At 39.1% G+C, this 71,521-nt stretch overlaps 5 protein-coding genes across 8 annotated transcripts; 3 read left to right on the forward strand and 2 right to left on the reverse strand.

Moving 5' to 3' along the window:
* The first annotated feature begins 28,440 nt into the window (after positions 1-28,440).
* LOC113362127 (peroxidase 60-like) lies at positions 28,441-30,149 on the forward strand. Its single transcript, XM_026605104.1, has 4 exons — positions 28,441-28,729; positions 28,859-29,038; positions 29,157-29,316; positions 29,412-30,149. The coding sequence occupies exons 1-4, from the start codon at positions 28,496-28,498 to the stop codon at positions 29,930-29,932; spliced, it is 1,095 nt and encodes a 364-aa protein (XP_026460889.1). The 5' UTR covers positions 28,441-28,495; the 3' UTR covers positions 29,933-30,149.
* Positions 30,150-41,415: 11,266 nt separating this feature from the next.
* Positions 41,416-43,058, forward strand: LOC113362128 (peroxidase 60-like). Its single transcript, XM_026605105.1, has 4 exons — positions 41,416-41,696; positions 41,806-41,985; positions 42,114-42,276; positions 42,375-43,058. Exons 1-4 carry the CDS (start codon positions 41,463-41,465, stop codon positions 42,881-42,883), a joined length of 1,086 nt encoding a protein of 361 aa, XP_026460890.1. The 5' UTR covers positions 41,416-41,462; the 3' UTR covers positions 42,884-43,058.
* A 154-nt stretch (positions 43,059-43,212) lies between these two features.
* Positions 43,213-48,963, forward strand: LOC113358683 (DNA-binding protein BIN4). 3 transcript variants are annotated; one of them, XM_026602314.1, is made up of 13 exons: positions 43,213-43,336; positions 44,271-44,376; positions 44,476-44,499; positions 44,591-44,710; positions 44,812-44,873; positions 45,017-45,067; positions 45,560-45,677; positions 46,233-46,279; positions 46,535-46,561; positions 46,977-47,052; positions 47,214-47,341; positions 47,455-47,565; positions 48,623-48,963. In XM_026602314.1, the coding sequence occupies exons 1-12, from the start codon at positions 43,301-43,303 to the stop codon at positions 47,551-47,553; spliced, it is 894 nt and encodes a 297-aa protein (XP_026458099.1). In that variant the 5' UTR covers positions 43,213-43,300; the 3' UTR covers positions 47,554-47,565; positions 48,623-48,963. The 3 variants fall into 3 exon arrangements, with proteins under 3 accessions (XP_026458099.1, XP_026458097.1, XP_026458098.1); XM_026602312.1 differs by having other exon boundaries at positions 44,271-44,499; XM_026602313.1 differs by lacking the exon at positions 48,623-48,963 and adding an exon at positions 48,008-48,254 and having other exon boundaries at positions 44,271-44,499.
* LOC113358684 (thaumatin-like protein 1) lies at positions 48,347-50,455 on the reverse strand. Of its 2 annotated transcripts, XM_026602316.1 has the most exons (5): positions 50,318-50,455; positions 49,988-50,121; positions 49,410-49,757; positions 48,994-49,258; positions 48,347-48,806 (listed from the first exon to the last, which is right to left on the reverse strand). In XM_026602316.1, exons 2-5 carry the CDS (start codon positions 50,022-50,024, stop codon positions 48,662-48,664), a joined length of 795 nt encoding a protein of 264 aa, XP_026458101.1. In that variant the 5' UTR covers positions 50,025-50,121; positions 50,318-50,455; the 3' UTR covers positions 48,347-48,661. The 2 variants fall into 2 exon arrangements, with proteins under 2 accessions (XP_026458101.1, XP_026458100.1); XM_026602315.1 differs by lacking the exons at positions 49,988-50,121; positions 50,318-50,455 and having other exon boundaries at positions 49,410-49,981.
* On the reverse strand, positions 50,227-52,186 carry LOC113358685 (30S ribosomal protein S16-2, chloroplastic/mitochondrial-like). Its single transcript, XM_026602317.1, has 3 exons — positions 51,919-52,186; positions 51,705-51,750; positions 50,227-50,821 (listed from the first exon to the last, which is right to left on the reverse strand). The coding sequence occupies exons 1-3, from the start codon at positions 52,049-52,051 to the stop codon at positions 50,596-50,598; spliced, it is 405 nt and encodes a 134-aa protein (XP_026458102.1). The 5' UTR covers positions 52,052-52,186; the 3' UTR covers positions 50,227-50,595.
* Between the last annotated feature and the right edge of the window lie 19,335 nt (positions 52,187-71,521).

A 71,521-nucleotide genomic window follows, 5' to 3' on the forward strand; every position in this document is an offset into this window, starting at 1 on the left:
TTAATTGCTAACAACGGTGCTGATATACGGTTTTCCATTTTTCATCATGGCCCATGATAAAAGCCTGTTCTCTCTTGGTATGGGTGGGAGCCAAATTCTGGCTTGGCAGGTGGGGGATGGCATGTCTCTCTTCCGAAGAGGTGATGTGAGATCGGGTTTCTCCGTGAGCGGTGCAATACCACTGGTTCCTTCAGTGGTTCTCCACTTTGGTAGTAGGGTGTGGTAAGTCTTGTTGGCTGTGGCCTGCGGACCCTTCCTTGGCTCAAAAATCTCCATGCCGCAGATCGACGCATATGGAGATAACGACGCAGCTACTCGGACGACTTCTCCGTTCAGCATGGTTTTTAAGCATTGGTGATACGTCGAAGGAATAATTCTGTTGTCGTGGAGCCATGGTCTTCCCAGTATCATGTGGTAATCTGGTTCCTTTTCGATTACCTCGAACCTCACTTTTGACTGGACGTGTGCTACTGATAGATTCAGGTTGATGTACCCATACGTGCTGGTTTGGTTGCCTTCGGAATCGGTCATTGTAGTGGCTTAGACGCGGCATGCCATTGGCACATGTGGCATGGTCGGCATGCCTTGGCATGTTTTAGGCGCGACCAAACTAGGGTTTTGGTGTTGGGCCAAAGGTTACCATGCGTTGGTTGGTGACCTTGGACGGCTGAGATTTGCATCTAAGATGCAAGGGTGGCCGTTGATTGTCGCACGCCTTCGTTTTGGCAGCCGTAAAGGGAAAGCCGGCATGACATGGCTTAGGCGCGGCAAGGTGGCTGGCGCGGCATGCTGTTGGCACATGTGACATGGTCGGCATGCCTTGGCATGTTTTAGGCGCTACCAAATTAGGGTTTTGGCGCTTGGACAAAGGTTACCATGCGTTGGTTGGTGACCATGGACGGATGAGATTTGCATCCAAGATGGAAGGGTGGCCGTTGGTTGTCGCACGCCTTTGTTTTGGCAGCCGTGAAGGGAAGGCCGGCATGGCATGGCTTAGGCGCGGCATGCCATTGGCACATGTGGCATGGTCGGCATGCCTTGTCATGTTTTAGGCGCGGCCAAACTAGGGTTTTGGCGTTGGGCCAAAGGTTACCATGTGTTGGTTGGTGACCTTGGACGGCTGAGATTTGCATCTAAGATGGAAGGGTGGTCGTTGATTGTCGCATGCCTTCGTTTTGGCAGCCGTGAAGGGAAGGTCGGAATGGCATGGCTTAGGCGCGGCAAGGTGGCTGGCGCGACATGCCATTGGCACATGTGGTGCGGCTGGCATGGTTGGCATGCCTTGGAGCGGAGACGTGGCTGGCATGGCTTGCTATTGGCACGGTGGTGCGGCTGGCATGGTTGGCATTCCTTTTCGCGGAGACGTGGCTGGCAAGGTTTTCCATTGGCACGGTGGTGCGGCTGGCATGGTTGGCATGCCTTGGCGCGAAGACGTGGCTGGCAAGGTTTGCCATTGGCACGGTGGTGCGGCTGGAAAGGTTTGCCATTGGCACGGTGATGCGGCTGGCATGGTTGGCATGCCTTGGCGCGGAGACGTGGCTGGCGTGGTTTGCCATTGGCACGGTAGCATGAGAATTACGATTTGGCATAGATGATGTCGGTCAATGTTAAGGATTCTGCCGTGGAACATGACACATAATAAAAAGAGTTACCTTGGTAATTCTTACGTAGGCATGCTGATTGGTCTAATAAATGCGCTAATGGTCATAGTGACGTCATGTCAGATGTGCGGTTTTACGATTTTAACCCTAAACTAAAAACCACCATCAACAACTGTGTAACAATGATGGAGAATTCTTATTTTCTCATTGTTATGGATACGGATTTTCAACAATGATGATACTAAACTTACAACCTTTGGGATCATTGGATCACTTGGAAGTCACGAAGATTTCGAGTAATATTGAAGAACCAAGAAGATCAGGCATGTGGAAGTGAGGCTACAAAAGTTTATTTATCTATTTTTGTATTCCATATGTTTTGATAGTCTTGTCAGTAAAATTGAAAAAGGGGGAGATTCTTAGAGCACTGATCGGTCGAACTCGTATGCGTTGCTATCTCAAGCATGTTTGTCAATGTTAGTGATCAAAACTATAAGTCTTGATTTCTAGTCTACTTATAGCTAAGTCTCGGACTAGGATAAAAAGTGTAGTTGAGATCAAGACTCCATGGTGATCATCATACAAAGACGAAGAACTACTCAAGGAACTGGTGGAACTTCATCGACTAAAAGGTATGTGGAGACTTGAACTTATCTATCACTCAAAAGTCTATCTACTCTATCTCCTATCTTGAGACAAAAGTCGTTTTGCTATATAGACTTTGATTATACACATTTGCTATTTCGATCCTCGCTTATCCCGCTTATCAATTTCTCGAAATATGTGTTGGTAAGCTTTCGCTCTGGCTAAATTCATCTTTACTAGTGACGAAAGTCATATTAAGTTTCAATTACTTGAAAATTGCTTTGACGAAAAATAGTGTATGAACAACAACTATATAACGTCCTCTAAGAATGTTTCAATGATTGAAATCAGAGTTTAGATTATATAACCATGGTTGGATATAAATATTTGCTTCTCAGGAAAACCGGAACTAGAGTCCGCGTACCAAGTTCGCGTATTGTCGGAAGTTCACATCCCGTGAATTTCTGCTGGAGTTTGTGATCTGAAAACAAACTCATTCCGGGTACTTAAGTCTGCGTACCAGTATGCGTACTTAAGTTGGTTATTTTCTAAAAACGATTATCCGTGAACTTAAACCTATATAAATTAAGGAATGTAAGTTTGCAAACCGTGGCTATAAAGTTCATGAATCGATTCGAGTGAATCAAATCGTTTTTGCTTAGATTGTGTCTTGTATACTTCTATAAGATCTAAGCAATTGAACAACTCTCTAACTAGTTCATTTGAATCATTTGAACTAGTTATGGTAAAGAAGAATATAGTTGATATGAAAGTGCTCATATGGCTAACCATTTGGTTAACTACTGTTGAACCAACTAGATGTACATGTTTGGGTACGGTTACACAAACATAAATAAACGTGCATTTCATTTGTGTATAACAAGCTAAGTTTCGATCTAACGGTTGAAATATATTAGCTTGAATATAATCAGGTTTTCATCTAATGGTGAATATTGAATGCTTTGTTACTAATCTAACATTGATTGCAAAGCCTGATTTGAAAGACTATATGAAGGAAAACTCTAGCAACTGGGAAACCTAATCCCCACACCTCCTCTGTGATACTAGTGGTATTAGCTAGAGTCGATTCTCCTTTAACCTTAGGATTCTATCGAGACCCTGTAGGTTAACGACTTGAAGACTTCATTGGGATTGTGAAGCCAAACTGATACTACTTTTCTTGTAGTTGTGTGATCTGATCTTGCTGTTTCTATCGTACTAAGTACAATCGTAAGATTGGATTGAGATTGATTTCTCTGATAGGCAAGATATAAAAGAAGTCACAAACATCTTCGTCTCATCGTTTGTGATTCCGCAATATCTTCTTTGCTAGTCGATTAAGATTATTGTGAGGTGATTGATAATTCTAAGCTGTTCTTCAGGAATATAAGTCCGGGTTATCAATTGGTTCCTGTTCACCTTGATTTATCAAAAGACGGAACAAAACTCGTAGGTATTTCTGTGGGAGACAGATTTATCTATTATCGTAGACTTTTCTGTGTGATACAGATTCGTTTATTAAAGTCTTCGACTTTGGGTCGTAGCAACTCTTAGTTGTGGGTAAGATCAGCTAAGGGAATCAAGTGCGTAGTATCCTGCTGGGATCAGAGACGTAAGGAGCGCAACTGTACCTTGGATCAGTGTGAGATTGATCGGGGTTCAACTACAGTCCAGACCGAAGTTAGTTTGTAGTAGGATAGTGTCTGTAGAGGCTTAATATAGTGTGTGTTCAATCTGGACTAGGTCCAGGATTTTTCTGCATTTTCGGTTTCCTCGTTAACAAAACTTCTGGTGTTTGTGTTATTTCTTTTCCGCATTATATTTTGTTATATAATTGAAATATCACAGGTTGTGCGTTGAATCGATCAATTGGGAAATCCAACCTTTGGTTGTTGATTGAAATAGATTGATCCTTGAACATTGGTCTTTGGTAGCGTTCAAGTGATTTCTCTTGTATTCAATTAGACTCGCAGATTTCTATTAGCTTGAGTAAGTATTGAATCGAGAAAGTGAAATATAACTCTTTGATATACTTTTATTAAGACTGAGTCTGACTGTCTAGTTGATCCTCTTAAAATTATATTGGAGTTAGTCCATACAGATTGCTAATCGAAATATTGGGTGTGGTTGTTAGACCCCCGCTTTTTCAGAAGTTAATATCAGCTTCGGCACCTCGGAATTTAATTGCAGCTCGATCATACGCTCTACAATTATCAATAAATAAATAAATCCATATTAAATCAAAATCCTCCCCAAAACCCTCCAAATTCCATACTAAATTAATCCAATAAGACAAAAAATCTCACCTAGCAGTAACATGAGCAGTATGAAATCCACCTAAAAAACCCTAAAACTGACCAAATTCAATGATTAAAAACCCTAAAACATCAAATCAAATATTGAAATTACAAAAAAAAAAATCAAATTCGTACCCGAATACACTTGTTTCCCACAATCCATGTTGATCAAATTCCAATCAGGAATTTTATTATGCTAAAAACTTGAAAAATTCCCAACTCAAGTTTCCCGTTAAGAAATAAATTAAAACCATAGTCTATTTGCAGATCAATATTTCAAGATAAGAATTAAACAAGAACAAGTCTCGTTATTGATCACAACTATTAAGGATTTAAACTACCTATATTGAATACATACTAGTTGTGTTATTCCTATTATAAAGATAAAACAATATAACACGGGGGAAAAAACAAGACAAAAGAAGTTTTGTTAACGAGAAAAACTGCACTTACAGAAAAAACCCCGGGACCTCGTCCAACTTTGAACAAGAAACTGTAGTAAGTTGTTACATACACTATCCTACTATCAAAATTCAGACTAGAATGTAGTTGAAACCGAATTAACCCTCCAAGCAGTTCAACTACAGTCGTTCTCCTTACGTCTCTTGAACCTCGCAAGGCTCTAAGAAATTGATTCCCTTAGTTGACGTCTTTTACATCCTAAGAGTTGCTTCCACCTAAGTGAAGAATTTTGATACCAATCTGCCTCTAACATATCTTTCGATCTAGGTTTGGAAATATGTTTGAATAGACAAAGTCTAGAAAACCTCGCGAATCCGGAACACTTACATTCAATTAGCTGAGAAGCATGTATTACTAACGATCGGTTGACAAAAAACTCAACGATCGATAAGAACGATACCAGGATACGCAAACTATCAAGTAAAACATGGTGGGTCATAGATTCACGAATACTTAAGTGAAGCTTTAGTTGGGAAACCTAATTAATTTTCTCAGAGTAAACCTAGGTTAATAGAGGACGACTCTAGCAAGAAACTAGGATACAAAAGTGTCAGGGATTGAGAATCATATTGGATAAGTCTGTCTATTTATAGATTTTCAAGGCTCTAGATAGCTTTCATTTCAAGTTAAGATAATGCAAACACTTTCTCAGTTTAGATAAAATTCTTCTTAGGAATTCATGCAAGCGTATGAAAACTCACCTTGAAATCACAAAGAATAATATACATTATGGTCCAGGGTACTGGAACCGTGGTAATTGTTGGAAAATATGCCTTATAAACTTACAAGCATAAATCATGGCATTAGCACTCAAGACTTAAACCATGATTCACTAACACACAGTGATTTGGTGAACAAAGTTGTCTTATGATAAGTGCATAATTTACATGTTTTGAATGTCACTTCCATACTTGTTATAATTATATTTCTTGCATATTACCCTTGCATTACTCTTGTTTTCTTTTTTATTGTTTATTTATGTGAATCATATAAATTCAATCAAATCATGGTTAAAAGAGTTAAGAATAGAAAATGATTCATTCCATCACAAGAAAGGGGAGTTAGAGCATAAGAAGACACTTGTGGAGTGAAGGTCCAGAAGTACTTACAGTTAGGAAATGCTACAAACCTAACAGTAGAACTGGAAAGATATCATCAATTATATCAGAGTTAGGATTGAGAAATCATCTCAAACTAATCATAGAAGAAGCCAGGCCCGAGAGAAATGTCAGAGTCAGAGTTATGATTAGAAATTATTCTCAAACAAGCCGTAAATAATTTCAGGTTCACTTACGGTTTGGGAACCACTCCTAACCTGGCTGTAAATTCAAGTGAGAAGATATGAATAATTTGAAGACACCATCTTGTATAGGACAACGATACGAAGGCAACGCAAAATAATGAGATCATTCGGATGTCGAATGAAGAAATTATGGCCAAAATGGTGAAGGAATATTCAGAAGAATTTAACTCAACCATAGACAAACTCAGAAGCACATACGATTTGGAAACCCAACCGTAGATAGTCATAAAAGATTGGAATCTGAACTTTTAAAATGTGTAAAACTTGATCCTGGAAGGATTGTAAACCCTAGATATCATGAGTACTATATGATAGGTGTAGAATACACCGTATTTACTATCTAGAGTTTATGCTTTCTTTGCTATTTTTTCTTGTAAATTATGTATTTTACGCGTGTTTTTGAGTTATTAGGTACTCTGGAGTCGCACGGAGGAAAAGTAGAAGAAATCACCCAATTTAAGCAAAAAGGGCAAAAAGGTCATTTCTCAGCGTTCGATAGTGGCAGTCAAGCCAAGGATAAGAGGCGACTCTCTTTTGAAGAAGTATTATAAGACAACCAGTAAAGGTTAGGGGGATGCTAGCTGGGTATCCCTTATCACTGTGACCGGGCATCGAATGTGACCGGGCATCGGATATAACCTACTTCCTCCCTAGATCGAGAATTTATTTCTCAATCATTACCATTTCCATTTTCCTGAAATTAAGAAAAGAAGAGAAGCAGCAGCTGCTGCTGTGATGAGACATTGAGACTAGATCGAGAGTTAAACAGAGAAATCGTGAGAAACTGGAAAGGAATGTTCATAGCTCGTAGAGAGGAAGAATCAGCGAGACCAGTTGCTGAAATCGGTTTGGATCGAGAAACAATGGAGAAATTAAGGGGGATCTGTGGGTTTTCTTAAAATCAACAGATGAGAAGAAATAAGGGTCTGGCGGTGATATGAAGATCTGAAGTTGTTTGGTGTCAATGGGTTTTCGGTGGAAGATGAAGTGAAGAACGAGATGGGTTCTGCTGTTGGATTGAAGGTTCAAATCGAGAATTTGTAAAGAAATTGGATGTGTTGGGAGGCGATGGATTTGGATTTGATATATGAATAAATGGGTTCGAGTGAAGAAGGGAAACTGCGGTCTGAATTGTAGTTGCAGGAGATGGAATTGGTGGTGATTTCTGGTGAAGGTGTACACTCGGATTGGAGTTTGGCCGTAGTGATGATGCGTAGAAGAATTGATAAAATGGGAATGCTTGTTTTTCAGAAAGAAGTGGAGTTGGTGTTTGAAAGGTTAGCGGTGTCAAGGTTGCAGGGAAGTGAAGTTGCAGAATGGAGGGTATGGCGTACATGGAAGATGATGAACCTGTTGCTGCTCAACAGTAATGGGTATGCTTAAATAATTATATGTATGCTAGGATTTGTTATAGGGAGAAGAAAAGAAGGGCCTGAAATTGGCCGAGAATTGACAAGAATTCAAACAGAACCATGCCGGATTTCTATGTTGCTGAGTTAACTCATAGAATCGTAAACCTCACTGATCCAGGTTGAGTAAGACCCAGTAAGCTGACTCAGACAGCTAACTCGGCTGACTCTCTCCTCTTCATTGACCCTCCTGACTAATGGAAGACTGTTTTGACAGTCAGATATAACAGAACCTTGACGGAATATTCCGTCAGTGGCAAAGAACACTCAGATGACTGGCATAGCTTTTCTGTCCAGATTCTGGCGACGGAAGATGGAATCCGGCGATCAAAATCACATATTTTTGTGTGTGTTTCTTCTCATGGGTGTGAAGACTTAGAATTGGAATTGGATGGAGAATTGGACTTGATTTTGGAAAGAGAACAAGGAGGAATTTTACAAAGACAAGGATTTGGAATGTTGAGCTACAAAGGGAAAGAGATTCTATTCCTAAGAGGAGTTGAAGCAATTTGAAGCCTATAAATAGAGAAGCTCTCTACTACACTATAAAAACTTATACCTTTTACACACACAACACTTGTGTTTTTGCTTGGTTTCATAATTCTTCTTTTAATTATTTGTGTGAACTTTAAAAATTCTCCCTTTAATTATTTGTGTGAATTTCAAAAACATGAGTAACTAATTTTCTTATTGATTGAGGACAAATTCCTAGTTCTTAACATGTTTTGAGTTTTGTTTTTTTAAATCTACTTTGAAGTTTTTCACATGATTATCGTTTTTTTTTACTAATAGGAATGTTTATACATTTATGGTTGACTGATAAATATTTTAGGTGGCCAACTAAATTGATTTGTTAATTGATCTAAAGCTAGTGAAATTTAGGGGATAAGTAATCGTTTCTTGACTCTTTACACAAGTAGCAAACATGAGACCTTGCGGAGGGATTCTGTGGATCAATTGTGTGTGAAAACAACGTTAGCAAGTAGACCTTGAGATAAGAGTCTAACTACTAATATAAACCTAATAAATTCATAAATCTTAATGCGTTTAAATAAATTACATCTTGAGTGAGCTACTATTAGGTGGTTTGGTGAATAGAATCCGGTAGTGGAGAACTTCTGTATCCGGTGATACTAGGGATTTAGGGGTTTAGCACTGAGCTAGCTGCTTTACCTACGGTTGGTAATAATCTGTGACTAATAAAAAGTGGAAAAAAACATAACTTGAATCATTGTTTTGCAACGAAGAAGGATTCATTAATCTAATCTCTCTTATTGGTTTCAACATACACTTTTAATTGCTTTTTTTATTTTCTTTTGCTTTTCAAAACCAAAACCCCCTCCTTTTCGTGACAACTTTACAACTAAAAATCTTTTGCTCTTCGTGGGAACGAACTTGACTACACTATATTACTTGTTAATTAGGTGGAAAAACATTAATTAATTTGTTGTGGTTACGACACACATCACTATATAAGGGTGTTGATGGTGGATTTTTGACAAAGGATAAAATCAACAAATTGCCTTTACATTTTATATGTTTCTGGCTCGCATCAGAAGTACGAAATTCATATTTCACATTCCGCTAGAGAATTGAAATTAAGTTTTTACTACTGGCATCTCTAACTAACCGTGTAACCTCATCAAAGCATGAATATATACCAGCAATATTAGAGCTTCGTCAATAACACCTATTTTGGAGAGATTTTGACCACGCTTATTTTCATATAAAAATCTTTAAAAGTCCTTGAAAATTATAAATCCATGATTTTAAAATCCATATCCAATAACATGAGCATTTAAGGGAGTTTTCAGAAGTATCTAACCAATGACTTTTGAAAAATTCAGAAACTTAAATAACATCATTAATCACTAAAGTTGATATCTGAAAAATGAATACCCATCGATATGGGGAGACTACCCTTGGAAAAGGTCTATTCCCATGGGAATGGCATAGGGACTAGGGGACTAGGCCCAAGTCCCCATGGACATGTATATGGATGTGGAAGGATAAAGGGGAAGTTTAAGGTTAGTTAAAGAGGGCTGTCAGTAATTGTAAATAAAGGGATTCCAAATACATGTGTCATGATGTCATAAAAGGAGAGAGTTTATCGAAATTCTATAAAAGAGAAAGAAATAGTATCGTGGAAAGGATCTTCCCTGACTAACTTACTTCTCTAAGAAAGGGTGTATCACTTGTTGTGATTGGGACAAGTTATCCTAATATCAAATTACCCCTTTTTATCTCTTATCCAACGTGACGCACCAGGCGAACACTAGCGTAAATGCAACAGAGAACTAACCGGAGATGCTAGTGAAGAATAGGATAAAAATAGGCGTAGTCAGGAACCCGACTACTCAAGGGCAGCAAGGAAAAATAATAGAAACTGCACACGATAAAGGAAAGTAGAAAGCCATCTATGGTACACCTCCAACTCAACCAACCCTACAAGACATGCAAAAGGAACTGGAAGGTCACATCCGACGACGACATGAATTAAGAAAGCTAATGAAGCAATAAGGGGAGGCGGAGAAAAGTACAGTCAAGGAAGTATCAAGAAGAACAAAGAATGATGGGAACGCGGCTCTAGGAATGTCACAAGAGGCGATTGCAAAGTATTTGGAAGAAATTACCGCGTAGTAAAGCATGACGGTTACGATTTTATGAACAACCAATATTCAAGCGAGGTTTATGAATATCAACACCAGGAGGATTATACATCGCCAAAATTTAAGACTCACAATGGGCGGAAAAATGCGCGAGAACACCTTAGTCGATTCCTATCAACTATGAAATACCGTTCCACTACCGGGAACTTATGCCTGAGAGAGTTCCCAAAGTCACTGACGAACACTGCTTTTACTTGGTACGACAATCTAAAACCTGTAAGGATAGAATCCTGGTCATGAATGTCATCCGTCTTTCGAATAAAATTATACTCAGACAAGAAGAAGGTTACGGAAATAGACTTGAGCAGGTGCAACCAGCGGATATGAGAAGAAATTTGTAAGTTTATCACTAGATTCTGGCATTTTGTGCTTGACTGTCACAAAGACAACAATGAGGAAACCATAGTAGAAATCTTCATGCCCGGAATGATGCCCACATATATTAGGAATTCGGTCAACTTCAAGTTTCAAATATTTATAGAGTTGAAAGAGGGAGCAACGAGGATAACCGATTGTGTCGACGACTTGAGGAACATGGATCATACCTAGCAACATTCGGTTAATACAACATTAGCACCACCTCTCAATAACTGCGTAAATAATACCTAAGATGGCAGAAGAGTATCCGTATACCACCCTTATAACAGAATTCGGGGTGTGGGTAGAGGGACAAGACCCGATTTCAATAAGCTGTCACCCATACCCTATAGTCAAAAGCAGATCACCGGGCAACTTAAACAATGGTCTGCAAACAACGAGGTCGATCTGCTTATGCTAATAGTGGATATAAGCAAAGTAGATAAAAATAATGCTAGATACTTCCACTACCATCGAGTGGTGGATCATCCTACACTTTCATGTTTCTCTATCGGATGCATCTTCAATCGGAAGCACATGACGGGTGTCTTAGAGCAATGCTCGTGTCGACCAAAAATTTTTGGTATCTCAATCTTGTTTTCAATGTTAGTTGGCCAAAACTTTATCTTGATTTTCAATCTGCTAAGTCAAGTCTCAGACTAGGTTAGAATTTTCTAGTTGAGTATCATACATCACCCTTGAAGATTACAAATCGACGGAGATAATTTGAGAACTTATTTATCAGGTATATGAAGACCGAACCATTCTATTTTCCTTACTATCTTACCATTCTATCCGTTGATACTATGCCGTATGACTTACAGTAGATTTCAAATAATAAATTTTGAGTCAAGCTTGTATTGTTAGAAATATTGTAATATGATTCTATCAAAGATGTTCAATGGTCCTTTACAATATTAGTTCGAAACAATTTATTTTCTGAGAATTAATTTGTGGATCAATTGAAAATTACTCGTGCAAGTCATTTTATCACTTGGAAATCTTTCAAGCATTATAAGAGAGAAATTAAGAACTTCTGTTATTTCTTCTCAGGGTCGGTTGGCGAACTACTTCGCAAACCATAGATATCTAAGTTTCATAAATACAAGGAAAGATGGCGAACTAGTTCGCAAATCATGAACCCGGTTCACGAACCAAGGGGAACTGAATTTTTATGTTGGTATCAAAAGGATAGCAGTTGGAGAACCTGGTTCACGAACCGTAGCCATTTGAGTTCGGGAGTATGGTAGGTTGGCGAATCCAGTTCACAAACCATAGCACCCTGAATCGTGAACAAGCCTTGCGGTTCACGAACCGTTTCACCATGGCCCCAGTAGTATTTAACAATGCTAAAAGACTTATTTTTTTAAAAATATGTTTAGCATTGCTATGACTCTCTTAATAAACAGTTTCAAGACTCCGTTGATCACTTAAAAACTTATATATGTGCATCATGATTTAATTATTAGGTATTTAAATGTTGATCACTTAAAAACTTATGTATGTGCATCATGATTAAATTCTTAGGTGTTTAAATGAACTTCAATTTGCTTATTGTTCATATGGAATATTTGCCAAACCAAACAGTCATTATACAAAGTTTTGTAACCGGACCATAATGTATATTCTTTTATTGTATTTTCAAGACTGTTTCTCACATGTTCAATTGAAATCCTAACTAGTTTTTCATCCAAGAAAAAGTATTTGCTTGCTTCTCAAGTTATCTTAGCTTGAATTCTAAGCAACCCTCATTCTTGAAAAACTATAAATAGATATGCTCCTTCAACTGGGAAATTCAATCCCTGACACTTTATGTCCTAGTTGATTGCTAGAGTCATCTTCTATTAACCTAGGTTTTCTCCGAGAAACATAATTAGGTCTACGACTAAAAGACTTCGCTTTGGGGATTCGTGAATCCAGGTCTGACTATCTTTACCTTGATAGTTCGTGAATCTTGATCTTGCTTTTCTATTAATAAGGTTCTCGTAATCTCTATCAGATAAGATAAATAGAAATTGAAAAGTTCTATTCATCTCGGACTTCGTGATTCGTCAAGATGGATACATAAAGGATGCCATCTAAGGGAATCAATTGTGTAGAGCCTTGCGAGGTTCAAGAGATGTAAGGAGTGCGATTGTACCTGAATCGCTTGGAGGGTGGATTCAATCACAACTACACTCAAGTCCGACGCTGTTAAAATATGGACGATGTCCGGGTTTTTTTTTTCCGCAGTTACGGTTTCCTGGTTAACAAAACGTCTAGTGTGTTGTGCTTTTCCTTTTCCGCATTATGTTGTTTATCTTTAAAATTGGATTTACGTAAGTAGTACATATTCAATCTTAGTACATATCGTCCATCTGAATGTATTCGATTACGAGACTCGTTTCTTGTAAAATTCGTATCATGATAGATAGATAACAAGTTTTATTACTTGGAAGAATTCCGATTGGATAATTTAGATACAATTATATTGATCTTGGATATTGATTTTTAAGATCGTCCAAGTAATCTTCTTAACAATCAGGTTCACGGAATCATTGTCCATATACATACTAATTGAGAATATATAGAGATATAAACTCTATATACATATTATCAAGGATCATTAAGTTGGTCTACTTGCAATTGTACTGGGTTTTGTCCATATAGGTTACCGAATGAAAAATTTGATGGTGTGTCTCTCATTTTTAATTGGTATCAGAGGGGGTAAACACTCTTAGACCTAATTAGTCTGTATTTGTAGACGATCTAGACTTATATACATGAGTCAAAGCATGGTCATTGTACGTACTACCCTTAATTAATAACACTACTGGTAAAGAGATTACTCTCTATGGTAACTTAGGTTTCCATCATAGAATATCCCCAACCACTCTTCAATGAAAATTGAACAATCGGTTTTTAAATTCTTTTGATAAACCAGTTGGAATGAATGTAAGAGCGGTTACCGTCCCTAGTTCTGGTGATAACTCATCTATCCAGTATGTATTACTTAACATAATTAGTCTTTTTGATAAAATGCTTCAGTCGAAAGAATGAGGTAATGTTCTAATCAACAAAAGGCTAGATGAAAGTAATGAAATTTAGAATCTCTTGAGAATGAAACTTAACGACTCAAGAGAAGAGTTCACTCAAGGATTGAAGAAGTGGAAAAAGAGACATCTCTACTTAAATCACGATGTGATCTTGTAAAAGAGACTAACTCACACTCGTACACAAACTTGGTAGAAAATGTAATCTCCCTGGATTCTAAATTCCTTGAGAAAAGGACTAATTCGATATCCTCTAAAGATGTCATTGTACCACTCAATAAGGTTAAAACTGACCCCATAAGAACTCAGAGAACCTGCTGTGGTCGTGGTAAAAAGGGACACATTTTGAAACAATGCAATGACATCCAAGGAAAACTGTTCACATAACTCTCAGTACTACAAGCAATGGTAGGATTGATCACTATAGATCAAACAAACATCGTTCAAAGGGTTATTCTTTGCATCGTGGGAGTACATAAGATTTTTTGATTCACAGTAACCGTTGCAAAATATTATCAATTGTGTTTTTAATCTCAAGTCTAGTGAGATTAAAAATGTGTTAGAGCAATGCTCGTTTGAAACCACAAGTTTTGCTATCTAAAGCTTGTTGTTAATGTCAGATGATCAAAACCATATCTTGATTTCTAGTCTACTAAGTCAAGTCTCGGACTAGGTTAGAATTTGATAGTTGAGTATCAGACATCACCCTCGAAGACTGAAGATCGAAGAAGACATTTGGAAAATTTGTGTATCAGGTATGTGAAGACTGACCATTCTATTTTACTCACCATCTCACCATTCTATCTTTTTGAGACGATGTCGTATGAATTTTAGTAGATTTACAGAGAAGAAGTTTCGAGTCAACTCTTGTCTTGTTAAAAATCTCGAAATATGATTCTAAGCAAAGACGTTTAACGATCCTTAACAATATTAGCTCTACACAATTTATTGTGTGAATTAATTTTTGGATCAATTGAAAATTGCCTAGGCAAATACTTTTATTACACGGGAATGTTTCAAACATCATAAGAGATAAATATTGAACTATCTGATATTTCTGCTCAGGGTAGGTTGGCGAACCAGTTCGCAAACCATAGATATTTGAGTTTCAGAAATACAGGAGGGTTGGAGAACAAATTCAGATCGGGACACTTCACGAACCGTTGTGAACTGAATTTTAAAAGTTGGTATTATAGGCTAGCAGTTGGCGAACCCGGTTTACGAACCGTGGTCAACTGAGTTCGGTAGTCTTGAAAAGGTTGGCAAACCCGGTTCATGAACCGTTGTACCTTGACTCTTGAACAAGCCTAACAATTCACGAACCGTTGCACCAACCGTCCCAGTTTAAGATTTTAACAGATGCTCAAAGTCTTATTTTTTTTAAATATGTTTAGCATTGCTAGAGTTCTCTCAAACACTTATAAGCCTTCATTGATCGCTTAAACACTTATGTGTGTACGTCATGATTAAATCCTTAGGAGTTTAAATTAACATCAAATTTCTTTAGTTCTTTGGCATACTTTCAAAACCAAACAATCATTATACACGGTTCCAGAACCGTTTCCTAGTGTATATTATTCTATTATATTTTCAAGACCTAAAAGTGTTTGCTTGACTCTCAAGTTATCTTAGCTTGAATTCTAAGCAACCCTCGGTCTTTGAAATCTATAAATAAAGATACTCTCTTAATAGGGAAATTTAATCCCTGTTCTAGTTGATTCTAGAGTCTTCTATAGACATAGGTTTCCTCTAAGAAACATAATTAGGTCTACGACGGATTCGTGAAGCTAGGTCCGACTATCTTTACTTGGATAATTCTTGTATCCTGATCTTTCTTTTCTGTTACCGAGGTTTCATAATCTCTTTTAGCCAATACAGATAGTAATCGCAAAGTTCTCTTCGTCTCAGACTTTGTGATTCCTCAAGATAGATATCTGAAAACTGATCTTTTGAAGATTGTTCTTGAAAGGTGCTTAAGAATCTAGGCTGCTCTTCGGGAGTCGTAAGTTCCGTATTTTTGAGGTTTGCTAGCTTTGTCTATTACAAATAGATTTCCTCACTTTGATCTTCGATCTAAAAGGAAATCAAATAGTTTTATCTGCTAGAGGCAGATTGGTATCAAAAGTCTTCACTTCGGCTGAAGCAACTCTTAGGTTGTAAAGGACGTCAGCTAAGGGAATCAATTGCGTAGAGCCTTGCGAGGTTCAAGAGACGTAAGAAGTGCGATTGTAACTAAATCGTTTGGAGTCGGGATTCGGTCTTAATTATATTCCAGTCCGAAGTCTGATAGTAGGCTAATGTCTGTAGTGGATTAATACAATTTGGTGATTATCAATATCTTAATTCTAAATTATATGGACGAGTTCCCGAGGATTTTCTGCTATTGTTATGACTTGTGTTTTTCCTTTTCCACATAATATTTTTTATCTTTATAATTGGATTTACACAAGTTGTACATATTCAATCTTAGTAGATATGTCTATCTAATTGTGATCGATTGTGAGACTCGTATCTTGAAAGATAAAAAACAAGTTGCAGAATTCTGATTGGATTATTTGGATACAACTAGCTATATTGATCTTGGGTATTGATTTTTGAGATCGTCCAAGTACTCTTCTTAACAATCAGGTCCACGGATTCTTGTCCATATACGTATTGATTGAGAAGAGTTTAGAGATATAAACTCTATATACATATTGTCAAGGTTCATTCGGTTGGTCTACTTGCAATTGTATTAGGTTTTTCCAATACAAGTGTTTGAGGGTGAAAACAATTTCTGCTGATTTTGGTAATTTCGGGTGTGTGGGTGAGAAATGAGTTTAAACCTTAAACAATGTACTGCAAGAGAGTACTTTAGATTCGAGAGATCAATCTGTACAAATCCTGCCTAAACCAGGAAATGGCCGTTCCAGACTTGCTTCGGTCACAAAGTGAAGGAGAAGGGTTGGTTTTGGGGAGGGAAGCGAAGAGAGTTTTGAGACCAGAATAGTTGTTTTACGACTTGTATCAGAAGTGGGAAGCTAACAAATGGAAAGCTAGCAAATATTTTCTGAATGTTGTATGCTCCTGACCTGAACTTGTTGTTCAGTGGAAATAGGTAAGACCTATTTATACAAATCGAAGTGAAATGTACTCTGGTATCATAAGAAATGGAAAACGGATAAGTAAATGGGAGGAGGTCGTAACCGGTAACGCCAGGAATTGATGTTCCATAAAAGAAAGAGTTTCACCATTACTCCCTGTATTTACTAACCGCCTCATCCTTATGACACTGTCTTATAACGGGCGTAGTGTATGCCCCACGCTGTAAACCGCCAAACCAATACCCAATGAGCATCCCCCAGTTTGTGACATGTGTTGATGTCTCGAGTGTTTTCTTGGAAAACATGTAGCATGTTGTTGTTCGGCAAGTTGATCTTGGGAGACTTGTCGGCTCGGTGGTGACCTTCGACGGTCGAGATTTAGCATCTTGAGAGGAAGGGTAGCTGTTGATTATTTCAACCCATCGTTTGGTATCCAGTTGCATGAAAGCATGGACGGTACGAATTTAATATGGCCTAGTTTAGGCGCGGCCAAAAGTAAGGGTTTTGGCTTTGTTTGGGCGAGACCAAACTAGGGCTTGGCGTCGGTCCAAAGGTTGCCATGCGTTAGCTGGTAACCTTGGACGGCTAAGATCTGCATCTTAGATGGAAAAGTGGCCGTTGATCTTCGCAAGCCTTTTTTTTGGTAGCCGCATAGGGAAGGTCGGCATGGTATGTCTCGGCAAGGTGGTTGACATGCCATCGGAACATGTGGCATAGCTGGCATGCCTTGGCGCGGTTTGGGCGTGGCTAAAACAAAGGTTTTGGCGTTGGGCCAAAGGTTACCATGCGTTGGTTGGCGACATTGAATGGCTAAGATTTGCATCTTAGATGGAAGGATGGCCGTTGATCGTCTCCAGCCTTTGTTTTGGTAACCGCATAGGGAAGGTCGGCATGGTATGGCGCGACAAGGTGGCTGCCATGCCATTGGAACATGTGGCATGGCCGGCATGCCTTGGCGTGGTTTGGGCGTGACCAAAAGTAGGGTTTTGGGACAAAGTTTACCATGCGTTGGTTGGCAAACTTGGACGGCTAATATTTGCATCTTAGATGTAAGGATGGCCATTGATCGTCGCAAGCCTTTGTTTTGGTAACCGCATAGGGAAGGCCGGCATGGTATGGCGCGGCAAGGTGGCTGGCATGCCATTGGCACATGTGGCATGGCCGACATGCATTGGCGCGGTTTGGGCGTGACCAAAACTAGGGTTTTGGCGTTGGTCCAAAGGTTACCATGCGTTGGTTGGTGAGCTTGGACGGCTAAGATTTGCATCTAAGATGGAAGGGTGACCGTTGATTGTTGCACGCCTTCGTTTTGGCAGCCGTGAAGGGAAGGCCATCATGGAATGGCTTAGGCGCGGCAAGGTGGATGGCACGGCATGCCATTGGCACATGTGGCATGGTCGGCATGCCTTGACGTAGTTTAGGAGCGTCCAAACTAGGGCTTTGGCGTTGGGCCAAAGGTTACCATGCGTTGTTTGGCGACCTTGGACGGCTAAGATTTGCATCTAAGATGGAGGGGTGACCGTTGATCATCGCACGCCTTCATTTTGGTAGCCGTATAGGGAAGGACGACATGGTACGGCGCGGTAAGGAGGTTGGCATGCCATTGGCACATGGGGCATGGCATGTATTGGTGCGGTTTGGCGTGGCCAAAACTAGGGTTTGGTCCAAAGGTTACCATGCGTTCTTTGGCGACCTTGGACGGCTAAGATTTGCATCTAAGATGGAAGGGTGGCCATTGATAATCGCACGCCTTCGTTTTGGTATCCGCATAGGGAAGGCCGGGATGGTATGGCGCAGCAAGGTGGCTGGCATGCCATTGGCATGGAAGTGCGGCTGGCATGGTTGGCATGCCTTGTTGTGGTTTAGGCGCGACCAAACTAGGGTTTTGGCGTTGGGCCAAAGGTTACCATGTGTTGTTTGTCGACCTTGGATGGCTAAAATTTGCATCTAAGATGGAAGGGTGGTCGTTGATCATCGCACGCCTTCGCTTTGGTAGCCGCATAGGGAAGGCCGGCATGGTGGTTGGCATGCCATTGGCACATGTGGCATGGCATGCCTTGGCGCGGCTTGGCGTGGACAAAACTAGGGTTCAGGCCAAAGGTTACCATGCGTTGTTTTGCGACCTTAGACGGCTAAGATTTGAATCTAAGATGGAAGGGTGGTCGTTGATCATCACACGCCTTCGGTTTGGTAGCCGCATGGGGAAGGCCGACATGGTATGGCGCGGCAAGGTGGTTGGTATGCTATTGGCACATGTGGTCCGACTGGCATGGTTGGCATGCCTTGGCACGGAGGTGCGGTTGTCATGGCATGCCATCGGCGCGGAGGTGCGGCTGGCATGGCATGACATTGGCGCAGTGGTGCGGCTGGCATGGTTGGCATGCCTTGGCGCGGAGATGTGGCTTGCATGGTTGGCATGCCTTGGCGCGGTGACGTGGCTGGCATGGCTGGCATGCCTTGGCGCGGTGTTGTGGCTGGCATGGTCTGCCATTGGCACAGTGGTGCGGCTGGCATGGTTGGCATGCCTTGGCGCGGTAACATGAGAATTAGGGTTTGGCATAGATGATTTCAGTCAGTGTTAAGGGTTCTGCCGTGTAACATGACCCATGTAAAATAAAAAGGGTACCCCAGTAATTCTTACGTAGGCATGCTGATTGATTCAATAAATATGATAATGGTCATAGTGACGTCATGTCATATGTACAGTTTTACGATTTTGACCCTAAGCTAAAAACCACCATCAACATTAAGTCCCCTGCTTAGCTCAGAACATGAGCATTGTTGCGAGGTAAGCATAAGATGGTGACAGGCGAGGAAAAAAATCGAAATGACAGGTCGTAAAAAGATGGTCAGGAAAGTCTGACTAACCTTTTTCAAGAGGTAAGAAGAGTTCATGATCCTCATGTTTGGCGGCCTTGCGTAGATTCTATTTGTGGTGTAGACCGTGAAGTGGTGAGATGAAGATCGTCGGCTTAGTCTGGCCATGTATCACCTTGGATGGGTTAGGGAACATCATGACGCTGGCTTGGCGAGTTGCTGGTGTTGGCGCGGACGGCTTGGCATGGTGGGGCCAAGGTAATGGCACAGACGGCTTGGCATGGTGGGGCCAAGGCAATGGCACGGACGTCTTTGCATGGTGGGTCCAAGGCAAGGCGCGGTTTGGTGAGGCAAAGCATGTGGACGGCTTAGCGTGGTGGGGACAAGGCATGGTGCGGATGGCTTGGCATGGTGGGGCCAAGGCAATGGCACAGTTTGGTGAGGTAAAGCATGCGCAGACGGCTTGGCATGGTGATTTTTCTTCGCGGTCCCGATTGCCTCTTTTCCTTACTTGACTCAAATAGGAAGTCCTTTCCTTATTCAAACTCCCAAGTACTACACCTATAAAAGGGGGCCGGCCTCTCCTTTTTTTCACACCTTTATATTATTTTTTTTATTCTGGCCGTGTGGTAAGAGTAAAATGGACGACCGAATCCTAGGTATGTCTTCCAACACTTACTCTTTAACTTTTTTTCCTTGTTTTCTTGTGTTAGTGCAAACCCTAGATGTAGGCGTACCTTTTCATGAACTTGTAAAAATATTGTTCTTTTGTGTTGGTATGAATCCTAACCGTCAATATGCTTTGCGTGAACTTGTAGTAACATTTAGGAGTGAATACCGTAGTAATGTTGGACGCATCAATTACTGTGCAAAGTAGGCATGCATGAGCTAGTAATTGTCATTCCCTTCCCGTGAAAACCTAGCTCATAGGGTTTCCTCCATTTTCCTGGTGTGGACATGTGTATTGTTCCCATGGTGGGGCGCGCCTCCTCGTCCGGGCGCAAATTTCCTGCTGCAGGGTACGGCCTTGGCATGAGGTGGTGATGTTGGGTCTGTCAGTCCTCATTTCTTTGCTCATGCGCATTATGAGTTTGCAACAAATTGGTTTGCATCCAGGATGGATCTCCTGTGTCTGATAAAATAATTTCCATGTACTTTCCGTAATAATTTCTCTTCGTATTGTTCCATTGTAGTTATTTCGAAGGTGGAAGTAGCGTGAGAGAATTTCGTTAGGATGTCATTTGAGAAAAGTTCTCCGTACCGAAAGATGTTGGAAATTCCAAGCCAAACATAGACGATGAGTTCTTTACAACATCCGTCAAAATTAGGAAAAATCATCCCAAGTATGTGTCGATTCTTCTGACTGATCCGGAAAGTGAAGGAGAGGCCCGGTCAGTTCGGTCTGGAGGTGTAATAAGGTTTTGTCTTCGAGTACTCTGCTTATCCCATTGACTTTAAAATTTGTGTGAGTCCGTTGCGTCCCTTTGAGAAATGGATGCGATTCATGATGAGCCAGGAATGTGTAAAAGCCAGTTTGACCAAGGCACAGATTATTGATGCTGTCGCGGCTTCCGCAGTGCTTCAAATTAGGAAAGATATTCCAGGATTGGTTGCTTATATTTCCATATGGTGTCCGGACACTCACAAGGCCATATGCATGTGGGGTGAAATGACTATCTCTTTAGAGAGCGTGGTCGTCTTGCTAAACCTTCTCGTAATAGGAAACCTCGATGTCAAGTTGTCTGCAGATGAAGAAGAAATGTGTGTCGCTGTGGTTGCGAAATCAAAAGGATTCGTTCGGAAAGAAAACGAGACGAGGTGCTTCTATGGCTGGTGGGTGTCTCAATGGTTTCCTGATGAGTGGGAGCCAAATCAGAAAAATAGTACACTTCATGTCACAGCGTTCTTGGCTCTTTGGTTATCCAGAGATATTCTCGATGACGGCTTTGGTAAGAAGGAGATAAGACAGGAACTTATCAAGTTTGCCATAAAATTGGCAAAACGTGTCGTTCTCCCTATTGGCGGCTTGTTTCTTGGCTCTCTGTACACACACTTGGATCATCTGGTCGCGGACATGTGCGCTTCAAATGGCTACATGAAAGTGGATTCGTATATTCATGCCGCCTTTCTCTAAGCGTGGCTGTTGGAGCACTTCGAAAGGTATGCTCCAAAACCGTTGGCCGTACTTCCCGAGTCTTGGGGTGGTTCTAGGATACTGCGCTGGTCGAATAGGCGCCCAAAGATAGGTTCGAACCTGGTTGGATTCCTTGAAAACTCGCATACGATCAATTTTCGTCTGTGGGCTCCGGTGCATGCGTCCATAACTCAGATCAATACCTTTGCTTCTACTCCGAGCATGTCTTTGTCTTCTGATAAAGAGGATATGAGTGTTGGAGAGATGGTGTTCATGCGAAGCTGCACGCCCGGTCATGTGCCGTCTTTCTTTCGAGGATCTTGCAAAGTAGTTTCTTACAATATCGATAGGGCGGCTCGGCATATGGGTTTTGACTAAAGGGTACCACTAGTTCGTCAGCTGGTTGTTCCAAAAGACTCGTTGCCAACTTTTCTCGATGTTAGTGTTCTTGTGTCGGGTAAAAATCTCCCTTTTCCGCTCGCGGAACGAAATCCATCAACAACATCCAAATATAACATATTTTGGCAGGATGAGTTTCTCGCTATCCATGGGTTCGTGAATGATGTGGTAGAAAACCGTCGCGGTAAGACTTCTCCTACGGTTTTAGCGGAGCACCCACTGATAAGGGATCCTTCTTCGACCAAGCGAAAATCCGTTAGCCTGAACACAGATAGTCCCCAAGTGAAGGAGAGAAGGTCTAAAAGCCGTGCAGACGGTTCCCAGTCAGATTCGGAAGCCCTACCGACTTTCAGTTCGTCTAATATGCGGTTATGTATGCTTTTCCTCTTGATTTTAGTTTGATCACGTATATCCGTGTTTCTTTTCTGAGTATTCGTCTTTGTATCTTGCCCAGGGTCTCAGCAGCATGAACACCTTTACCAAACTTGCAAGTAGTTAGAAAACATCGTTTCTCGAGACGGAGGGTGGCGGTGCGGAGCCTATCCATGGTGATGGAGAATCCGAGAAGGATAAAAGTTCAGAGTCCAGTGATGGCGAGAGTAGTTCTTCCGACAGCAGTGATGAATCTTCCTCTAGTCGGTCTGAAAGTGAATCAGTGAGTCTTCCTCATGTTTTTATTCTTTCCTATCTTCCTTTCTCTTTGGAAAATATCTGATCCGTGATATCATAGAGGGAAGCCGTTTCTGAAGATGGCCCTAAGACGGGGACTGGCGGAGATACAACTTTGTCTCCAACTGTGACAGCCACACCGGGAGACCTTGAAATGGATGTTGATCGAGATGAAAATGTCGTTGTGACTCAGAAAATTGAGAGTACTCCAGTGGCCGCAGGTGCAATTGTCGTTAGGAATCCCTTGTCGGTTACTGATGCAGTCGCGGGCGGCACTTTCAACCCTCCATATCTGGTTCCTCATCCAGATTATGTGTTGATCGGGGGATTTAGCGTGCCAGCCAAACACGCGACGCTATACACCAGGATATGGAAAGCTACGGACATATCACCACGACCAAGAAAATTACTAGTCGATTTGCATTGGTTAGGCGTGTGGAGGAAGCTTTGTCTTCGATTGACGACATGTGCAATGTGACTGATAATACTGTTTCTGAGGATGTAGTCTCGAGCTGGAGGTTCCATCGTGACACGTGTGTAAACTTCGAGTTCAATGTTCCTTTGTTCATTGAAGGTTTCTCTGAAGTTGAAAAGTTGCTGGCCAAAATAGTCGAAGGTCCTTTTGCGGATATGGTGAAGAAGCAGGAAGTAGAAGTCGAAAAGTTGTCCAGGAAGCTGAAGTTGAAGAGGGCGGCTCTCGAAAGCACGAAAGAGGATTTTGCCAAGAAGAGCAAGCCATTGTTGAAAAACTTTCCTTGAACGCATTTCTGTCTTTTGAACTTCTTATTTTAGGTTTTTTTTTTTTGAAAGGAAAATGAAACGCCTAGTTTACGGTTTTGATCTCCTGGATTTTTGGTTTGACAGACAAATGTTACCTTGAGGGTTTTGGATTATTATTTGGAACGAATTGTTTTTAGAATAACGATGCTTTTTGGTTATGATTGCGAATGGTGCAAACATCCTAGGAAAGCCACTGAATCGTGAGCATTGCTTGTCGACAGAGAGCATGAGATGAAACATAACATGGCTATTGGTTTCATCATTCCCATGAAAACCTGAAGTAGTAAACCACGTATTTTGTCTAGGCAAGACTTACTCGGTTTTTGGATCTTTTGGTGATAAAGGAATCTCCCGAATGTAAGACCGAGTTTTGTGGGAAACATCGCCTTGACTATGGAAATTCCCCAGTCATTCCTTTTCGTGTTGCCGATCCCTGGGCGGATCGTTTGCTTCTAACCCCTCGGAAGTCCCCAATCATCCCTTGTCGTGTCACGACTGGGAATCGAGCCTCCTAGTAGCTGAGTCGTCGATTCCTGAACGGATCGTTTGATTTTACTGTCCTGATGTCTGGGTCGAGGTATGAGATCAAGGATTGAAAATTGACATCGTGACCGAAAGATCAACCTCCCACTGTGGTCGCCAGTGCTTTGAAGGTGAAAACGGTTTCTGCTGATTTTGGTAATTTCGGGAGTGTGGGTGAGAAATGAGTTTAAACCCTAAACAATGTAGTGCAAGGGAGTACTTTAGATTCGAGAGATCAATCTGTACAAATATGGCCTAAACCAAGAAATGGTTGTTCCAGACTTGCTTCGGTCACAAAGTGAAGGAGAAGGGTTGGTTTTGGGGAGGGAAGCGAAGAGAGTGTTGAGACCAGAATAGTTGATTCTGGAAGAGTAGTTGTTTTACGACTTGTATCAGAAAGTGAGAAGCTAACAGATGGAAAGTTAGCAAATATTTTCTGAGTATTGTATGCTCCTGAAAATAGGTAAGACCTATTTATACAAGTCGAAGTGAAACGTACTCTGATCTCGTAAAAAATGGAAAACAGACGAGTAAATGGGAGGAGGTGGTAACCGGTAACGCCTGGAATTGATGTTCCATAAAAGAAAGCGTTTCATCATTACTCCCTGTATTTACTATATGCCTCATCCTTATGACACTATCTTATAACGGGCGTAGTGTACGCCGCACGCTGTAAACCGCCAAACCAATACCCAATGAGCATCCCCCAGTTTGTGACATGTGTTGATGTCTCGAGTGTTTTCGTGGAAAACATGTATCATGTTGTTGTTCTGAAAGTTGAGCTTGGGAGACTTACCGGCTCAGTGGTGACCTTCGACGGTCGGAATTTTGCATCTTGAGAGGAAGGGTAGCCGTTGATTATTGCAACCCTTCGTTTGGGAGCCAGTGGCATGAAAGCATGGCCGGTACGACTTTAATATGGCCTAGTTTAGGCGCGTCCAAAAGTTAGGGTTTTGGCTTTGTTTGGGCGCGACCAAACTAGGGCTTGGCGTCGGGCCAAAGGTTGCCATGCGTTAGCTGGCAACCTTGGACGGCTAATATATGCATCTTAGATGGCAAAGTGGTCGTTGATCTTCGCAAGCCTTTGTTATGGTAGCCGCATAGGGAAGGCCGATATGGTATGGCGCAGCAAGGTGGTTGACATGCCATTGGCACATGTGGCATGGCTGGCATGCTTTGGCGCGGTTTGGGCGTGGCCAAAACAGAGGTTTTGGCATTGGACCAAAGGTTACCATGCGTTGGTTGGCGACCTTGGATGGCTAAGCTTTGCATCTTAGATGGAAGGATGGCCGTTGATCGTTGCCAGCCTTTGCTTTGGTAACCTCATAGGGAAGGACGACATGGTATGGCGCGGCAAGGTGGCTGGCATGCCATTGGCACATGTGGCATGGACGACATTCCTTGGCGCGGTTTGGGCATGACCAAAATTAGGGTTTTGGGCCAAAGGTTACCATGCTTTGGTTGGCGACCTTAGACGGCTAAGATTTGCATCTTAGATGGAAGGATGGTCGTTGATCGTCGCAAGCTTTTGTTTTGGTAACCGCATAGGGAAGGTCGGCATCGTATGGCGCGGCAAGGTGGCTGGCATTCCATTTGCACATGTGGCATGGCCGGAATGGCTTGGCGTGGTTTGGGCGTGACCAAAACTAGGGTTTTGGCGTTGGGCCAAAGGTTACCATGCATTGGTTGGTGACCTTGGATGGCTGAGATTTGCATCTAAGATGGAAGGGTGGTCGTTGATTGTCGCACGCCTTTGTTTTGGCAGCCGTGAAGGGAAGGCCGGCATGGCATGGCTTAGGCGCGGCAAGGTGGATGGCGCGGCATGCCATTGGCACATGTGGCATGGTCGGCATGCCTTGGCGTGGTTTAGGCGCGACCAAACTAGGGTTTTGGCGTTGGGCCAAAGGTTACCATGTGTTGTTTGTCGACCTTGGATGGCTAAGATTTGCATCTAAGATGGAAGGGTGGTCGTTGATCATCGCACGCCTTCGTTTTGGTAGCCGCATAGGGAAGGCCGGCATGGTATGGCGCGGCAAGGTGGTTGGCATGCCATTGGCACATGTGGCATGGCATGCCTTGGCGCGGCTTGGCGTGGCCAAAACTAGGGTTCGGGCCAAAGGTTACCATGCGTTGTTTGGCGACCTTAGACGGCTAAGATTTGCATCTAAGATGGAAGGGTGGCCGTTGATCATCACACGCCTTCAGTTTGGTAGCCGCATGGGGAAGGCCGGCATGGTGTGGCGCAGCAAGGTGATTGGTATGCCATTGGCACATGTGGTGCGGCTGGCATGGTTGGCATGCCTTGGCGCAGTGGCTGGCATGGCATGCCATTGGCGCAGTGGTGCGGCTGGCATGGTTGGCATGCCTTGGCACGGAGGTGCGGCTGTCATGGCATGCCATCGGCGCGGAGGTTCGGCTGGCATGGCATGCCATTGGCGCAGTGGTGCGGCTGACATGGTTGGCATGCCTTGGCGCGGAGATGTGGCTGGCATGGTATGCCATTGGCACAGTGGTGTGGATGGCATGGTTGGCATGCCTTGGCGCGATGACGTGTCTGTCATGGTCTTCCATTGGCACACTGGTGCGGATGGCATGGTTGGCATGCCTTGGCGCAGTAGCATGAGAATTAGGGTTTGGCATAGATGATGTCAGTCAGTGTTAAGGGTTCTGCCGTGGAACATGACCCATGTAAAAAAAAAGGGTACCCCTGTAATTCTTACGTAGGCATGCTGATTGATTCAATAAATGTGCTAATGGTCATAGTGACGTCATGTCAGATGTACAGTTTTACGATTTTGACCCTAAGCTAAAAACCACCATCAACAACAGGTTGCCGAAAGAAAAAGTTGATGGTGTACTCGGTACCCTTGCTTTTTTCAGTATTTGTTGTGACCAGGACAAGTTATCCTAATATGAAATTACCTCTAAGATACTCTTTTAAAGTCTCTAATGAATAACAAGAGAATTAAGATCTCTCTATAATTCTCAATTCTCTAACCCCGCGCAAATATCCCATTTAAAAGAGTAATTTGAATAACATAAGAACCCACAATTGGAGGATATGAACTACTTTTTCCATCCTAACTATTCTGCTAAGGAGTTCTTAAAAGTATAAAAATCCAAGTTACCCTTTTCATATATTATTAATTTATTTTTATTTTTAAATATAATTTTTTATATATCTTTTTAAAAATTTAAAAGTAAAAATTAATTAATTTATTTTTTTGAAAACACTATAAACAAAATTGGCATGAATAATAGATGATTACCATGCCGACGAAAAGTTGGCACTGTATATTTGTTGAATACCATCCGAAAGTTTATGGCATTCTTCATTAACAATAATCGACACGATATTCAATACATAAACAATGCTTATCATGTACAATCGGCTTTGAAAAATAAATTTAACCATGCCGACTGCAATTCTGAAATTTTGGACATGGTCAGCACAATCATGATTTTTCTTTAACAATTACAACAATCGGCATGGTGTTCATCTGTTTCCATACCGACTGTCAACAATCGGCATGATACTCTTCGTTTTACTATGCCGACGCTGAGGAAAAAAATAAATAAAATAAAAATATTTTTAGAAAATAAATTAAAAATTAGTTAAAAATACGAGGAAAATTTAGTCACTACGACAAATATATGGATAAAGAGTTTTTCATTTTGCTTCAAATTTGGTCCATTCAATATCCCCAATTGATTGTTCCATAAAAGAAAATATATAAAAAAAAATCCCCAATTGGATTCTAACATATTTTATTTGTTGTTAAACTTAGGTTGCATTTAAAGTTAAAATTCTTGTGGAGAGACCGTATCCAAATAACCCAATCTCACCTACTTTTGGAAATGCTCTCCACTAGCCCTCGATATGAAGAAAAATAAAAACAAAACAAAAAAATTAATTGAATCAGATAATTAGAAATAACCGAGAAGAATTAAAACAAAACTCCTAGTGGACAAGATCCGTTGAGTCAACGTGGCAGCATCATTGTCTTTCAGAATTGGGTGCACGTTCATGGTATATATATATATCACCAACACCAAGTCATGGGATAATCCCACAGACATCTCTTTGATCCAGTCTCAAATTTAGCCGTTTGTATATTTGCACACTTGTATGTTAATATATTGACATTGGACATCACACACCAATGAGCTCCACAAAATGGTATTCCCCCCACAATTCAAAATGTTTTACTATGATACATTCAACTTGATCGTGCAAGGTAGTTATTCTTTCAATCAAATCTCATATTCTCTCCATAAATAGAGAAGAGATTGCTGGACCGTATCACTACCAGTACTCCTCTCTAGCTAAGATCTAAACAACCAAATCTTTCTCACTTCAAACCTGCGAAAGAAAGATGAAGGGTCTTGGAGGAGCAGTACTTGTGTTCTTGTTACTTAACTTGACAATCACTTGTCATGGTCAGTTGCGCTCAGGGTTTTACCTTGGAAAATGTAAGGGAGGGAACCAATACTTCAACGTTGAGGCTCTCATCAGAGGCGTTGTACAAGAGGAATTTAGCAAGCTGCCTAACGGCCCAACTATGGCTGCTGCACTCCTTCGCTTGCAGTTCCATGATTGTTTCGTAACAGTAAGACTATATTAAGTTTGTCACCGGTTATTATGTTACGTAATTATTTATTTTTATCAAATATGTACGTGCATGTATATGCATGCACAATCACATGCATAATGATTCCTTTGGTGGTTTTGAATGAAGGGATGTGACGCGTCGCTGCTCCTAGATGGCCCTAGTAGTGAAAAAACTGCATTCCCCAACCTTAGCGTGAGAGGTTACGATGTTATCGACAAAGCAAAAGCTGCCCTTGAGAAAGCTTGCCCTGGAGTCGTCTCATGTTCTGATATCATCGCAGTAGCCACCAGAGATGCTGTCGTCTTGGTAATAATAACTTTACACTAACATACATATCAAAACACCGCTCCCGTATTTCGATCGAAATATATGTATATTTGTCAGTATTATATACTGATTTTTGAATATGAAATTATGAATGCAGTCTAAAGGACTGAGCTACAGAGTTCAGACAGGAAGAAGGGATGGCTCCGACTCTAAAAAGGAAAACGTGAATCTTCCAAGCCCTTTTATTACCGTCAAGGATTCTATTGCTGCATTTGCAGCAAAAGGACTTAACAAGAAAGAGATGGTTTTGCTCCTTGGTATGTCATCATCAACTAATTGATTTATAGACGCCATAATTTTCAATTTTTACACGTACATGCTGTGTAGTAATAATGTTTTCTTCTTAAATCAGCTGCTCATACCGTCGGCATCACACATTGTGCGCTTATCCGCAACCGACTCTACAATTTCAGAAACAACGGCACAAGGGACCCAACCATGGATGCTACACTTTTCCAGATTTTGTCGAAGAAATGTCCCAAATCCGACACCAGCCTTGGTGGCGAAATAGCACTAGACCAGACACCTAACAGTATTAATGTTGTGGATAACGGTTTCCTAAAACAAGTCAAATTGCGGAAAGGAATTCTCGAAATCGATCAAGGATTAGGGCTAGACCCATTGACTGCTGAAATTGTTCGATCTTACGCCGACGGACCCTTGAGCCCAAAGTTTCGATCTGATTTTGGTGCAGCTATGATCAAATTGGGTAGTGTTGGTGTTCTAACTGGCAAGAACGGAGAGATTAGAAGAACTTGTAATGCTGTGAATAATCCTAAACCAGTTCAACCTAAACCACTTCAACCAAAACCAGCTGGACCTACACCAGTTCAACCAAAACCAGCCGCCGGCTTACCCAATCTCTTATCATAGAGATCATGAACGGTCCATTCCACATTTCTGCTGATTTGAGTTTTTCATTTTACTTCAAGCCTTTTGCGAATTTGTAATTAGTGTGATTTGGTTTTGACTCCTTAAAGGAATGTATTTTGAGAAATTGCTGATTGTTTTTATTATCTCTTTTGATAAGATTGATGAGTGTATTTGAGAAATGAGATTATCGAGATGGACTCGATCAGGGTCGTAGCCACATTGGTGCTAGCTACTGCCTAGCCGAAGCTAGTGATTTTGTGCCTATTTTTGAATTGTTGATTTTGACAGTTCAATAAATTAGTCCTCGATCATTTCACTAAAACTAGATGACTGCTTCAGCAGTGCTGGGATGACCAAAGTATGTGACATATATTGCACTAACCTTAATTTTGAGAAAGCCGTAAAGAATGTACTAGTGAATAGTACATGTGTTTTCTATATGCTTTACAACCACCTATGAAATATGTGATATTTACGATTTGACTGAAAGACAAAGTTGATTGATATGATCTAAAGGATCAAAGTGAACCAGAAGATATTCTGAAGGAAATTGTCTTTGTCAAACTCGATGCGTTTAATATGTGTTGTAAATGTGCAGAATAACAGGTGTATAAAAATACACTAGTATCTCAAAAGAATTACTGGGATGATCTGATCAGAGACTTGCGATGCGACTTGTAATACTTGAGGTACATCTTAAATTGTGTATGTGATACATATTGTACTGACCTTGAGAGATGTTGTTGTTTCAGGCTATGGAAAAATCTTAGCCTATGTGTGTACCCTCTTAAGGAGTGTCTATCTAAGGAAGTCCTTAAAATAGACATGATGAAATTGATTTTTTGAGAAATCAAAGTTTGTGCGCTTTAATTCAAGCATGAGAGGAAGCCGAATGGCTATTAAGATGCTTCTTTGAAGATATTCCTCTGTGACCGAAGCCTGTGGCCATCATTGCAGAAACTCAATTGACTATGTGAGTCTAAAGTAAATGAGCAATGATAAAATTTAGACATACTCAGAGAAGGCTAATTTGGTAAGACAACTATACTCTTTAATGAAGTAATTTTAGTTGATTCGTGAAGTCAAAAAGAGGTCTCAGTAGACATGTAAAGTCAAAAGAGAACCTCATAGACTTAGTGAAGTCAACAGAAAAATTAGTGGTCCTTTGACGAAAGGATTTCCTAGAGAGATAGTTCGTAATTATACATCGAGGGGGATGGGACTTAAGCTCATAAAATAAACTTGCCATGAAGGATACTCAACCTTGATGATTGGAGATCCCAAGATCAAGGTTTCGAATGAGACAATTAATTTGTGGTGGGTTAAGGTAAACGCTATAAGAGAATTATATTCTCTGTCCCTTCCCTATGGTGTAGATGTGATCGTGTGACTGCATGTGAATGATGACTTTTAAAGTCTTAATGAGTTATATAGTTTCAATTTAAGATTTTAGTGGGGTGTAGCAGTGAACACTCTTGATGGAACTCACCTATCTGAATGAGGAAGTGGGTCGCTTCCTATGAGAATATAAGATGATTCTCTAGAGCATTCTGAGAAACAAGATACATCCAGGGCCAAAACGGACACAACGGCATGAGCTTGGCAGCGACCTCGGAGATATCATGTGTGGTTGTTATTGCGAATTACAACAAACGTTGGACAGTTCAAGACATTGCGTTCACTGGCTAACAAGTAGTTTCAGTAACCTCTCACTAAGAAAAAGGTTCAAGACCTAATGGACACCTATGCCTATTCGTGATATTTCATGTTTTCAGTGTTTTATCGTATTTTCATTCATGTGGGGGATTGTTGGAAAACCACCAGTTTTATGTGAATAAAATTTTTTTATTATAAAACGGTTTTTCAAAATAATTAAAATACCTTCCAAAATTATCTCTTGGTTTTGTGGGGTAAGTTTAGCTTATATATTTTGGATTTGCACTAGGGTTTTGAATATAGAAAAAAACCTCTCTCATATCCACGGGTGTTGGGTGCTTCTTCTTCGTTTTCTATGTTTGATACGAGGGTTTTAAGTGCTAACGATTTGTGAGTTTTTCCGCTGCCAAGTTCTAGAAGGACAAGATTTGAATGTGATATTCAAGCTTTGTTAAGATTGTTGTATCTTGGAGGCAGATGTACCCGTAGGGCTATAGCATCATCTTTCAGAGTGTAGCCGGGCATTCTTGTCTTAAGGACAATATGTTGAACATGCGCCTCAATCTGCCATTACCAGTTTGTTTATTCATGATACTTAACAGGGATCCATGATTCAAGACATAGACAATCTTTCCTGACATGGGAGACGACACAAAATCTCATATAAGTATTCATTAAACTAATTTGTTTGATATATTATCGTTTTTTAATTGTTATCCCAACAGTTTTGACTCCTTAAAGGAATGTATTTTGAGAAATTGCTGATTGTTTTTATTATCTATTTTGATAAGATTGATGAGTGTATTTGAGAAATGAGATTATCGAGATGGACTCGATCAGGGTCGTAGCCACATTGGTGCTAGCTACTGCCTAGCCGAAGCTAGTGATTTTGTGCCTATTTTTGAATTGTCGATTTTGACAGTTCAATAAATTAGTCCTCGATCATTTCACTAAAACTAGATGACTGCTTCAGCAGTGCTGGGACGACCAAAGTAGGGAGGCTTGTTTTTGTGACGCAATATGTAACAGGTTTTGCAACAATATCTGTAACAGTTATTTTATGACATTTATAAGCGTTATATTCGTCTAACACTTATATTGTAACAGTTTTATAACATGTAACTTCTTTAACCGTTATAGATTTGATGGCTGAATTCTATTTACAATCAACGTTCAAGATTAAAATTAAAAGTTTAGTTGACGGTTTTTTTGGCCATTTTCATGCCTTATTAGCCATCAATCGGGGTCGACTTCCATTCATTTTCATCGCTCCTAACCGTTGTCGGGGACGATAACTCTCCAATTGTTGACTCAATTTCGAGAAAAAAATAACCAATACCCATTCAATTGAATCGATTAAAAATGAAAATAAAAACGTCGCAAGCAATGCATTTTTAGACTCCATAATGACGGTATAGAAGGGACTCCTTTTGGTCGTCCCGATAATAACCCATGAGACTAGTCCCTCCTAGATGTTTACATATTAAATAATAGACGAAGCTAAATATTAAGGCCAAGCACTATGGTGCCCTATCCCTCATATGTAGGGAAAAAACCAAATTGGCAATCACTATGGTCTTCCATATCCCTACACAAGTAGGGATATCCCTTCCCTACAAGGCAAAGTGGATCAGATCTGATCTGCCTTTTAGGAAAGAGAAATCACATGGCTACTCAGTTGTCGTATGAATTTACGCTTTACGGATACTCAGTAGCCGTATGGCAGTTGATACGGCTACTGAGTTGCCGTAACATTTTACACGGCTACTGAGTAGCCGTTTCCGTAAATATATTTTTTTGACCTTTTCCGTTTACACCTCTCTCACACCCGATCCTAACCATCCATCATTAATAACGGCTCTATCTTCTCCACCGTCGGATCCCAACCGTCATTTTTTCAAAATCCACTATAAATACCACTATAATTCTCTACTCAAATCACCCCAAATCCTTTCTTCTTACAATTTGTTTTCTTCACTAAAATCTCTCAAATTTTCTTCTTTAAGAGTTTATTTCTATTTTTCTCATTAATGTCGGAGACTCAAAGGTAAAAAAGAAAACATATAGCAAGATTTACTACTTTGGAAGATCACCATATTGTTACCCAGTACTGTGCTCTAGATTATTGTAGTTTTGAAGATAAGAATAATTTTTATAAGAAACTTTTTCAAAAATTCGTGGAAGATTGTGGTGGGAATCCACACGAGCGTACTATAAAAAGTGGTTGTAATAGGTTTAGCATAATCAAGAATGAAGTGGATAAGTTTTCTGAATGTGTTGCAAGAGCCATTGTAACTAATCCGGGCTTGAATTCTAATAACCGGGTATGTTATCTAAATATGTCCATTATAGTTGTTGTTTATGTTGTTTGTAAATAATTTTATTTATGCGTATCTTATTTATGGTTTGTTTACATTTATGTAGATGATAATTGCGAGAAGCTATCATTTTGAAATACACAGAAAAACCTTTACTCGAGATACTGAGTATGATATACTTAAAGATGTACCAAATGTAAAAGTAGGTGTAGCTGAAGATATGGATCAAGATTCTAATCCTATGTCATCTCAATATCATGGAAATTTCTCAAATATGTTAAATACTCGAACCCCATCTACTAAGAATCCATCTGCAAGTCAGTTCGTCGAGACTCCATTTGCAAATCAAATTCCAAACGCTTATAATATCCCTAGAGGTATCCCTTTTCCATTAGGATATACGCCTAGTACAAACCCAATTACAATACCCGGAACGTCGTCAGATGGATTTACAGAAGACAAACGCATTTCGAAAGCTTCGAAAAATCCCAAATTAATAAAAGGGTAGCTGGATCAAGCGCACCCGCTACTCCATCATCACAAAACTCCCAGATGAGCGATGCGGGCAGTAAACTTGTTGATATTCAATAAGAATCCCGAATGACAGTCGCACCTCGTCAGCAACAACAAAACCAAATTATGGAAAGGTTGCTAGAGACAACACAACAACAAATTGAACATAGTCGAGATAGAGAAGAAAATAAAATAATGCAAATGGATCTCCGATCGCTGGCTCCAAATGGAAAAAAGTACTTTGAACTAAAACAGAAAGCCATATTGGCCCGACAATTGGAGAGGAAACAAAATAATCAGTTCAATTTTTAATTAAAAGTTTATTTTATTCTTTAGTTATTGAGTTTAGAATTTTATTTTAAATAGCTTAGTTTCATTGTTTTTTTTTATATTTTTATGTAAGGTCATGTTCCAGTTCCGGTAATGTAGTTTCCTTTTTCTCAGTAATAATAATTTTTAAATTTCCAATTACCATAATTTGAATTTTATTTTCTTATACCAACGAATCTTTTGTAACGACTATGTTATCGCCTACTTTTTAACGGCTAATTTCAATGCCTATTATAAATTTTCATAAGCTTCCTCAACACAAACAATCCAAAATAATTGGCCTTAGTATCCTTTGTATCTCCTATTTTTTTTTTCTGAGTAATGGTTGGGTATACCGTAGAAGAAGATGTTGCAATCACCATAGCGTTTGTAAATGCTGATACTCTTCCTATTGAAGATGTTCAAGAAATCTCCGCCTATGAAAAATGGACCTTGGTGTTCGACGGATTTGTGCAAGCGTTTGGAAATGTTAATAACTGAACCAGACGTCAATCTCAATAACGGATTTTTTAAATTGATATAGCGGTTCGCAAGTATGTTAGAATACAAAGAAGGATTCATGGTTACATCCCACAACACATGACAATTGCAATTACTGTAGATGCTAATAAATAGTTCTGATATTTGTTTGTTTCCACATAGACACTAACTTATTGCTTTATGTTTGTTTTACGTAGGAGGAAATGGACAAATTTGTGTTCCGACTATATACTCGTACAAAATTTACATGTTATGAGTGCTACTTAATCTTTAAGGCTAACATGGCTAACAGGGATGTTTACAATCCGGAAATGAATGTCGGCGATCCTCCAAAAGATGGACCTGACGAATAGTATATGCGGTTATTGTTTAAGTTTTTGTGGGTACAACTTCTGTAAACCCTCATGAGACTATAACTCGTCCATTGGGGTCACCTAGGGGTTTAAAATCTTGTTGCACGTGCTAAGTGCAACCGTGATTATTACGACAAGTAACCTAGGTTCTTATTCAATAATTATAATGTACTTGATAAGAGATACTTTCGAACGACTATATCCCAACGGTAACTTTATAACGGCTATTTTTGACGGATATTATGAATTGCGTTATCTATCTGCAAACAACAAACACCTATTTTCATACACTTTGCAAAACTTCCCACATCTTTCAATACCTCTCTTACCTCTTTATACGAACACAACCATGGGATCATTTGATCCGATTGAAGATTTGGCAATCATCAAAGCATGGCACGGAAAGTCGAGTAGTAGATCTCTCCCTCTATAATAGCAGATCCCGAGATCTTTTGGGCGAAGATATATAACCAATATAGACAAGATTATGGGAATCCAAAGAGAAGAAGTCTTCAACAATTTCATGATAGGTACCAGATTATCCAAAAAGGCGTTTGCGATTTTATAGTTATTCAACAACGGATCTTCAACGCCAGTCATATTAGCCTGTCTCCTCAATAATTTGTAAGTATTTTAGAACTGTGTTCGTAGAAAGAGAAATTGATTGATTTTAAAAATTATAGAAATAAGTATATTGTGTTGTGTTATTGTAGCACGAAGTCGTTAAAGCGCGTTATTTTGAGGAAAAGGAGGAAGCATTCATATTTGATGAAACCTAAAATTTCATGGTATCCAAAATCCCAGAGTTCAATCTCCGGAAAATTCATCTGGTTCATCCAATGAAGATTGTAAGTATAATAAATATTTGTGTATATTTTGTGGGTAAATCTCTGTGTAAACCCTCACGAGACTATAACTCATCCACTAGGGTTACCTAGGGGTTTAAAGGCTTGTTGCACATGCTAAGTGCAACCGTGAATACCGCGACAAGTGATTTGGATTTTTATTCAATAGTTGTAATATTGTTGTCTATTTAGTTGAAGAATTTCAGTTTTAGTTATGTTAAACTTTAATTAAATAAAAGATAGAACATCAGGTCATATCTAGATTGCAACAACACTTAAAGATAAAAGATTACATAAATATAAGATAAAACATTCAAATATAATCATTCTTCAGGATTGTTATTCCGAAGACTTGATTAACATCTGATGTAGAAACATATAAAGACAGAAGATTACATAAATATAAGATAAAACATTCAAAATAATCATTCTTCAGGAATTTTTATTCCGAAGACTTTATCAACATCTGATGAAAGAATACCTCGGCCATAAAGCTATATTTCGTCGAGATTGTAAGTACCATAACTTGATATCAATAGCTGATAACATTCATTATGAGCAAAGTTGTCGCCTGTCTGGTTAAGATAGTCTAAACGAGCAGCACTTTTCTGAAAATTTAAAAAAGAAACTTAACTTAAAATAGTTAACTTTTTTGGAAAAACAGAAATTTGTTATAAATTTCTTACTCTTTGTTCATATGACATTCCAGGATTACGTATGTTAACTTCGTCCTGAATCGTGACAAAAGTGATGACCTCCTTGTTGATCTTGCTCCACCTAGATTTAAGACCTCCTTTGTCTCTCGTATTTGGATTTCCGGATATGTTATCAAAAAATTCAAATACATTCTTCCAGAATTGGTTGCTAGTGGCTTGAACTATGTTCAGAATATTGTTTTTTGCTTCAGTCTATGCTTGAGCAAGAGCAACATCTTCTTCTTTGCTAAATCTCATTTTTATAAAACAAAATATAATTGAATGTTTGGATAACTTCATTTGGAAAGTGATTTGATATATATAGACATATGATAGAGCTTATAGAATTCAAAAAAAAAAAATTGTCGTTATACAGTAAAAATTATCAGTACAAATAAAACCAAAAAAGTAGTCGTTATACAGTGAAAATGTAATGATATCCGTTAAAAAGTAAAAAGAAAACTAGCCTTTTACATTTAAAACTATGTATTTTGATCATTACCCTGATGTTGGTACATTGTTGTACTTTGATTGAGTTGTTCAGATGAATTATAAGGATGGTGTAAAGATTCTTCTTGACTGTTTGGGACAAAAGAACCCATCGACGGTCCCGAATCACGAGACTGACCTGGGGTAGATGACTCACATGTATGTGGTGGTAGATACTCTCTGACAAATCTCTGACGTAAATATGAACCATATTTTATTTTGTGTTGTAGTTCCTTTGTGTGGTCGAAATAGAATTGTTGTAGAGCCATGTTTTGTTGTTGCACATCCTAATATGCCTCGCACCACATGTCCTGTATACAGTAATCACCGACATGAGTTTATATTTTTTTCACAAATAAAAAATATAATAATTAAAGGACATGTGATACTCACATTTGTACCCTGATTGACATTATAATTGGGTTTAGGATATTGTCCCAAATACTCCATTCCAATATGTATATCAATCGCCTTAAATTCCTGGCCACATATTTGAGCTGGCGGATTTGTTGGTGGATATGGGAAGAGATTGACGATCAACGGTCTCCAACACTTCTGTGTATGTGCTTTTCCGTGGCGGTGCTGGTCGGCGTACATAAGCTTCGAGATCTTGCGTACCATACAAATCCTTGTTTCCTTCATGTACAATTAAACCTGAGTACTTCCCAACTGACCTCTTGCTCCACCACAGCTTATACTCATGATCGGGTACTTCCACATAATACAAGTGATTAAGTTGAAAGTCGGGGTAAAAGTAGTGGGTGTTGATGTCTACCGTTGAATAAGGAGGATTGCACGGTATTACTATCATTCCAAGAACTTGTTTGAGACACCGTTCACCCAGGCACAAGGCCTTGTGACCAAATGGATCATAAAAGACCCTCCGTGTTACAGAGATTTGTTTAGCCTCTACCACCTCGGGGTTAGTTTTCCATTCACTTTCCTCCCACGACGACCATACTTCAGAATTGAATGAGAAGTTGTCTATCTGGTAATGAACAAGAGTCGTTGAATGGGTACCTATATCACTCTGTGCGCCTTTGTTCAAGTCTCTTTGGTCTTCATCATATAAACTACCCGCCGGCCACGGATCTGTAAGTAACTCATTCTCTGCCTTCACATAAGGAAATAGACATCAGAAATATGACAAAAACTAAGGCTGCAACATTATTAGTTATCATTAACGACTAATTGCATTATACGATCACCAATAATAAACAAGTAAATAAAGTAATATTACACGTGGGTATGAATTTTTACCACCAATGGATATGAAAAGAACTGAAACTCAGGAAAGTTGCTCGCTACTCCAGTACTAAATCCCCATAACATACTATCGTACAAATGCCGAACCCCAATCATAAGAACTCAGAACATTTAAATCCCTCGTTATACTTAGACATTTAATCTCAACAACATTGTTCTATTTTGGGAAAAGAACATTCCCAAAACACCACATCAAAAACCATCTTGCAATTTGCTTCTGAAATACAACATCATTTTCTAGGCCGACTCTATGGTCAAGAAACAATTTAATCAAACTCTTCTTGACCCCCTTGCATCTACTCACAACTTTTTTTTATCAAGTCGACCAAGTCTTCTTGTCTAACTTCTTGTATTCCTGTTATGACTCTAAATTCTTGTCTTCTCCTTCTTCTTGTTGTAGCTTCCGCTTCAATATATGGGAGCAAACAATCTATGGTTTCGGGAGCAATTTCATGCAATTGGTCATTACTCATTTCTTCCAATGATATGGGATTTCCTTTCCCAATAGGAATTCCGGTAAGTTGTGTGAAGTCTAATGGGGTAAACCTTATTTTAAAACTAGGGAAGTGAAATGTATTGGTGGTATGCCACCACCTTTCACATATACCACTAGTTAGGCAGTTGTCTTGTAGTTTTGGATAATGTATTTTGAAAATTGAACCAAACCCACAGTCGTCTACAAGTTGTTTAACATGTGGATATCTACTGATTTGGGTATACATTTCATGAAGACTGCTTACACTACTTCGATGTTTTAGTGCTTTACTCCTATCATCTGTCGAGATTGGGTTTTTCAATTTATGCTCACTATGATCTTTCGAAGAAATCGGAACTATCATCAATAACTTGTTGAAAATTATTGGAGTACATCTACAACCCACATATACATAAAATCATCACAAAACAATGTTTAAAAACAATTCTACAATGTATTGTCTCAAGCAACAAAACAATCTTAGCCACATTATCTATCACATACAACAAAGTCATCAATCAATCCAAAATTATCCATCTCAATACAATTTCTCTGCCAACAATCTATCCTAGACATAATACCTATTTATTTAATCGTCCATCAATACAAAATAATCAATAACAATATCATATCTAAATCAAAAATCAATCATAAACAACAACCACTTTGATTCAATCAACAAAATATGATAAATTCAATCAACAATGTCTCAAATGTTCAAACAACATACAAAGAGACATTATAATCAACCTAATATCTCAAATTTAATCATAATCAAAATCAAATTAAATTTAAACCCTAAAATTATAAACACTCACCTTGGAAGATTTTGCTGATGAAACTCGAAATTGAAAATAGCAAATAGTTCACCGGGTAGTAAGGAACAAACCCATTGAATTTTAGCTCCTGAATCGCACCCAAGAGTCTTGAAATCGAAAAGAGGTTGTAGAGAGGAAAAAAATAGAGAAGAAGAAGGAAGAAGAAGAAATTGCCGAGAGACCTTGCTTCTGATGACTTATACCTACAATGCGGCTACTCAGTAGCCGTATCGGTCAAGTCAACGAGTTGACTTATACGGCAACTGAGTAGCCATATCGTGTAGGGAAGGGAAAAAGGGCACCATAGTGAGGCTGCCTTCCTTGTGCTATTCCTTCCCTTTATTTGAGGGATAGGGAAGGGATGACCTACACCATAGTGCTTGGCCTAACTTGATAAATTAATAAGGGAGCATTAATTAAATTTCCCTAAATTTATGGCTATATGGTTAATTTGATTAGAGTGTCTCTAATGGAGTATGAGTATTTATCATATATGGAGACCTAAGAAAAGGTATTTAATAACATAGAATCCAAACACAGATCTTGTTTTGATAAGCATCTCCAGTAGTAGTTGTATCCACATCTATTTTGATATACTTGTCGCTTATTTATACAAAAAATAATTCACAAAATCTAAAAATTAATTAAAATAATAACAAACGGATGACGTGGGTATGAATGAGAGTCTCCAAAAATCCATACTCTCTTCCAAACTCAAACTTGCACGTCATATTAAGTTTTGATTATCCAACCACCACCGGAGAAGTTTTTTTTGTTGAGAATTTTTAAAATCCTAAATAGCATCAATATTTTTTAAAACCCATACTCCATTGGTGATGCTCTTAATAGTTATAAAAAATCTTGCGGTTTAAAGTTAACGAAGAAACCCGGATTCATTTAACCGTGAGTATCCTCAGATATGTGGAGGTATCTGCAAATGTAGGTTCTTTAAAAATCCATTTGCAGCGTAAGAAACATCAATCTCTGATTCTAACCTAAGGAAAGTATTTAGTTGCAATAGGGTAAAAAATTAGTCGTTTATTTGTACACCTGTATGTTAATATATGTACATATACACTAATGAGCTCCACTAAATGATATTTCCCCCCAAAAAAAATTAAAATGATTTTATGAAACAATCAACTTGATCGTGCAAGGCAGTCATAACTTTAGTCAAATCTCATACTCTCTCTATAAGAGGAAAAGAGATTTGTTGATGACAATACCACCACATTCTCTCCTCTCTAAGATCCAAACAAGCAAATCTCTCATTTCAATCCTTCGAAAGAAAGATGAAGGGTCTTGGAGGAGTAGTCCTTATGTTCATGTTGCTCAACTTAACAATTAGTTGTTATGGTCAGTTGCGACCAGGGTTTTACCTTGGAAAATGTAAGCGAGGAAACGAATTCTTTAACGTTGAGGCTATCATCAGAGGCGTTGTAGAAGCCGAATTTAGGGAGTCGCGTGACGGCCCTAAAATGGCTGCTGCACTCCTTCGCTTGCAGTTTCACGATTGTTTCGTAACAGTAAGACTACAATAAGTTTTGTAATCGATTATTTTGTTACATAAATTTGTTTTTCGGAATCGTTATCAAACATGCATTATAATATTTTCTTTGGTGATTTTGAATGAAGGGATGTGATGCATCGCTGCTCCTAGATGGCCCTGACAGTGAGAAAAAGGCAGATGCCAACGGTAGCGTGAGAGGTTACGATGTTATCGACAAAGTAAAAGCTGCCCTTGAGATTGCTTGCCCTGGAGTCGTCTCATGTTCCGATATCATCGCCGTAGCTACCAGAGATGCCGTCAAATTGGTACAATAATTAGCTTTACGTAGCATATCTTAATCAATGCACCTGCACTCTCCCGTTTTCCGATTCTATATATAATGTCAGTATTATTAGTATATGTTATTGATTTGAACATGAAATTATGAATGCAGTCTAAAGGACTGAGCTACAGAGTGGAGACGGGAAGAAGGGATACTGTCTTCGTTTCTAAAAAGGGAGATGTGAATCTTCCAAGCCCTTCAATTACCGTCAAGGATTCTGTTAAATTATTCGAATCAAAAGGAATTAACAAGGCTGACATGGTTTTGCTCCTTGGTATGTTATCATCTCATTGACGCCGTAAATATCAGATGATACACGTACATGCATGCAGTGTAGTAATAATGTTTTCTAATTATTTCCTCTTCAATCAGCTGCTCATACGGTCGGAATCACACATTGTGCCCAAGTCCACGGCAGACTCTACAATTTCAGAAACAAAGGCAAAAGAGACCCAACCATGGGTGATGACCTCTTCAACTCATGGTCGAAGACATGTCCCCGAAACGGTGGTCCTAATAAGGAAATAGCACTAGACCAGACACCTAACAGTATCAATGTCGTGGATACCGGTTACCTCAAACAAATCAAAGTACAAAGAGGAGTTCTTGAAATCGATCAAGGACTAGGGTTAGCCCCAGAGACTGCTGAGATCGTCCGATCTTACGCCGACGGTCCCTTGAGCAAATTCTTTCTGTCCCATTTTGGTGAAGCTATGATCAAATTGGGTCGTGTTGGTGTTCTAACTGGCAAGAATGGAGAGGTTAGAAGATTTTGTAATGCTGTGAATAATCCTAAACCAGTTCAACCTACACCAGTTCAACCAAAACCAGATGGACCTACACCAAAACCAGCCGGCGGCTTAACCAGTCTCGGATTATAGAGATCATGAACGGTTCATTCCACATTTCTGCTGATTTGAGTTTTTCATTTTTCTTCAAGCCTTTTGTGAATTTGAAATTTGTGTAATTAGGTTTTGACGCCTTAAAGGAATGTATTTTGAGAATTTGAAATTTGTATCATTTGATTTTGATGAATGTGTTATTTTATTTGTTTTTTGTTTTGGTTTTTGAGAATGTTGAGATGGACCATGGACGTAGCCCACATGGTTGCACTGTCTAACCGAAGCTAGCGGTTTCAGTCACGTGACAGACACTCATTGGGTAAATGCATCAAAATTTTGATGTCCGCAATTTAAAATCAAAAAAGTTGTCTATTTCTTCTTCTTCTTCGGAGAAAAAAAAAACCAAAGAATTGTGAAAAAGGGGCGGCAAAAATTTAAGCAGAGCTAAAGAAGAAAATGGGTGATTCTCCGGACTGGTTGCGCACTTTTGAGGTATCTCTCTGTCATGCGTTACTTTATCCAAACTGCATCTATAGTTTTCAAGATCTTAGCCCCATTTTGAGCATACTTGAGTGAGTTAGGTCTTGATATGAGCGTATTTATTAATTATTCTCTTCGATTAGAGATTCTAGAGAAATCTCTTAATTTGGAAACTGAAGAAGTAAGTTGAAGTAGGATGAAGATTATTTCTGCTTGTGATGTTAAGCTAGGTATCTAAGTGTCTGCCACAATTTATGGTGGCATGGGTTGTGGAAATTAGGTATGAAGTAAAATCGGTGGGGATTTTATGTTTTAAGTAAGATATCTTTGAGGACCAATGGAGGTGTAATGTGAAATATGAGGGTGTGATTTCTGTTGTTTTAAAGGACTTTACTGAATAATTTACAATGAGGGTAAGATTTAAACTTGCACAAATAAGTGGGTGAGAACATAGTTTCTTGGATATAGTAGAGTAACTTTTGGGTTTCATATTTGAGCCTCCTTTGAACTGTAACCTCCGTCGTGTATTACTCTTAGTGAAAGTTTTACAAGTGTGTCTTTATTTTATTTTTCCTGTCGTATATTGGGTCATGTTTTTGTTTGTCTGTTCCTCTTTGTTGATTATTTGGTTCTTCCATTTGGTTGAACAATGTTAGTCGTTGTATGTTGGGTTTCATTTAATAAATCATTATTCATCTATCAAGAAAATATAACGCAAAATATAGGAGGAGTGGTTTCTGGACCTTTTAAATTTGCAAGATGTGTGGTTCTTTTGGGAGAGCAACATAATGGGGACATGATGCAAGATCGGAGAAGTGTTCTTCTATTACATCTGATCGTTGGGTGTAATGGAAATTATGCAGTTTAGTATATTATCACTTATATACTATGAGTAGCTCATATACTTAAACTCAGTGATGGCTGATGTGTTGCATTTAATGAACAGGCTCCCAAGCAACCACTTATAGCATTGTCATCAGATGAGGATGACGAGGATGATTTCCGTCCTATAAGTGAAACTTTGGGTCTATCATCGAAATCACGAAAGGAAGATAACAATCAAGACGCTCTTATCATTGACGTTGCAGAAGAACCTTTGGTTAGTAAAGCTTCCAAATCTATGTCCAAGACTAAGAAGGCTCGAGCGGAAGTGGAAACTCAAGTCCTAGAAGAAGGTAAGTCAGACCATTAGATAGTGTTTCTAAATTACAGGATTTATAATCAGATAGTAAGTCTCAGAAACCTTATTCTTAAATGATGCGGCAGGAGAGAAGAATCAAGGTGCAGATGTTGACAAAAATATAGAGGATTCAAAAGTTAAAAAGTCTCCCAAATCAAAGTCTCCAAAAAAGAAATTGAAAGTAGAGACTCAAAGCCATAAAGAAGGTATGTTAGACTGCTTGACGGCATAACTACATTGAAGGTTGTATAATGAGAGAAGATAGTTAATGATGATTAATTTATATATTCCTTCGTCTCTGGTATAGAGACTGATATTGAAGAGGAAGCTGTGAAGGAAGAAGTAACCGAGAAGAGTGCAATACCTCATGTAAGAAGTTCAAACAGCTTCTATGTTCCCATCTCATACTTTTAGCTAGTAACTCACCTGTGAATTTGGACTGTTTAAACTATTGAAAGAAGAGGCCTTTAACTTTCCTTTTGAGTATGTTGGCTTTTGTTTCTTTTTGGCAGGGCTCGTCAAGATTGCCTTTGATGATGGCAGAGAAAGTCCAGCGGTCGAAGGTACTTTATTTTTTTTTATTTTTTTTTTGTTATAAAGTTTAATTGTATTTATGTTGTGTTCCTGGAAGTATTTCTCTGGCCAGAATATGAGCTTACGCACGTGACTATCATTTTGGTTGTTGATTTTGCTTAGATTGTCCTAGACCAGATCTAGGCATGTTTGCTTCTCTTGTGAACAAATGCTACAGAATTAGGCTATTTAAGACGGATACCAAATTGACTAGAAATAGGGTAATCTTTGGAGAAATCGATAAAAGCATAAGAGCTAGCGGGAAAGGATGTGTTCCTCTTATTCTGTTTACCTTTTACTGAGTTAGCTACATGGTTGCATGTAAATATTAGCTTCACTAATACATACAGTAAAAAAATTCTGGATTTGCATTTCAAAGGAATGATTTTCGCTGGCTGTTATGTTTAGCGCCGTTTGGGTGCCACATATATTTAGTTTTTCCTTGTAGATGACTTAATTTGTAGGTGTATATATTGGTGCAGGCACTTGTTGAATGTGAAGGAGACTCCATAGATATGAGTGGAGATATTGGTACTGTTGGACGATTAGTAATTTCAGACACACCATGTGGTAGCGGTGAACTGCTTTTGGATTTAAAAGGTATTGTGAAATCTTGCGGTTTTTTATCTTAATTATTGTTATGTTATCAAATCTTTCATGCTTGTCACTAAAGATAGAAAACAAATTAAACTTTCCATTCCTCCATATAGTATTGCATCTATGTATTATGAGTTTTTCACCTCCAGGCCCTAAAATTATATTGGTTAGGCATCTGAGTCCAACTTGTCTAAATTACTACTTGTTTGAGCTTAACATCTCAAATGCTTGTACTTTTGTTCCTCTACGTGGAGTAAGCATTTCGAAGTGGGCGTCTAGTACATGATTAGTCTGAATTTATTTATTTATTGACACCTGATTAGTCTGAATGTTATCTTAATTTTCCTAAGCTCAATTATCCCACACAATTTAGTGGCTATTCCAAGAATCAGATTCAGGTCCCCCAGAAGAAACCACACTTCCAGTATGCATGCATTTACATTTTACAACAGTTGTTGTTAGTTAGATGACATCTGTCCATTAGCTTGTCAACATTACTATCTATTCTGCAGATCTTTTGTGTAGTGTTGTTTATCGATTTATGTTTTGTTTTTGCAGGAACCATATACAAAACAACAATAGTTCCATCGAGAACATTCTGTGTTGTATGTCCTCTACTCCCTTTTTATCTTTCTAATTCTCTTGCTGTATAAATAAGTGTTTAGCCCACCTAAATTTGTCTAACACGGATTTTTGAGATGATGATATCTCAGAATGAAGATAATTGTCACCAAAAAGAAATCAATCAGAGACCTCTAACTCTAAGAACCTTTCTTTTCTTTGTTGTTGTAAAATTTAGAGCATAAATTTATTTTAAGTTACTGCAGATTTGGAAATAACAGACTCTTCTTCTTATTCAGGTTAACTTTGGCCAAACGGAAGCAAAGGTACGTTTATGACTTACTTAGGCTTTTATTGCTGTCAAAGCTAATTTTGTATATTGTTTCTTTAGATTTTATGCCTAGTCATAGAGATGAACTTTGATAGAAATATTGATCAACTCTATTTTCTTGAATTTAGCATATGTGCAATATGTGATTCCACCACAAGTAGGTCCAGCAAAATGATGTAGAATTGGAAGACATGGAAGTCCTATTCTAGATTTGAGTTGGGATATCTAGTAGGTAGCTGGTAACCAAACTTGTTAACTCATAAGACTTGAATTTATAGAATTTTGAGTCCCTAGGCTTGTGGATATTCTGAAAGTGTGTTCTATCTGCTTAACTGATGAGATTCCTTTTGGTTTATTTTGCTGTCCACATTTACTTAGTTTATTGATACAAGTTTTGTTTGCATAACCAGATAGAAGCCATCATGGATGACTTCATTCAACTGAAACCACACTCCAATGTTTATGAGTCGGAGACCATGATTGAAGGTTAAATTTCTTCGGGGATGTATTCTCGTCATGATTTGAACTCGTTTGATCTTTTGTATTTGGCATTCGATTATTTTAACTTGAAGCAAGTCATTTTAAAGCTTCAACCAAATACCAGTATTGTGCTTCTAACATATTTTAATATCATTTACAACGAGCAGGGACACTCGAGGGATACTCATTTGATTCTGATGAAGAGGCAGATAAAATTCCAAAGGCTAAAATACAAGGAGAAGAAGGTGAAGAACAAGCCAATGGAAAGATCAAGGGAAAAGCTGATAAAGCATTGGTAAGTTCATGAAACCTGTTTGAAAAAAATCAATCTCCCCCGTTCAAACTAAAAATAATTTATGATGTTACAGGGCAGTATGCTAAATTGCCATTCTATATGTCTTTGTGCAGGGCGTCAAAAAGAAGGGCAAAAAAGCAGCTAAGCCACCACCTAAGAGGGTAAAAAAGAAAGCCCCAGTTTCTAAGAAAGGCAAGGGATCCAAGAAATGAGAAGTCAAATATGTATGTCTTTGATTCCATCTGATCTAACTTTTGATTGTAAACTATATTTCTGAACTCCAAATTATGAACAGATTTAAGAAAAATGTCACCCGTCATAAATTGATAGAAGCAAGCCAGAAACACTCTACCAGCTTTAGGTTGAGTTTAGGCCTACTAGTTGATACAGCTATTTGATAACATTGAACTATGGTTACATGTAGGAAACGGACCCATAATTTGATGGGTATGGCCTTAGTGCTAAAGTCAAAGGAGTTTTATATTATTCATCCAATTTTAACTTGATTTTTGAAACTCCACAACATTTAGTTCTTTTATTTGTAGTAGTATTTCCCTTCCCACCAAAGGTACTGCATTTAGTAGGTGGGGGAAGGGAAATTCCATATCGACATTGATACCCGTGTCTGACACATGGCAGTGGTACTGCAATCTCCTTATCCTCTAGGATTTCACAGAAGCTAAAGAAAATAAAGCAGATTGAACGGGACATAGTTGGGAGTCAGCATATTTGTATTTTCTTCTCTGTAGTCCACCTATTTCGTTTTCAGGCCTTGTCCAACTCTACTGGTTCGCATTACATAGGTCGCCGCATCAGACACCCCTCCTCGTACAAGGTCGGATACCTTCAACACTCGTGTGCGAGCCATTAACAATGAGTTTTGGTTGTTTATCCATTCTGGTAGTTGGTCAATAACTTTAAATATTAGAGTTATTTGTAAGAACTTTATATGATCAATAATCAAGACCCATTTCACATTTGTCAATCATTCAGTTGCACTGTTGTGGGGCAAAAGGTTCTCATATGATCTTTGGCATCTTTGATCTCCCAAGTCCTTACATATACATTTTGCTGTCAATATTTTTAAAATTAAGCACAACTTTAGAACAGTAAATAAATACTTCACAAAGAAACCAAGATATTTACTTGTATCATTTTCTATACACTATATCGGCTTCTTACATTCTCCACAAATTTACATGAAGGGTTAGCAATCCATTATTTTTCCACTATGTTGGCTAACTTGAGTGATTTGCTAATAAGATTCTTCATAAAATGCAGTTCCTATAACTGCAGCGCAGATGCCAGAGCTCAAACGGTCTAGAAAAATGTAAGGATGAGTAGAAGAATGACCGACTTCGGGAATGCTAGATTGTTCGAAGAGGAGGGAACCACTGCCACAACCTCTCCGTAACTGTTGTCACGTAGAGGCTCAGAATTGACTCCATCATCTTGCCTCCCCATTCTGCATGGGAACAGAAAAAGATACAGAAAATTATAAATTACAGTTGGGCAAAACCCTTTTCCATGTCGGGGTTCTGTTTCATGGATAATGAGAAGAAGAAAAGTGATACTGTATTATATTCTAATGAGGATAATTATGTTTAAATTGTTCTCCTGAGCAATCCCTATTGATCAAGATTGAACCTTACCCGATTTGTGTAGGGCAGAAAGTGATGTTATATTCGATTGCTTTGCAAGTGAAAGTACTGGTGCCGTCATCAAAAGCATAGCTGTATGCCCTGGGGCAAGCCCTTTTGAAGATTGTGGAGTATACAGAAGGTCTGCAAGTGTTTGGATTTGCAAACTCACCAGCACAGCAGTACTGATCTAATGCAAATGCCTCACATGCACTCTTACAACCAATAACACCAGCCTCATTGAGACGCTGCACTACCTGCAGCTCTTTCAGGCAACCTGAAAGCAATAAAGATTTTGATATAAGCTGTTAGTTGCTGATCTTTAATTTTTAAAAAGCAGATTCAGAATTTTTCAAATAGGATACGCCAGATGCAATTGAGATTTAGTTTTTTGCTTCAGTATATTCAATGGATTATACAAAATTTACCTAGATTGAGATCATAAACACAACCAGTTGCATTGCATCCACCTATGTCTGTCTGAGGTGTAGCAATGAGAGGCAGATTATATCCATCCACGATGCTAACATCGTAGAAATCTTTGTCGTCTCCCTTCCCCATAGTTATCTCGAAAAGGGATGCTGGAGGTGTTGCACCAGCTCCGCTGCACTCTAGCCTTCCGCCGCAATCTCCTGTTTGACAGACACCAAGTCCTGTCTGATCAAATGTACAGCCTGTTCTTGCCCAAATCCTACCTGACCATCCTGGAGTCGAGGGGATCCTGACACTTAGGCCAGAACCTAGTTCAAATCCGGTAGTCAGCAGTTGTGGAGTTCCTGCACCAGCCAGCGTACCAGGCCAAATTGTATAAGGGCAGTTGTTTGTTATGGTGAACGTACAAGTATACGAGTCAGGAAGGAGGAGAACAACAAGGATGGCGAGAAAGAATCCAAAGGGTACAACGGTTTTCATTTTTGAAAAAATTGGTGGTTTTCGGTTCCGTTGGTTTTCAGGTCACCCAGAGTCTGTATTTGAAGGTTTTCAAAATGAAGAGAGAAGAACTTACCTTCTCTGCTGTATATTGACATACTTGGGTTTAGCATTTTGTGATTTGTCACATTTTGATGGCCTCAGCAAGAAGTAATCCCTTTCTTTGCCATGTCACATAGATACCGGTAGGGTTTTCACAAAAATACCAACCTATGATTGAATCAAAATCCATAAAATATATGGTTAACAGAATCGCCAGTAAAGCTACAAAAATTTATAAGAAGAAACCAGAGCAATCTTTTCTGCAAATAAGAAAAACCAGAAAAGGAACACACAGTTATTCCTCACACATGGCCATATCCTGTTATGAATCAACATGACAGTTCAAAAGTCGGAAAGATTAAACCTTATATATGGAGGAAGGTATCAAATTCTTGCTAAACTCCTCTGCAAAAAAGGTCATATGTGTGCTATATTCTCTTTTTTTAAAAACAAGATTACATTTTTTCTCTACCCTGACAAAAGTGAAACTGAACGAGTCAATAGCAGCTTCGCTTTCTTGTAGCACGGGCAGGAATAATTTGGCTTGAACGCCCAAAATAGGACACAAAGAATAATTTGGCTTGAACGCCCAAAATAGGACACAAAGACGTAGTTTTCTTGAGGTATTCATGGATTTGACTTTTAAACATCTGACTTGTTCTCAGCACTTGCGGAGCTTGTAGATTGATCACTGTTGTTAAGTTCTTTTGGAGTTACAAAACGACCAGTCAAAGGATCAATAGGGCGTGTTTCACGGGGTCCTCCTTTATGTGCCATGACAAGCATTGGCGGTGGAGGTAATACTCCAGCTCTGAAGAGAATACGTTGAACAGGATCTGATGGTTGGGCACCAACTGATAACCAGTATCTGTGAAATGCAAATGAGAGATGATACTAGATTGATCAGTACAGAAATAACTTTCCATGTCAAGATAGAAATGTGGAGGTAATATCACGATAAACATGTTTATACCATTTTATAGCTTATTAAAGCATGATAGAGCTTGTGCGGATAGATAAAGCAAATGGATACAGAAACAGCATAATCTTACAATGTTATTACAGACCAAGACAACAAAAAAACGCATGAAAAATCAGATACATGTTTCAAAATTGACAGCCCAACCTGCAGGAAGGGAGCAAAAAACACTTTTCAAAATCATTTCCTACAGTTACATTGTTCATCCTCCTATTCTGTCCTTCTCATGCAAACAAGTCTCCCCGCACAGACAATTCACTAACTGAATCAAGATATACTATCAGAGATTCAGAATGAATCTACTCTGGACCTACGTAGAAAAGAAACAGCAGCTTTTGATGCCCGTTCAGATTGATGTTTTCACATTACTAACACGTAACCTAACTGCAAATACTTCCACTACTTGAATGTACTGAACTGTTTGATCTATTGATTCTTTCAGGATTCTTGAGATATTTGCACTAACTGAGATGCTTTAATACTACTGGTGAGGCAAGGCAAAAGAAGCCGAATCAACTATTAACATTCTTACATGTTCATGTACATTAACCTAAACCAGCCGAAAGCCAGGCAAACTCGTATTATATAAACGAGCAAAAATCAAAACTGCAAACAAGGCACAAAACAATAAGTGAGAAAGCCATAGTAACAAAATTGAAGAACATGATCCCAGATGCAAGAAAAAGACCGAGTTTTTATAGACAGATCATAAAACATCCAACTGAAATAAAGAGACAATCAATGATACAGTTAACATAAAATTGGTACTTACTTGACTCTATCAAAATTAAGACCCATTCTCTTACCACCATCCTGCCCTAGAAGAAACCAACACCGTAAAATCAAGAAACTCGTTAAAATTGAGAATTTTTCACTGTGAAAACAAAAATCAAGCGAAGGGTATAAACAAAAATACAAAATTGAAACAATTGGAGTGACAAAAATAAGATTGTTAATCATTTTTTTTTATGAAAATGAATACATACCAGGTAACGGATTGTAATAACCTAAAACTTCGAGATGTTTTCCATCTCTTGGAGATCTACTATCAGCAGCAAGGACTCGATAAAATGGTCTGTTTTTACAACCAAAACGAGCTAGTCTTATTCGAACCACCATTTTCACACAAATTCAGGTACTCCAATTTGATTTCCTGGAAATTTATTAGAGTGTGGAACTTTCTGTTTGAGTTTAGGGTTTTAGCTCAGTTTTACAATCGAAGAGGTATTGGACTGTGGTGTGGCCTGGGTGGGATGGGAAAGAAAACATTTTATACACATAAGTTAGGGAAAAATATCAGTTGGTATTTTTTTAGGTGGGCCCATGTCAGTTTAGTCCTTTGGGAAAAAGCCTTTACTTTTTGATCCACAATTATTTAAAAATATTAAATGGACAAAAGTACCCTTTCGTGTTAGTTTCTATTTTTTTTTGTAGCAGTTCATTCTTCAAAATGAACTCATGTTAATTTCTATTTATTTTTTTCAGAAATCACCTATATAAACCAGAGTTCATTTCAGAAATGAACTCTATATAAAAACCTAAAAAACCAGAGTTCATTCCAGAAATGAACTCCATATAAAAACCTAAAAAAACAGAGTTCATTTCAGAAATGAACTCCATATAAAAACCTAAAAAAACATATTTTTGGTAATTTTTTTGATGAACTTCATCGTCTTCATCGTCAACAGCAGCAACAACAACAGATCTTTATCTTCTTCATCATCATAATCGACAACAGAGACAAAAAAAAAAACATTCAAAAATTAAGATCAACACCATCGTCTTCACCGTCAACAGCAGCGGCAGCAATAGATCTTCATCTTCTTCATCATCATCATCATCAATAGAGACAAAAAACATTCAAAAATCAAGATCGTAATCAAGAACAACAATAACAAACACCGTCTTCAATAACATCATCAACATCATCTTCAATTACAACACATCATCATCTTCAACGAAACAACAATAAAAAGAAAACATCATCGTCTTGGTTGCGTTCAACGGCAGCAGAGAAAAAAGATTCGAGAGTAAAGAAAAGAAAAACTAGATCCGGAAAAGAAGAGAGAGAATGTGAATATGAAAAATGAGATATTTCATATTGATTTTTGTATATATGTGGTTCCCCTAGGACCAAACCATTATTTTCTAGGACCAAATAATAATATAAGGATATTTCTGCCACTACATGATGACATTTACATCATCCATGACATCACCTTAGGACCAAACCATAATTTGTAGGACCAAAATATAAAATATATTTTTTCAAAAAGGACCAAATAGACACATGACTGGGTCAACAGGACTAGACTCTCTCTAATATATTATTCCTAGGACTATATGGTATTTCCTACCATAAGTTATCATCATCCACGTGTCAAGACGATTATACGTGGAGGGAAGACAGCTCTTGAACATCGAGATAGGATGCAATGTTCTAACACCCAAGGGGCATCCATCATCTACATCAATTCATCATCAGACCCATCCAATGACAGAGGATCAAGGGGCACCAGGAGAATGAGCCACCGCGAAGTACCATAGAAGGATGAGAGATTTACTTTATTCCATCTCGAGGAAGATCCACGATCAGGGGTAGGGATGAAGTTTGCAGAAAGATGTGACAGAGGTACGAAACAGTCGCCTGACGCGTGCAGGCAACCCCAACCACCCACATTAAATGACACAAGTATGGGATACGTGTCAAACATCCTATGGAGGAGGAGGAGGTTTGCCTTCGTTTATGCATCATGTTGTTGGGAGACGATGGACTGAGACGAAGGTAGCATCGGGATGGCACATTAACCTAGACGATAAGGATTGTTGTACTCCAAGTACGAGACCCATAGAAGAAGATTATATATACCCCTCTCCACTAAGAGAGAAGGGGTCGACCATCTTTTAGTTGGAGGATAAGAGAGCTCGGGAGAGAGAAATAGGAAGAGTAAGTATGAGTTTTATTCCCCTCCTAGCTTCGTTCCACATACAAAGTCATTTGACTACTCTTGTAATCTTTGAACACATAGTGAAACACCAACCCCCGTGGACGTAAGCCTTAGTGATGAACCACGTAAATTGTTGTCTCATTTACTCTCTACACTTTACTTTTCGTACTTAACTGTCATTTGTGCCCATCATAATGGAGATTATGATGAAAGACGAGGACGGTCCCAAAGGCTCAGAGTCTCCCTTATCAGAAGTTTTATTTATATTCTACCCTCTATTAAATTTTGGTTATATTGCGAACATTGCTTGTGGAGACGAAGGTACCATCGTTATTTTCGTGTTCACAATCTGGCGCTAGAAACAGGGACTTTGTCCCGGTAAAGGATTTATTTTTCCCTGTGATTTTACCCTGTTTTTGGTCTCTCAGCGTTGTTCCCTCATAATAGTGTTTTGAGTAACTTGTCATTGTTCTTCCTTTCGAAAACCCTTATCGTATCTACGTTTTATATTGCCGAAACGACTCGGATTTAAGCCTTAGAAACCTTTCCAGCACCTTCTTTTCTCTGAGTGCATACCTTTGTAAACAGTTATTTGAGATTTTATCATCTTTAGGGTAGATCTGTGTTTATTTAAATAAGATCCACCTGCATTCACGATGTAATTTAAAACCCATGAGTAGATCTATATTTGCAATGATTGGATCTATACTTTGTTGAAAGATTTTTCTCCAAAACCTCGTTTTCCTTGAAAATCTTTAAGTATACATTGGTGTTGACGTCTTTTCTTATCAGATTAACTTTGCTAACCAAATCAAGGTGGATTCTGTTTCTCCGACGACGTTTCGTTTTTGCAGAGAATCAAAGATGGAAAAAGCAAAAGATGTGGGAAAAATCAAGGTATCGTCAAAAGAAACACCAAGGACGACCCCAGTTATGACACGTAGCAAAAAAAAGGGCGAAAATCTTAAAGCAGACGACAAGAAACAGGATGGAGCAGAAAGCTCGATGCTATTGGATGCAGGCGTGATAGCCGCAGCAGCGTTGAAAGCAGCAGCAACCAAAGCAGCAGCTACGACCCGAGCCAATGAACAGCGAGAAGGGATAGTTGAATCAGCAATACAACAACCCCTCTACGGGATGCCACTCACCAACGAGCTGAATCAACCGCTGCTAACCAACCAACCCCTTCTGATAGCAGGCCAGCCAGCACAACAGCCGATAGAACTCCCGGCTCCGCTTGCGGACCCACCGGTTCCCCTAATACAGATTGTTGATGAAGATCACACTGTAGCCGCCGGTGGAAAGATGCAAGTGGGAACCCCGAACTAGGGATCGAACCATTCAATCCAGATGATGGCAGAACTCGAAGAGTTGAAGAAAAACGAGAAGGTGTATGCTGACGCAGTGGCCCTATTAGCACAAGAGAACCAAAACCTCAAGGATATGATCACTCACAACACTCAACTAAGGGACTTGCACGATGAAGATAATTTCAAAGCACCGCCTCCTAACCAGGACCGAAGAATGGTGGTGGCCAATGTCAATAATCCTGAACCATTAAATCGAAGGGCTGCCAGAGGAGACCGATTATCCGACCCAGACTACGTCCCCGACGACTCAGATTATTTCGATAGTGAAAACCAAATATCATGACGATCCACAATAAAATACGATCACCAGCATGTGATGGAGGACCTTCGTGTTGAGATGATGGCTGAAATCAAGCAGTTGAAAGATGGACAGGGGGGGGAGACTAGAGGAAGTGATGAGAGAAGATAACACCACGCCGCTGACTTAACACCTAGCCAAAGCACTTATCCCTCAAAAGTGTCCCATCCCAGTGTTCGAATGTTATGATGGATCCAGCGATCCTGCAGCTCATCTTCGGTACTACAATCGCACTTTAGCCCGATAGGATCAAAATGATGCAGTCCTCTACAGATATTTTCCTTCAAGTCTAAAGGGATAAGCACTATCTTGGTTAGACAACCTACCACCAAACTCCATCGATTCCTACAGCTAGCTCACTGAGAAATTCTTAGGAACTTACATGTACAATAAGGCTGTCAACGCTGGAATGGACAAGCTCTTCTCATTGGCAATTGCTTACAAAGAGACGATCAGGGAATATAGCGACAGATGGCACAAAATTTGTCAAGCTATAAGGAACGTAGACCTAGTGGTCAGCATCAACTGTTACAAATGGGGATTGGATAGAATGAGCCCACTATTTGTGGAGATTCATGGAAGTGTACCTACGATTGAAGGAGACCTTCGAGTAATCATTGAAAAACACGTCAGGTTAGAAGAAATCCAGCGGGAGAATCCCAGAGCCCAAACTCAAAGATCTCATCTAACTAACTCAGTGGAGCAAACCAGCGTATCAAAAAGGGGCGGTTCGACTGAACGTCCTAACGAAGATAAGAGAGGACGAAGGAATGATCGTTTGTGGGATGACCAAAAATTCGAAGATCGGGTCTACACGAAGTTGAACACCAACTACACTCGCATCCTAAGGGAGATCAAGGATCGGGAAAACTTGGAATGGCCTTGATCCAAAGGGAAGCATCCCCCAAGGTCCGAAAAATCAAGAGATTACTGTGAATACCACTATTTCAACGAGCATCAGACCGAAAAATGCAAGAATCTCAAGATAATGATCCAAAAGTTGATTGACGCTGGTGACATCAAGAAATACCTACAGAAGGCCGACACCGAAGAGAAGAGATCCATTCATCGTTTGGTGAGAGTATAGAAAAATCCGAAGCTAACCCCATAGCAGCGTTAATATCTACTGGACCCCCAGCGGAATAAATCTTACCAAAGGATAACTCTTGGTTAGGGACCGACTCTTGAGGATCAATATCCTCGTTCCTTTGAATACGTGCGGGCTCGGTTGGAGGATTGCTCATTTCATCCTTAGAGACTAAGTTCTCACCACCACTCTTATCATCAACGTTCTCACCACCTTCGTGACCAGGAGCTCCTAACGTTCTCGGCATCCTCGTGACCAGTAGGAGAAGTATACGTACGTTCTTCATCATCGGTAAAATCATCATCGGAATTATCTTCATCGTTCACACGACTATTAACCTCAGGAATTTTTGTCTCCTCTTCAGCAACAGTAGAAGACTGAACGGGACCAATCCTTTTCTTCTTCGAAGCCTGAAACAAACACATAATCAATCTTTGATTCCAGTGAAAGTATACATAAACCACACATAGTTATACAGAATCATACCTTGACATTGGTAGAACTCTTCGAAGGAATAACTGCATCAGAACTCTCCTCTTCATCTACCTCAGCAACGTCAACAGCGTTATCAAAATTCATACCAGAAAAATTTAGCTGCCAAGGACAGAAATCACCATAGCGAGACGGAGCACCATCTCGAGGCTGGATGTCAGCAGTAGGGCGCCATCCATGTGGACCAGGCACCCAACCATGAGCACAAGGGTCGATGATCTCAAGGGGAGTAGCATGCCACTCATAGTCATGGTCACGTTTGAGTTGCTCACTCTTCGGAAAAGGCTTAGGATTTCCAGTTTGCTAAGTACTAGGGATATATCGAAGCTTTAAGTCGCTCACTTCACTCAAAAAACGGACCTCACCTTGAGAGGCTGCCATCGTCCGAAGACCGACGCTCCATGGCTTCCGATTCCTAACATTGACGTAATCTCCAAAAGAAGCATTAAAGTTCTCAGGGGTATGCCAATCTTTCTCCGCAAGATTAGGAGTGTAGCAGGTCATCATCGTTTCTCTATGGCTCCGAAGATAACACTCTTTAAGCGTCCGAAGATAATTCCCACTCAATTGGACTATCGAACGGCAGTGGGTATGAGAAGTAGAACCCTCGCGGTTCGCCAAGGCATTATAGTAGAAAGAGTCGCCTGATTTGTACAAGGGTGACATAAGACCTTCCCCGAAGGCCCTCACGGTCGTCAGCAGATGGAAAGCGTCGTACTTGTAGTTAACGATCATGTCATAAGTAAGATCGTCCCCTTGATTGTATAATTTAACATCAAAAGCTTCAAGACCATGCTTTGCCTTGAAATCTTCGAGATCAACGTGACTATAAGTAACCTTCTTTTTTGAAACTAGAATACTTTGGATAACTGGGGTAGCGTCAGAAGATGGGACCTTACCCGACGACGGCTTCTTTGGAGGACTCATATCTGAAGCTTTCCTCTTGGTGGAGAAGTTCCTAGTCAAATCCACCTTCGGTGCAACCCCCTTAAAGAAGGATCCTTCACCAACACGGTGGTTTGCGAAGCCTTGGGTTTCTGAGAAAGCGTCGCAGCAGGAGCAATAGAACGACGAGGCTGAACATTTATCGGTTCTGAACACTGGGGAGATGGATTAGGCAAGGGACGATTAACCGCATACCGAGAACCTCTAGGAGGATCTCCTCTCTTCTGAGAAGGAACCCTAGGACCTGACGAGGATGAAGTCTTGAGGGTACGAGGATCAGGCTGGGAAGATCGTGACAGACCGCCCCTTGGCGGAGATTTATCAGGACTTTTAGACGGAGGTTGTCTATAATGGCTCGATGGGGGAGTATTATAAGGCACACGGGGACGATCCGTCATACCTGCAAGGGGCATGAAGATAAAGGGAAGGTCATATTAGGAGGTCAATAGAGATCAAACAAAACTTTGATCATTATGACAAGAACACCTCCATATCAAGTGCTTCATCATACCGAAAGGACCAGCAACCCTATACTTTGCGAGAGAAAAAACAGGGGCAAGTACATACTGTCGTGCGAATTGTTTTTTTATCACAAACCCTAGGATCATGACATAAGAGGAAACAAAAAGAAAAAATTACATATACAAGAGAATAAATTACTGGGAATCGATGGCAGAGAAATCAACAAGTAGCCGCACGAGAAGGTACCACAGAAGATTCAACCTGAATTCACAACCAAGGATGAATAACAGCAGCAGAAAAGAAAGATTCAATCGAAGAAATACACTAATAAGAACACCAAACCTGAACCAAAGGCACTACAAATAAGCGAAGATGATCTATCAGAATCTGATGAACAGCGACAGAAACAGAAGGAAGTGAAAAGTCCTGTCAGACTCAACTTGAAGCAATATCAGCTGGAATTAAGAGCAAAAGAACAAAAAACAAGAATGAAGAGGTTTAGAGAAGAGAATTAAGAGTTTTAGACTGACAAGAATGAAGGAGAGAATAAAATTTATTTCACTTGCGACTTCTCCCATATTTATAACACAAACATAAAACCGTCACATGGTTCAAGGAGAACTTATTGCTAGTAATAGGAAACATGCCCTAAGAATAAGGAGGAGTTAATGAGAGGAGTGGGAAGACCGTGAAGACAGTTTTCACCAACTTTGACCAACTTCAAACTTGGAGGGGAAAATTGTATACACATAAATTATCATCCTCCACGTGTCACAGCTCTTGAACATCGAGATAGGATGTCATGTTCTAACACCCAAGGGGCATCCATCATCTACATCTATTCATCATCAGACCCTTCCAACGACATAGGATCAAGGGGCACCAAGAGAATGAGCCACCGCGAAGTACCATAGAAGGCTGAGAGATTTAATTTACTCCATCCCGAGGAAGATCCAAGATCAAGGGTAGGGATGAAGTTTGCAGACAGATGTGACAGAGGTACCAAACAGTCGCCTGACGCATGCAGGAAACCCCAACCACCCGCATTAAATGACACAAGTATGGGATTAGTGTCAAAAATCCTATGGAGGAGGAGGAGGTTTGCCTTCGTTTATGCATAATGTCGTGAGGAGACGATGGACTGATACGAAGGTAGCATCGAGAAGGCACATTAACCTAGACGATAAGGACTGCTGTACTCCAAGTACGGGACCCACAGAAGAAGCTTATATATACCCCTCTCCACTAAGAGAGAAGGGATCGACCATTTTTTAGTTGGAGGATAAGAGAGCTCAGGAGAGAGAAATAGGAAGAGTAAGTATGAGTTTTATTCCCTCCTAGATTCGTTCCACATCCAAAGTCATTTAATTACTTTTGTAATATTTGAACACATAGTGAAACACCAACCCCCGTGGACGTAGGCCTTAGTGCTGAACCACGTAAATCGTTGTCTCATTTACTTTCTGCACTTTACTCTTCGTACTTAACTGTAATTTGTGCCCATCATAATCGCTATTATGATGAAAGACGAGGACGGGCCCAAAGGCTCAGAGTCTCCCTTATCAGAAGTTTTATTTACATTCTACCCTCTATTAAGTTTTGGTTATATTGCGAATGTTGCTTGTGGAGACGAAGGTATCATCGTTATTTTCGTGTTCACAAACATTTTGGCTATTGGCACCAATTTTTGACATTAGAGTACACGTGTTTCTCTCTGGTAACCATTTAGGTAGTCCATTTTGTGTTTTCCCCGATCATGAGACTTGGTTTTAAGAGCACTGGTTGGTCGAACTCGCATGTTTTGCGATCTTAAGTTTATTGTTAGTGTTAGGGATGCACGTAACTTTAACCTTATAATATTAGTAAAAATTGCGTAGAGGTTGATTATGGAATCTAATGCCCTTTGTACGAAAACGATAGGTTCAAAGTATTTTAGGAACAAATCTCCATTTAGAGCTAAAAACTCAACAAGGAGCTCCTGGACTTGGAACTGTATTAGGCAAGAATTAAATCTTGTTCAAAAATAAAGTATATGGGAATTAGGAAAAGGCCAGGACATTAATATTTGGAACGATAAATGGATACTGGAGCTAGGAGATACTATTAAAAATCTAAGTAATACTAGTAATACCCATCTAGTTTGAATCTCAGACTTAATTAACCTAGAAACTTTCTCATGGAATCATCCTTTACTCATATCTAATTTCCCAACGGATATTATGCAAAAAAAATAGTCAGATATATCTTTTTAAGGATAAAGACCAAGCTCTTAGAGAAGGCCAAATCCATTGGACATTAACTAGATCATGAGACTTTATAATTAAATCTATGTATGATAAATTGAATGAAAATGGACTTAACGTAGTTAGCTTATCTATGCCATAGTCATTCCGGAAATCTTTGTGGAATTTAAATATTTCGGAGATAATCAAGCTCTTTTTATGGGAATGTTTACAAAATGCACTGCCTATCAATGCTAAATTTTTCGGGAAAGTTAAAGATGTAGTTCCTAACTGTACCATGTGTAAAGTAGAAATAGAAACAACTAAACATCTTCTTTTTCATTGTCATTGTGTTAAGGAAGTATGGAACTCTGATCTCCTAACCTTGTTTCTTTATCTTTCGATACCTCAAGTACGATGTTAGATCTCTGTAAAAAATGGAATGTTAACCCTAGAACAAACATATCTATCAAATAATTTCCCATTGAAATGTGGTTTATCGGAAGGAAAAAAAAGATGTGATATGGTGTTTGAAGATAAATCTAAATATGCTAATAACCTAGCATTGGAAATTCAGAGACACATTGATTTTTGGTCTACAAGAAAACGAAAAACTGCCGAACCTAAATAGGTACAATGGAAGAAACCAACTCCCAAATGGAAGGCTCCAAGTGAAGATACTCTAAATATCAATGTTGATGCAGCATGGATTTCAAAATAATTACCATCCAGTTATGCTTTAATTTTGAGGAATGATGCAGGAAATTATGAAGGTGGATGAGAAGGGCAGTCAGCAGGCTCAGACCCACAAGAGGCAGAGGCTATAGGAGTGTTGCAGGCAGCAATCTGGGCCAAATAGAAGCAGATGCAAAATTTCAGTATTGAAGGGGACTGTGAGAGTATTTTCAACTTCTTTCATGGTCATAACTCAGATATTTCTTGGCGTGCCAAAGCATGTCTCAATGAGGCAAACAAAATAGCTAATATTTGTACTAATTTTTTGGGTTTCATTTTGTTCCTAGATTAGGAAATCAAGTTACGGATATTTTAGCCAAGTTTGTTAGACCCTTATACTCAATTGTAGAATGTGAAACTTCGCCTACCTTACGTAATTTAAAACAACTTTTAGTAGATAAATATAATATTGGGGACTCCCACCATCCCTGATTATATGGCTATACTCCTTTTGTAACAGTGACTCATTTTGAGTCTTAGTTCTTTTAATGAAATATATTATTTACAAACAAACAAACAAAAAAATTTCTTGTCAATATTAGATGCGCACAATTATATTTTCATTTGTAATCAACTAGAGTCAAGTCTCAGACTAGGAGTAAAGTATGGTAGTTGAGTATCAGACATCACTAATTAATCCTCGAAGATTGAAAATTAAAGATCAAACGGAGATATTTGCAGAAATCCATCAACAAAAAGGTATGTGAAGATTGAACCGTCCTATTCAGTCGCGGCATTTACCATTCTATCTTTTGAGACTATGTCCTATGATTAAGTAGATTTTATATCGCAAAGAAGAAATTTCAAGTCAAGCTTGTCTTGATAAATCTCTCAAAATATAATTCAATCAATGGATGTTCTAGATGCTTGATAATCTCGGTTAAGAACAATTTATTATTCATGAACTATTTTTGTTTCAAGTTGATCATTTGGAAATTTTCCAAGCAATGGTATTCATTATCTATGGGTATTGGGAATGCTTCATACTGTCTAAAGAGAGTTTTAAGAACTATTGAAATTATTGACACATGGTAGGTATGCATACCAAGTACGCGTACCCTAGTGGTCCGGGTTCTGGAATGGGAAAGGGTACACATACCTAGTACGCGTACCCTATGGTTATGAGTTCATGAATAGGAAGTACATACGCATACCCAGTACGCGTACCCCAAGGACCTGAGTTCAAGAACGGCTAAGGGTATACATGCCGATGTCCACGGACTAGCGTACCCCTGCACATACCTACTGAGTATCGAACTAAGAAGATGATCATAAAATATTTTATAAATATGTTTGGAATTGGTACAACTCTCATAAATACGTCGGGAAAAAAAATCACTGAATCTCTATGTGTTTGTGAACCATGGTTTATGTCTTGAGTGTTAATGAACACGAGCTATGCTTGAAAGTTCATAACGCATTTTTTCCAACACGAATGGTTCTAATACCCTGTTCCATAGCGTATATTCTTCTGTGTTTCAAGCGAACTTTGAAAAAGCGGGGGTCTAACAACCACACCCAATATTTTGTTTAGGCAATCTGTATGGACTAACTCCAATATAATTCCAAGAGAATCAACTAGACAGTTAGACTCAATCTGTATGGATTTTAGTTCAGGGATAAAATTGTAAAACCATTAGTTTATGTGCTGTCACCCTGTAAGGGAAAAAAGCCGTTTAAGAAGTGATGAGTGTAGAAAACCTCTTCACTGTATTTGAAGCAATTTAATAAATACAATAAACTCACCCATAATGGTGCGTGCAACAGCAATCCCAAATATTCTGTGAATTTTATTAGCATTATTAATTAATACATTATTTGCCTAGTATTTTCCGTGTTATGTTCTCAGCCGAACTCTTATTATTGACATGACATGACGATTGAGTGTTCACTCTCAGCAGAGTAGCATGAATCTCCCGAAGTACCAATATGGAGATGTGCATTAAATACCCACACAGGCTACATCACTCTCTGACAGAGAGAGTCTCGCATCGACACGCTTTGGTTAGCCCGATCGATCATACTTAATTTCCTTAAAGGAAATATAGACTGTCCATATCAATCTTAGAAATGATCGCGACCACACAAGTTGGACGCACAATTTCATAAGCCTAGCCAAACTTTGTCAAGAATAGGCGATTGTCTTGATGACCACCGGCGGGCCCACTTATGCCCTAGCCGGTTGGACATCACACGAACATATCCTAGAACCGTTAAACGCCAACCATAAGTTGGGTGGTCGTGCTACTTTGTAGAGATTCGATCGAACATAGGATGTTCAGAGCAGTCTTAAAACAATCATGACTGTCCAACTTCGCCAGCCTGGTTGGACGGATTAGATCATTCCATGAATGATTGGGGAAGCGCTAACGCACACGTTGGCGGGCCCACTCTACCCTTAACTGATCGGTTTGATCACGACGTGGTCATGGAGCAATGAACGTTTGCCCAAAACATGATGGACGTTATGCTTTCAAGGGTCGCGGAAATTCCACTAATGTCTTAAATCGATCACAACCATCCAACTTAGCCAGCCTATTTGGATGGCTTAGATCGCATTTAGGACCATCAGGAAGGTGCACATATGTTCAACGTAAATCCAACATGGTCCCCACATGATCGATCTCCCCAAAGGAGAAGCACGGCTCTCCAAACCGTTTGGCCAAAGTCACGTGTGTGTAACTCTTTCTAAACCCTAATTAGGGTTTGCGGCAATGCACATCTCTCGTAGTTCGATCGCATCCATCTATCTTCGCCAGCCTAATCGGAGGGTTTAGATATAGACTCAAGAGGTCCCAAGGATGTCGACGTGATCGTCGTGGGCTCACCTTTGTGTGTGACCGGTCGGTCTAGGCAGACTATGGCCCGGCGCCTCGAAACGCATGCCAAAGGGTGGCGTGCCACACGGGCTTTAAATCCTTTGCGGCAATGGGTTTCTGTCGCAAATGAATCACGACCACTCATCTTTGCCGATCAAATTGAGTTGCCTAGATCGAACCTTCACGGGACCAAGAGGTGTAGACATGCACACCAAGGGGCCGTCTCCACGCATGCCTGGTCGGTCCCACCAAAATTAACGCCCAAGCTTTAATTCGATCAAACCAAAGAGGAGATGTTTGCGCACCTCTAAAAACCCTAAAATCCAACGGCAGTAAGCATGTGTCATAAATAATCTCCTCCGTCCAACTTTTCCAGCTTGGTCTGACGGCTTGGATTAAAAGCTAGACGATCAATGAAGCGTCTCAATGATCACCGTCTGCTACTCTGCCAAAGGGAGTGATCGACCAGATGGTATCATGCCCATGCAGCCTCCAAACTATCACTCAAAGATGGTTGGACATGCTTCCAATTTAAGACGCTTAATCCGCGACTTGTTCAATCAAGCTTTAAAACAGCAAAGCTTCATACATATCGATTGTTTTGAGATGCTTGCTTTAAACGATGCATTACATGCATCGAGCATACACGATATTTCATGAATATCGATTCCTTAAATAACTTAGTTATTTAACCTAATAGCACCATATGCAGATTTCCTGCGGCGGGTCCCACGACCTGACCCACTCATTCGAGACATCAAACATGTCACAAACTGGGGGATACTTACTGGGGTATTGGTCTGGAGGTTTACAGCGTGCGGAAACGCGCCCATTACGAGAACGTGTCAGGAAACATGGACGGTTAATGATGATAAGGAGAGTGGGAAAAGACGTGATCATGTGAATCACCTACACGACCCCACTACTCCATCACTCAACTTCCTCCACTTCCTACGAGATGAGGATTGCGCTAAAATGACTTGTATAAATAGGATCTTCGACCTATTTCCAACAACACAGAAAAACCAAGTATTGTCACAGTATCCAGAAAACACCCAGAACTAATAGCTTACATTGTGCAAGCCAGTTCAATATTCTGATACAAGTCATAAACAGCCAACACCTGTTATAGCATTGCTCGGCCGAACTCGCATGCATTGCTATCTCAAGCATGTTTGTCAATTTTAGTGATCAAAAATATAAGTCTTGATTTCTAGTCTATTATAGCTAAGTCTCGGACTAGGATAGAAAGTGTAGTTGAGCTCAAGGACTTCATGGCGATTCATCATGCAAGTAGAAGAACTACTCAAGGAACCGGTGGAACTTCTCGACAAAAATTTATGTGAAGACTTGAACTTGTCTATCACTCAAAAGTATATCTACTCTATCTCCTACTCTTTGAGACAAGAAGTCGTATGCTATATATATAGACATTGGTTATACACATTTGGCATTTCGAGCCGAGTATACCTCACCTATCTATATCTCGAAATATGTGTTGGTAAGATTTTCGCTTCGATCAAGTTTATATTTACCATGTGACGAAAGTCATGATATGTTTCAATCATCTTGAAAATTGCTTTGACGAGAAATGGTGTAACAACTATATAACGTCCTCTAAGAATGTTTCAATAATTGAAATGAGAGTTTAGATTACATAACCAATGGTGGAAATAAGCATTGTTGTGGAAACACATTTATGTATAAGTCTTATTCCTTGAACCAAAGTTTGCGAACTTTGTTGATCAAGAGAACCAGAAGAATAATGTGAGCCAAGTCCGCGAACTCAGTCCGCAAACTGCCGAAGTTCTCAAACCCGAGAATTTCTGCTGGAGTTGACAAACTACTTGCGTGAAGCTAAGTCCGCGAACCGGCGAAGTTTTAATTCCCGAGAATTTCTGTTGGAGTTAGTAAACTCTGCCCGGTAACTTAAGTCCGCGAACCTACTCTGCGAACTTGAGAAGGTTATATATCTGAAGATGATTTCTGAACTTAAACTTAAAAAGACTAAGGAATGCAGTTTGCAAACGGTGTCTATAAAAGTTCATGAACCGATTCAAGTGAATCAAATCATCTTTGCTTCAATTGTGTCTTGTGTATTACATAAGATTTTCTTGCAATTGAACAACTCTATAACTAATTCATTTGAAGTCATTTGAACTAGTTATGGTGAAGAAGAACGTGGTTGATATGAAATGCTCATATGGCTAATTGGTTAACTATTATTGAACCAACAAGTACATATGTTTGGGTATGGTTAACAAACCTAGAAGAGTGCATTGTCAAGTGTGTGTAACAAGCTAAGTTTTCGATCTAAAGGTTGAGAAATATTAGTTTGAATCTAAATCAGGTTTTCATCTAACGGTGAATATTGAATGTTTTGTTACTAAGCTAACATTGATTGCAAACCCTGATTTGAAAGACTATAGAAAGGAGACATCTAGTATTGTGCAAGACTAATCCCAACACTTTACGTGTGATACTAGTTTACGTGCTAGAGTCGCTTATCCTTTAACCTTTGGTTTTCTTCTTCTAAAATCAGGTTAACGACTTAAAGACTTCATTGGGATTGTGAAGCCAGACCGATACTACTTTTATCGTAGTTGTGTGATCTGATCTTGGATTTTCTATCATACGAGGACAATCAGATTGATTGGATTGAGATTGATATCTCTAATAGGCAAGATATAAAAAGTAATCACAAACATCTTCGTCTCATTGTTTGTGATTCCACAACATCTTGTTTATCTACCATATGACTAAGATTGTTGTGAGCTGATTGATAACTCCGGGTTGTTCTTGAGGAATATAAGACCGGATTATCAATTGGTTCCTGTTCACCTTGATGACTATCAAAAGACGGAACAAAACCTTTAGGGTTTATCCGTGGGAGACAGATTAATCCTTTGATAGACTTTCCTGTGTGAGACATATTTTTTTATTGTCAAAGCCTGCGATATTGGGTCGTAGCAACTCTTAGTTGTGGGTGAGATCAGCTAAGGGAATCAAATGCGTAGTATCCTGCTGGCATCATAGGCGTAGGAGCATAATTGTACCTTGGATCAGTGTGAGATTGATTGGGGTTCAACTACAGTCCAGTCCGAAGTTAGCTTGAAGTAGGCTAGTGTCTGTAGCGTCTTAATACAGTGTGTGTTCAATCTGGATTAGGTCCCGGGGTTTTTCTGCATTTGCGGTTTCCTCGTTAACAAAATTTCTGGTTACCGTGTTATTTTAATTTCTGCATTATATTGTTTTATCTTTATAATTGAAATAATACAGGTTGTGTTAGATCATCAATTAGAGTAATCCAACCTTTGTTTGTTGAGTGTCATTGATTGATCCTTGGATATTGGTCTTTGGTACCATCCAAGTTATTCCTTGCATTTGGTTAGAACTCGCAGTTCCTGCTTGAGTAACTAAAATCAAGAGAGAGATATAAACTTGTTGATATACTTTTAATTGATTGAGTCTTTTTGATTCTCGTAAAAGTATATTCGAGTTTGTCCATACAGATTGCTAAGCGAAATATTGGGTGGTGTTGTTAGACCCCCGCTTTTTCAATTGGTACCAGAGCAGGCAAACACGTTTAAGACCTTACAAGTCCGTGTTTGTAGCGATCTGATTCTATGGACGATAAATACATCTCTGATAACACAACACCAGTTCAGATCCACTCACGTGAGTCTCAAAGGGTTAAAGCTTCTGAGAAAAACTCAAAAACTTGTCAATTGACTAAATCTGCTTTCGACTGGAAAAAATCTCTTGAGGAACGGTTGGATGATCTTTTCAGATGATAGTGATTCATAAGAAGGACAAAGTATTGATGATGATCTCTAAATATATCAATATGTTTGATCGTGACTTGAAAGAAAAGAAGTCAACAACCTGCTTGAGTAAATACATGGGTCCTCTTTGTCAAGAAACCAGGAAGTTGAGAAAACTCTTTAAAGGATATGATGGTGGATATAAACTCTTACAATCTATCGTTAAAGATCATGAAGAAGATGTACGCACAAAAAAATCTGAATGTGATAATATTTTTCGAAATCTCTTTGTGTTGAAAGAAAGACTTGCAGAAACTGAAGCAAGATATGACTCTCAACAAAAACGTTTTTACGACAAAGAACGCAGTCTTCTCGCCAAATAAAAAGCCTTGGAGACTGAGCTTGCAGCTGCTCTTAATAAAGTAAAATCACTGGAAGAGAGTCTGAGTAGATTCAATTCTAGCTCTACAAAATTATCTTCTATGCTTGGAGCATGTAAAGAACATCGTGATACACGTGGTCTGGACTATAAAGGAATATACGCTCCAAAAACTAGTAAGATCAACTTTTTTAAAGCTAGTGATAATTGTCCATGTGAAAAACCTTTAGCAGCTTGCAATGGTCCCAAAAACAAGGATTCAGTTCCTTCTAAATCTTCTCATAAGAGAACGGTTAAAAACAATTCCTTTAACTGCTATTACTGCGGGAGCAAAGGACATTCTGAGCGAAGATTTCGTTTTCGGTTGAGGAATGAAAAGCTTCATAATATTATTACTTGGATGTCTAAATAAGTCAATAAACCGGTATCACACATTGTTGGAAAAGGCACCTTCAATACTCAAGGAATGTACTGTGATAAGTCCTTTCTTAATTGTGTGTTCAAAACACAAAATGCCTACAATGGAAGAAGGAAGAGTGGTAAAAGGGTGGATGACCCTGCAAAGAGAAAAAGGCATAGGAAAAAGAAACAAAAGTTGAGTTCCTCATCTCTCCCTGAAGAAAGCTGCGAAACCAAGACTTCCGCTCCAGACTTCTTACATATCAACAATCGAGTCTCAGATCTAAAAATCAGTGTAAACAGACTCAAACGGAGCATCAAGAAAACATGGAAAACAGTTGACTCAGGTACTCCTAACCTTTTTCTTGATAAAACTTCTTCAGCTATGACAAGTAATGTCTCTCTAAATACCCTTGATAAAGGAAAACAGGAAGTGAATATTGATGAGAAAGATGCTCATCTTAATACACCATGACTTCTTAAAGCTGCATCCCTCTTTTATGTAAAAGATGGATGATCTTTGTTATCAAGATGTTCATCTTGAGAAAGTTCTTAGTTAAGTTTTTTTTTTTTAAAAATTCGTCTCTAGTCCTCGTGTTCCTTCATCCCTTCTCCGAGTGTCTATCTCTCGGCAATTTTCTTTGCATAATTGTGCTTCTCCTTTAACCGGGTCTCACATGTGTGATTGACCAAGTACACATATCGGACCCACACGAACGTCATAGTTCTTAGGGTTTCTTAGAACACCTTATAAATACAGTGTTCCATAAGGTCAAAAGATTCTACTGAACTATTTTTGTACACAATGGATGGAAGCAACAAGGTTGATGAAGTTGAGAAGGGAAATATTCTTGAGTTGAATCTTGTTTCTATAAAATGCTTTCATGCTGTTGATCATGAAAAAAAACTACCAATTCAGATGTCATCACAACTGGTAGAAAATCTTCTTCGAGACTTTGAAGTAGTACGTGAACAACTCGTAATTGCAACAAGGAATCTTGATTTTCTGAAAAAAACTGAAGAAGGCAACTGATGGTCTCGTCCATGTTCAATCTCTAGTTGCTGACAGAGTTTAGAGTGTTTTAATCATGTTTTATTTGCCTAGTATGTCTTCTTTTTGATTTAGTTGAACGAATAATTAGTGCCTTGAATAGCAATGATTGTGACTACACATAACTATTATGTTTCATCTTCTTGTTTTTTTTGGTTTATTGGTTTAAATTCTAAAAATATTTGGAGGATGATGTTTTGCAGTATTAATCTTTATGATTTGATATAATGCAATTTGTTATGGGATATTGGTGTTTACATCCGTGAACTATGTTTGTCCCATACTCTGTCAAAAGTAAAGTGATCGGTATTCACGTACTAGTAAAAGAATGAATAGACTTTTTACAAATACAAAAGTTAAGCCTATATTGTGAAACATTTGATGGAAGATAGGTTAAAATATTTTTTTTCCCATGGATTATGTCTATTAATTGTCGTTATGCAAATAGTGATTGAAGATAGAATGAATCCTTGTGTATTCCGCAATATTGATCATCCCTGATCCATATTTTATTTATTACTGTGAGGCTCTGTAATGTATCTTATGTTGAGCATTATACAACCAAGTTGATCTTTTAGCTTAGTTGGTGTTCCGTGAGATATGTTATGTCGAGCATATTGAACTAAATTAATCATCTTGTTTGGTTATTTAGTTATTGCTCCGTAAGTTTTCTTATGTCGAGCAAAACAAATGACAATTAAATATTACTTTTGTGATTAGTTTGGTTGTGTATTCCAATTAGATTAACTATGGGTTCTCTTGTAATTAATCTAGTTGAGTATTTTTGTGTCTCCATAAGTTCTCTGATGTTGAGCATAATCAATTGAATTGATCACCTCTTGTGTATTCCGATTAAATTAATCATGGGTTTACTTGTGATTAATTTGATTGAGTTCTTTGGATATAGAAAATCGTTCTCATGGTTTTTGGTGTCCAATAAAATCCTTCTTTTTTCTTTTGAAATTAAGGTCGCTCTTGTTGTTCTTTCGGGAATGACATCAAATGGGGGAGAGTTCTTTTGAACTTGTGCTTAATGGTCATATCTTGAGGGGTGTGCGGCTGTGGAATTTTAGAGAGTCTATCTTGTATCTTTAAACTCCTTGATGAATGCATTTAGCTTCGGCTTTATGATTGCATCTAAATTAGTTGGTATGCATTTTTTTTCCTTTTGTCATGAAAATTTTCTCTCGGAAATTTCATTATGACCCCGTTCTTGTACCTTTTCCAATTTTATTGACAAAAAGGGGGAGAATTAATATGTAGTTCACACTACAAATACATATGGTTTTCGGATCATTGTGTAAGAGGGAGTGGTTTCCATGTGAGATGGAGTATTGACTAAGGGGGAGTGATACATATCACTATAGTATTATTGTTGAAGTTGTGATATAATTGGACTTTGACACTGTGTAATAATACTATGACACTGTATAACAATGATCGAGACCGATGCTTTCTCATTGTTATAGCTACGGATCTTCAACATCGGTGATGATATAAATACAACCTTTGGGATCATTGGAGTACTTGGAAGTGACGAAGATTTCGAGGAATGTTGAAGATTAGACATATGGAATAAGAGCTATTAAAGTTTCTTTATCTTTTTTGTATTCCATAT

Source organism: Papaver somniferum, chromosome 3, assembly GCF_003573695.1.
Source record: "Papaver somniferum cultivar HN1 chromosome 3, ASM357369v1, whole genome shotgun sequence".
Classification (NCBI taxonomy): domain Eukaryota; kingdom Viridiplantae; phylum Streptophyta; class Magnoliopsida; order Ranunculales; family Papaveraceae; genus Papaver; species Papaver somniferum.

Coding starts and splice junctions, on each gene's coding strand:
- LOC113362127 (XM_026605104.1), top strand. CDS start 28,496: ATGAAGGGTCTTGGAGGAGCAGTACTTGTGTTCTTGTTACTTAACTTG. Junction 29,039..29,156: donor CCAGAGATGCTGTCGTCTTG/GTAATAATAACT, acceptor TTATGAATGCAG/TCTAAAGGACTGAGCTACAG. Junction 29,317..29,411: donor AGAGATGGTTTTGCTCCTTG/GTATGTCATCAT, acceptor TTCTTAAATCAG/CTGCTCATACCGTCGGCATC.
- LOC113362128 (XM_026605105.1), top strand. CDS start 41,463: ATGAAGGGTCTTGGAGGAGTAGTCCTTATGTTCATGTTGCTCAACTTA. Junction 41,697..41,805: donor TTCACGATTGTTTCGTAACA/GTAAGACTACAA, acceptor TTTTGAATGAAG/GGATGTGATGCATCGCTGCT. Junction 41,986..42,113: donor CCAGAGATGCCGTCAAATTG/GTACAATAATTA, acceptor TTATGAATGCAG/TCTAAAGGACTGAGCTACAG.
- LOC113358683 (XM_026602312.1), top strand. CDS start 43,301: ATGGGTGATTCTCCGGACTGGTTGCGCACTTTTGAG. Junction 43,337..44,270: donor ACTGGTTGCGCACTTTTGAG/GTATCTCTCTGT, acceptor TTTAATGAACAG/GCTCCCAAGCAACCACTTAT. Junction 45,068..45,559: donor AGAAAGTCCAGCGGTCGAAG/GTACTTTATTTT, acceptor ATATTGGTGCAG/GCACTTGTTGAATGTGAAGG.
- LOC113358684 (XM_026602315.1), bottom strand. CDS start 49,893: ATGAAAACCGTTGTACCCTTTGGATTCTTTCTCGCCATCCTTGTTGTT. Junction 49,259..49,409: donor TGTTTATGATCTCAATCTAG/GTAAATTTTGTA, acceptor TATTGCTTTCAG/GTTGCCTGAAAGAGCTGCAG. Junction 48,807..48,993: donor TTCTGCCCTACACAAATCGG/GTAAGGTTCAAT, acceptor GTTCCCATGCAG/AATGGGGAGGCAAGATGATG.
- LOC113358685 (XM_026602317.1), bottom strand. CDS start 52,051: ATGGTGGTTCGAATAAGACTAGCTCGTTTTGGTTGTAAAAACAGACCA. Junction 51,751..51,918: donor TTATTACAATCCGTTACCTG/GTATGTATTCAT, acceptor GGTTTCTTCTAG/GGCAGGATGGTGGTAAGAGA. Junction 50,822..51,704: donor CTTAATTTTGATAGAGTCAA/GTAAGTACCAAT, acceptor TGCATTTCACAG/ATACTGGTTATCAGTTGGTG.